This window comes from Chiloscyllium plagiosum, chromosome 2, assembly GCF_004010195.1.
Source record: "Chiloscyllium plagiosum isolate BGI_BamShark_2017 chromosome 2, ASM401019v2, whole genome shotgun sequence".
In the NCBI taxonomy this organism is placed as follows: Eukaryota; Metazoa; Chordata; class Chondrichthyes; order Orectolobiformes; family Hemiscylliidae; genus Chiloscyllium; species Chiloscyllium plagiosum.
This window is the reverse complement of record NC_057711.1, coordinates 18701371-18772536: the sequence shown is the minus strand read 5'-3', so window position 1 is coordinate 18772536 and position 71166 is coordinate 18701371. Positions and strand designations below refer to the sequence as shown.

Genomic DNA, 71166 nt, shown 5'->3' with positions numbered 1-71166 from the left:
ATCTTTGAAAGTTGCCACTTAGGTGGATAGAGCTTGTAAGAAGGCCTATGGTGTATTAGCGTTCATTAGCAGAGGGATTGAATTCAAGAGTCGTGAAGTTATGTTGCAGCTGTACAGGACCTTGGTTAGGCCACATTTGGAGTACTGTGTGCAGTTCTGGTCGCCTCACTTTAGGAAAGATGTGGAAGCTTTAGAGAGGGTGCAGAGAAGATTTACCAGGATGTTGCCTGAAATAGAGAATAGGTCGTACGAGGATAGGTTGAGAGTGCTAGGCCTTTTCTCATTGGAACGGCGAAGGATGAGGGATGACTTGATAGAGGTTTATAAAATGATCAGCGGAATAAATAGAGTAGTCAGTCAGAGACTTTTCCCCCGGGTACAACAGAGTGTTACAAGGGGACATAAATTTAAGGTGAAGGGTGGAAGGTATCGGGGGGATGTCAGGGTTAGGTTCTTTACCCAGAGAGTAGTGGGGGCATGGAATGCGCTGCCTGTGGGAGTGGCAGAGTCAGAATCATTGGTGACCTTTAAGCGGCAATTGGATAGGTACATGGATGGGTGCTTAAGCAAGGACAAATGTTCGGCACAACATCGTGGGCTGAAGGGCCTGTTCTATGCTGTATTGTTCTATGTTCTATGTTCTATGTTCAGATATCACAACTCAATCTAGTCCCACTTGCCAGCGCCCAACCCATATCCCTCCAAATCCTTCCTATTCATATACTCCAATCCCTAATTATTCAGAAGGCAGTTAAGAGCTAACCATATTGCTGTGCGTCTGGAATCACATGTAGCCCAGGCTGGATAAGGATGGAAGATTTCCTTTCCTGAAGGATGTTATGAACCAGATGGGTTCTAATGACAATCAACAGTGAGTACTTGGTCTCCATTCGACCAGTTTTTTAAATTCCAGATTTTAGTGATTTCAAATTTCACCATCTGAAGTGGTGGGATTCAAATCCTTGATGTCAGAACATTAGTCTTGTGTTCTGGATTACTTGTCCAATGTTATTGGCGCAAGCCCACTTGCACCATAGTTACAAGAATGAGAAACTTTAGTTGTGATGATAGATTGAAGAAGCTGGGACTGATCTCCTTGGACAGAAGAAAGCTGCAAAGAGAGATAACAGGTTTTCAAAAGTTATGAGAAACCTGGATATAGTGGATAAGGAAAAACTGCTCCTACCTGTATATAAAAGAGAGAGAGAAAAGATTTAAAGAGACTTCCGATAGAAGCAAGGAAGATTTGAGTAAAACCTTTTCACTGAATAAATAGTTAGGGTACAGAAGACACTGCATATTATTATTCCAGCAGGGAAAAAGATTAGTAAAACAAAGGTTAATTCTTAGAAATTAACGTACTGGAGCACTGATCCAAAACATACAAATCAAGCTGGACCAGTATGCATCATTTGCAAATTTTCCTGGTTTTCTATTCCAGACTAGTGAAGGCAGGTTCATTTGAGACATTTAAGAGGGCATTGAATAGGGATCTGGATTTAAAAAAAACATTCAAGAGTATGGGTATAAAGTCAGAATAGGGCATAATGCTCATTTGAAGAGCTGGTGCACGCATAATGGGCTGAATGTTCTCTTTCTGCACCAAACAGTTGTGATCCGTCATCTACACCATAAGGTGTGAAATCCTGTTTCTAAACATCTCTCTTCTTTAAATTGCCAAGCTGGCCACCTGCACATGTGCAGAAGATACCAATGGCATCCCACCACAGTGGCAGAGAATGTGCTTGCGCATGGGCCTAGTCACCTAAAGAACCTTTGCCACCCTCACTCTGCTGACAGATCCTCGCTATCTGGATCTCCCACTCTCTGAGCCACTCAAAGGCATTATAGGCACTACATGGGGAATGAGTTAGATAGTAAGTCCCCGGGTCCTGATGGAATCGATCCCAGATTATTGAGGGAGGCAACAGGACAAATTGCAGAGTTCTTTGTATCATATATGGCCACAGGTGAGGTGCTAAAGGACTGGAGGACAACCAATGTTGTCCCATTGTTTAAGCAGGGTAACAGAGATAATCCAAGAAATTATAGGCCTGTGAACCTCACATCGGTGCTCGGGAAATATTTAGAAAAGATTCTCAGGGCAAATTCTATATGCATTTCGAAGAAAATGGACTTACTAATGACACACGGCAGGGTTTTGTGCATGGGGAGGTCATGTCTCACTAACTTGGTTGGGTTATTTGAGGAGGTGACGAAGCTGATTGATGAGTGAAAAGCAGCTGATATTGTTTACATGGATTTTAGTAAAGCATTTCACAAGTTCCCTTATAGGCAGAAGTGGGTACTGCAGATTCTGGAAATCAGAGTCTAGATTAAAGTGGTGCTGGAAAAGCACAGCAGGTCAGGAATGATGAAGGACTTTTGCCCGAAATATTGATCTTCCTGCTCCTCGGATGCTGTCTAACCTGCTGTGCTTTTCCAGCACCACTCTAATCTAGACTCAAGTTCCATCATAGCAGACTGATACAAAAGGTGATATCATATGATATCAAGTTGGAACTGGCTTAGTCATAGGAGACAGAGGGTGGCAGTGGAAATATGCTTTTTGGAATGGAGGGTTATGACTAGTGGTGTTCCACAAGGATCAGTGCTGGGACCTCTGCTGTCCGTGGTCTACATAAATGATTTGGATTAAAATGTGGCCGGTCTAATTAGTAAGTTTGTAGGTGATACAAACATTGGTAGAGTTGCAGATAGTGAGGAGGATTGTCAGAAGATAGAGCGGAGTATAGATCAGTTGGAGGCATGGGCAGAAATAGATCAGTTGGAGGCATGGGCAGAAAAATGGCAGATGGAATTTAATCTTAACAAATGTGAGGTGATGCATTTTGGAAGGTCAAATACAGGTGGAAATTATACTGTGAATGGCAGAACCCTTCGGAGTATTGATCTGGGTGTGCAGGCCCACAGATCACTCAAGGTGGTAAGCGCAGGTCGATAGTAAATGCTTTTCTTCATTGGAAGAGGCATTGAATATAAGATTAGACAAGTTATGCTGTAGCTTTACAGCACTTTAGTTAGGCCAAACTTGGAATATTGCAAATAGTTCTGGTCACCACACTACCAGAAGGATGTGGGTGCTTTGGAGAGGTTACAGAAAAGGTTAACCAGGATATTGCCTGGTTTGGGAGTTTTAGCTATGAAAAAAGGTTGGATAGACTGGGCTGGTTTTCATTGGAACATAGAAGGTTAAGGGGCAACCTGATAGAAGTTTATAAGATTGTGAATGGCATTGATAGAGTGGAAAGTATAAGGCTTTATCCCAGGGTGGAGGGGTTAATTACTAGGGGACACAGGTTCAAGGTGTGAGGAGGGAAAGTGTAAAAGAGATGTACAAGGCAAGTTTTTCATACAAAGTGGGTGAGTGCCAGAATGTGCTGCCAGAGGAGATGGTGGAAGCAGACACAACAGCAGCATTTAAGAAGCATCTAGGCAAATACATGAATAGGAAGGGAATAGAGGGAAATGGATCTTGTAAGTGAAGACAGATTTAGTATGGAAGGGCAAAATGTGTTGGCACAGGCTTGGAGGGCCAAAGGGCCTGTTCTTGTGTAGTGTCATTCTTTGTTCTTTGTTCCTGTTCTCAAGTGTTTCCCAACAGTTGTTGTGGGCAATAAACAATGCTCTCCTTGAAGGTCCCAATTTGATCCAGTTTTTACCCATGCCTAATACCTGCTGAGGTTAAAATGCTGTTAGATAATGTCCCTGTGAAGTACCCACTGTATTAAAGGCCAAATCACTTTATTGTTGTGACTTCGCTGACTTTGCCAGCATTTATTGCTCATTCTGGTTGCCCTTCAGGTGATGGCAGAACAGCTGCCTCTTGAACTGCTGCAGTCCATGTGCTCTAAGTACCTATGTTTTTCCAGGAGCAGATGCAGTTGTGTTCCAATGGGACTAGACTAAGATTCATTTCATTGCTCTTTGCAGTATGTTGCTGCAGCAGAACTGGTGTAACATTTTTTGATGTATCAGCAATTTTAATATTCATTGTGTGAGATTCTTGCAGCTGTTTAAGCATGATAACATTCTATAAGGGCATCTCAACAGCATCTTTGCAAGGAACCTTGAAAGATCATTTGCGCTTATCTCAACACTGAAACAGTTGTGTCTCTATGGCATTAAAGTACAATTCTGTGAGACAGTAAGATGTGTACTTTGGCAACATCAGTTAAAGATTTATGCACTTATTTTGAGATATTGTTCCAATGCTGTTTAATACAGAATCACATTTTTCACATATTTTCTTGCTAGGAATCTGGATGCAAGGCCAATGTTAATTGTCCACTCCTTGAGAAGATGGCATTGACCCACCTCCTTGAATTATGATTTGGAGATGCCAGTGTTGGAATGGGGTGTACAAACTTTAAAATCACGCAACACCTGGTAATAGTCAACAGGTTTATTTGGAAGCACTAGCTTTTGGAACGTTGCTCCTTCATCAGGTATTTGTGGAGTACAAGATCGTAGGGTACAGAATTTATTGCAAACGTTTACAGTTTGATGTAACTGAAATTATACATTGAAAAGACCTGGATTGTTAATAGACAATATGTTTCTCATCTTTTAGAATGGGCATGTTGGTTTCAGTTCTTTCATATGTAAATCCCAGTACTTTCTTAAGAAGTGTCATGTTGGCACAGATAATGCATTGAAGGTGTGAGATGCCCTGTGTGAAGCTGTCTGTGCCACAATATTCAGACTGAATCTAATCTAAAATAGGAATTTACAGAACCTTACATGGATTCATGCAGTTTTTGAGCAAAATAAAATCTAATTCTGCAAGTACAAATTCACCCCACAAATTCATGTGTGTGTGGGGGGGGGGGGATGAATGTCTGTGAGTGTGTGCATGTGAGTGTATGCACTGTGAGTGTAAAGTGGTATGAGTCTGTGAGATGGTGTGTGTGTGAGAGTGGGAGTGTCTGTGTGAACGCATGAGAGAAAGCTTGTGTATGAGAGAGGGAATTGGCAAGAGAGTTCTGGATTTTCATTCCCAGCAGCAAGGAAGAAATAGTGATAAATTTGCACGTCAGGAATGTGTGTGTCTTGGAAGGGAACACGCAGGTCATGGCATTCTTGTATTTCTAGGTTGGTATCCTTTGTGCATCATGGAGGACATGATGCACAAAGGATAGAAATGAAAGATGGAAGTTTGTAGAAATGGTTACAGGAGAGGAGTAGAGGAGGAAGGAAAATTGGGGAAAAAGTGACAAATGGAAATATCCTGTGGTGCAGCAAAGTAGTGGAAGAAAATCAAATTGATCCCAAAGGTACAAACTGCCCTGCCATTCATGTACTAACAGAGGATTTCCAGCCCAAACAACTATCTGAGAGTTGCCAAATGTAAGTTTATCTGTTCTGGATGTTTCATTACATGATTTGCCTCCACATTCCAATCACTCATTGGTCAACACATTGTGGGATCATATATATCGATTGAAATCAGTGAGTGGCAAAAATTGCATTACTATGGTGCTATATCTTTTATGTCTAGCACATAAAGGTTTGAAGGGCATCTATCCTGGAAGACAGGAGATGGGTTATAACGTGCTAAATGCTAACTGCTACTTCTGATGGGATTAAGAGTGTCTGTCCAGTCTGCTTGCATAATTAAGAGGTGTTAGTGCTTTTGTCTTTTAAATTAGAAATTGTACCTATATGTAATAAAAAATAAAGGATATTAAACTGATTACAGCAGCTGGGTTGTGAGATTTATTTACTATTTGCCAATATGTGTTTCATTCATTCATGCAATTTCATGGAAGCGCTGTTTTGTCAGTTCGTTACTTAAAGGGCTAATGGCCCCGTTAAAAGATATTTACCAAGTAATTACTAATTGGGGAATGTATTTAGGACCATGAAGACTTGATGGAGATAGTATCGTTCTGTATAAGAGTTATAAATGATTATTAATGAATGTAGCTAGCTGGTGAGTGAGTTAATAAAAATACCATATAATGCAATATCTCATAATATCTCACACCATTTATCTTTGCTTTCTATATCAATTAGAAAGTGGTGTATATGGTACTATAGGGTCTTAACGTCTTAGAGGGAATTAAAGTTTCATTACTATGGTGTATTTTTTATGTCTAGCACACAAAGGCTCAAACCAGCATTCCAAAGTCTCTTTGTTCAGCAACACTCCCACGGACCTTACCATTAAGTGTATAAGTCCTGCTAAGATTTGCTTTCCTAAAATGCAGCAACTCACATTTATCTAAATTAAACTGCATCTGCCACTTCTCAGCCCATTGGCCCATCTGATCAAGATCCCATTGTAAACTGAGGTAACCTTCTTTGCTGTCCACTACACTTCCAATTTTGGTGTCATCTTCGAACTTACTAACTGTACCTCTTATGATCACATCCAAATCATTTATATAAATGATGAAAAGTAGTGAACCCAGCACTGATTCTTGTGGCACTCCACTGGTCACAGGCCTCCAGTCTGAACAACAACCCTCCACCACCACGCTCTGTCTTCTACCCTTGAGCCTTTTCTGTATCCAAATGGCTAGTTCTCCCTGTATTCCATGAGATCTAATCTTGCTAACCAGTCTCCCATGAAGAACCTTGTCAAATGCCTTACTGAAGTCCATATAGATCACGTATGCAGCTCTGCCCTCATCAATCCACTTTGTTACTTCTTCAAAAATCACAATCAAGTTTGTGAGGCATGATTTCCCACATCATGCCATGTTGACTATCCCTAATCAGTCCTTGCCTTTTCAAATACATGTACATCCTGTCCCTCAGGATTCCCTCCAATAACTTGCCCACCACCGATGTAAAGCTCACTGGTCTATAGTTGCCTGGCTTGTCCTTACCACCCTTCTTGAACAGTGGCACCACGTTAGCCAACCTCCAGTCTTCCGGCACCTCATCTGTGACTATCAATGATACAAATATCTCAACAAGAGACCCAGCACAAATGAATTTTACAGGACTGCAAAACATAAATTGGATCTCATCAGATTGACAGCTCATTTTTAGGTGTGTCTGGCATTGCTGTTGGCAAGCTCTCCTGCACCCTTTATCGAACTAGAGTTGATCTCCTGTCTTGATGTTAATGGCAGAGTAGGGTATTTACCAGGCCATGGAGAGTAGACATTGTGTTTGAGAACAATTCTGCTGCTACTGATGGTCCACAGTACCTCATGGATGACTAGTTTTGAGTTCTTAGGTTTGTTCAAAATCTATTACATTCAGCACGTGGGAGGTGCCACAGGGCGGCATGGTGGCTCAGTTAGTACTGGCTGGCACTGCTGCCTCACAGTGCCAGGGACCCAGGATTGATTCGCACCTCGGGCAACTATCTGTGTGGAGTTGCCACATTCTCTCAGTGTCTGCATGGGTTTCCTCGAAGTGCTCCGGTTTCGTCCCACAATCCAAACATGTGCAGGTCAGGTGAATTGGCCATGCTAAATTGCCCACAGTGTTCAGGCATGTGTAGGTTAGGCACATTAGTCAGGGATACATGTAGAGCACTTAGGAATGGGTTTGGGTAGGATACTCTTCGGATGGTCGATGTGGACTTTTTGGACCAAAGGGCCTGTTTCCAAACTTTAGGGATCATAAAGCAGGGTATCCTCAATGTGAAGGCAAGTCTTTGTCTCCATACAGACTGTATGGTGGTCAATCCTACCAATGTTATCATAAACCTATGCATTTATCGCAGGTAGATTGATGAGGATGAAGACAAGAATGTTTTTCCCTCTTGCCTTTTTCCCTCAGCACCTGCTGCATGTTTAGTCATCAGTGATGATCATCAGAACTTGGCCACTTCAGTCAGGAGTGGTACTAAACAGCCACTCCTTGTGGGTGATAGTGAAGTCCCCCACCCAGAGTATATCTGTGCTCAAGTCACACTTGATGCTCTCTCCAAGTTGTGTTCAATGAGATGGAGGATTAATTTGTTAGATGAGGCAAGGTAGAGATTGGGGAGTAAGTGGAGAGGCACAGTGGCAATCAGCTGGGGGCTTCCTTGCCCATATTTGATCTGATGCCATGAATTATTACGGTTTCCAAAAGATTCTCAGGACAAGTCCCTCCAGATAGTAAACCACAATGTTACCATCTCTGATGACAGTCTTGATGATATCTCCAACATTGTCTATAAGATTTGATTCTTTCTGAATAATTATCTTGACTAGACTGTGAGACAATGTTGTGGTTGATAGCACCTTTTAGGAATGACCAGGAGACGCAGAGAATTCCTCAAGGTGATAAGCCTTTATTTGCAAACAAAAGCTGTGACTATCAGAGCAGCCAACCCTGAAAGCCCGCAAACAGCGAGAGTACTCTAATGTTTATGCTGTTCTAAAAGCCACAACCTATCCCTGTTATATTAGCATAACCAATCGTACTAAGCCTATATTATATCCCCTGCCCATAGTGTTAGGTGCACTAGTCAGAGGAAATGGGTCTAGGCAGGTTACTCTTCGAAGGGTCGGTGTGGACTTGTTGGGCCGAAGGGCCTGTTTCCACACAGTAGGGAATCTAATCTAATCTAAATCTAATCAGACTCTGCCACAATTGTCTTCTGGATTGCTGCAGACCACCACGTTGTACTGTGGTCACCTTTCTTCACCTTTAGTCACCTGATAGGCCACAGTAACGCAAGGCTGACTTGAGCACGCAACCCAAAAGTTGCACTTATGCAACATCCCAAAATATATTACTTTGTAGTTATATATTCATATTTACCATAACAGCTGTCTTAATTAGATTTTTTTTTCAATAATACGTAGATATTAGTCTGAGGAATTTGCAGGGTACACAGGATTGTGTGTGTGTGTATATGATATTTTCATTTCTGCTGCCTTGATCAAGGAGTTGGCTGTCGGTTTATTTCCTTTTATCAGGCTTGGCGGTATTAGTAGTATTTACTCATCAGCTTGCTTGTTCCTTTGAGATTCAGCTACATTGGATCTGGAGTCACATGTAAGTCAGATCAGATGAGGATGGCAGATTTTCCTTCCTTAATGGGTGGACATCTGTGAACCAGATGGGTTTTTACAACAATCAACAATAGTTTTATGATCATTGTTTGAAGAGCTTTTTAAAAAGAATCCTAAGTTTGTTTTTATTCTGTTCAATTACATCATTGCCCCAGAGCATTATCCTGGGTCTCTGGATTGTTTGTTCTGTGAAAATACAATTGCTCCATTGACTTCTCACCCCCAGGTTAGAACATAGAATATAGAACATAGAACATAGAACAGTACAGCACAGAACAGGCCCTTCAGCCCACGATGTTGTGCCGACCATTGATCCTCATGTATGCACCCTCAAATTTCTGTGACCAAACATCGAGGTTAATATCGAAAAATACCATAACAACTACACACTAGGATGATGGGTTTGTTCGCAGAACAGCTTAGGACCTGAATGGAGTGAGATTTATCATCTCCCCAAAATCGATGTAACAATGTCTATCATATCAGAGTAAAATGTAGTTGCTAAAATCCAATATGCTATCCCTTGTTGTCGACAAGAGACTTCCCTAGTTAGACCAGAAATTGTTTTTCTTTTACCACACTAGACCAAGTAAGCCTTGAAGTTTCCTACATTTACGGAGAATGGTGGTAGCAACTTTCATCAGGAGCAGCACCACAAACAACACAGTGAGCTTGTATACGTATCTAACAGAGAAAAAGACATATTTTCTAATTGGCTGATGACTGTCAACCAAATAGATTCTATTTTCTGAAGCAAAAACAGAAATTGTTGGAAAAGCTCAGCAGGTGTGCCAGCACCAGTGCAGAGAAATCAAAATTAACGTTTTGGGTCCAGTGGCCCTTCCTCACTGGACCTGAAAGTTAACTCTGTTTTCTCTCTCAAGATGCTGCCAGATGCAAAGGGTTTTTTCAGCAATTTCTGTTTTTGTTTCTGAGTTACAGCATCCAGAGTTCTTTCCGCTTTTAATTAGCTTTTATTTTCTCCTGCTTTTCATATCTTGCAAGAAAATTACAAAGTAAATTTAACATTGTTTTAACATCACCCTGATTTTTTTTGTCTAGCTTGTCCTGAAGTCACCAGGTTAAACCTTAACAGCCAATGTCTCCTGCCTTCTCGCTGACTCGGGTGAAGCCCTCCTCCATTAGCAGCACATATTGTCCAATAGACATATTTTCTTTCAGATTTCGAGCAACCACAATATTGTGCAGTATCATGTCACTCAATCTGCCTTATTCTGTCTAATTTGCATTTCAAATGCATTTACATTTAGAAACTGTACCTCTCAATTCCAGCAGCTTTCCATCTTGAAATCTGAGACTGCTGTCTTTCTCAAGTCTGTTTGTACCAGTCTGTATAGGTTTTAGGGCAAATTTCAAACGAATTTGATATGGCAGCAAGAAAACAATGAAAAATGAAGACCTGATCTCAAGCTCTATCTAAAAGCAGCAATCACTCAAAATGATATTTTTGCTGGGTAAGGTATAAAAATAATTGCTGTCTCTGAAAAGGAATTTCTTCACAAAACCCTACTTGATGACATTTGACTTTTTTTTCCATGCTGTTTGATATTAACAATAATGACTCTGACCCTCAATGTTCAGTTCTGCTCTCTGTCTTTTTGATTGACATGAACTCAAAACAAAGGGGAGAGGTCAGTGGTTTAAGCAAAGAGTCTACCGCATCAATCTCTGTTGCAAAAGCTCAAAGCCTTTGACATGCACTGTCCAAGAAAAGAACATTTCCTTTCATAAATGGTCTTTTCACTGGTTTTATTTTATTCGTGAGAAAACATGTAATTAAACGTAGTATGCATAACCATCTGTGAGAAACAATCATTATGAACTGCAGCAAGGAGAAAGGATAAGAGGGACTGGAGAAATGCGACTTAAAAATAAAAGGCCATGTATTATCCATGTTGATAACCTAAGACTTATATAGCTTTCAAAATGTAAAACCTAAACCCGTCTTCACTTTCATAGTTATATATGCATTACATAGAGTTTTACAGCACAGAAACTAATCATTCAGCACAACTGCTGATGCTTACGTTCCACATGAACCTCTAATCATCTTATTTTGTATGCTTGAGCGAATATGGTTAAATTTATATAGCAGTTAAGAATTTACATCATTCATTGCCAGATGCAGCAAGATCAGATAACCAGTATTGGGTTTGGTTCTCATTTGGGAAAACTGCTCACACTTTGGTGAGCATTTTGAGTGCAACATGGCACCTTTTTCTCTCCTGCAGTCTGTCCTTTTAAGCTCCTCTGTCCTGCCCCTTCTATCCTCATGTTCAAGACCAAGTGCAAAAGAGTTCATGGACTTAATCGTCACAAAGATTGAAACCTTCATTCAACTAGCTGTACAGTTTACTTCCTCTCCCCTTACCCACCAAATCAATATTCCCTAAAGCTCTCCCCTGAATTTGCAGATTTTTCCAAGGTCTCTCCTATCTCCTTTCATGCTAAGTCTGAACTCATTGAATATTAAGCAGTGATGCATCTACACTAGTCAAAAAGTCTTCTATAATTAGATTAGATTACCAACAGTGTGGAAACAGGCCCTTTGGCCCAACAGGTCCACACCAACCCGCCGAAGCACAACCCACCCAGATCCATTCTCCAACATTTACCCCTTCATGTTACACTACGGACAATTTAGCATGGCCAATTCACCTAACCTGCACATTTTTGAATTGTGGGAAGAAACAGGAGCAAATCCACGCAGACACGGGGAGAATGTGCAAACTCCACACAGTCAGTCACCTGAGGCAGGAATTGAACCCGGGTCTCTGGTGCTGTGAGGCAGCAGTGCTAACCACTGTGTCATCGTGCTACCCATCTAATAGGCTGGCTCTGCCAACCTGTACCATTACTCTTGGCTAAATTAGATTAGATTAGATTACTTTAGATTAGATTAGATTACTTACAGTGTGGAAACAGGCCCTTCGGCCCAACAAGCCCACACCGCCCCGCCGAAGCGCAACCCACTCATAACCCTACATTTACCCCTTACCTAACACTACGGGCAATTTAGCATGGCCAATTCACCTGACCTGCACATCTTTGGACTGTGGGAGGAAACCGGAGCACCCGGAGGAAACCCATGCAGACACGGGGAGAACATGCAAACTCCACACAGTCGCCTGAGGCGGGAATTGAACCCGGGTCTCTGGCGCTGTGAGGCAGCAATACTAACCACTGTGTCACCGTGCCGCCCAAATGTTGATCCTATGTGCTCCCCTACGTTTAAAGAAGAACCCACAGTTCCATTGTATATCTCAGACACATCATGACACATTGCTAGGACATGCAGGATTTGAGTCCAGCCCTGTTGGCTCAGACATTGACACAGTACAACTGCATCACATGATCCCATTATATGTCTCAGATCCTTAAGCTTTAGTGGCAGTTTATTGACCACATAGTGTCCCCAGTAGAACTCCTTGCTCAGCACTTAGCTGCTGAAGTGGCAGAAAGAGGTTATCTCTTCAAGGCCAACTCCCACAATTATTTGCCCTACTTGACACATTCCTTGCCATCTCCAGGGAGAGTCCAAAGTTTCCAAACTCTTAACAACCAATAAATTTGAAGTGCAATCAATAATGTTGCAAAAGCAACTGTCCAAAACATTGCAAATGATACAGATTTTTGTGTGGAACCTGGGGTAGTCCTGCTAAAACTGGTACTACAACCTGCTACTTGTGCAACTCTACATTACAAACTATTCTCAGTGGCCTGGGCAGTGTTTATGTCTTAGCCAATTAAAATAACTAGGTACTCACAATATTGCTCTTCATGGAATCTTTGCTATTGCCTTTCTTTGCATGACATCAGTCCCTGGAGTTCAGAAGTTCATTAACTTTTTTTAAAGTGCTCTGTGATGCCCTGAGGTTGTGAAAAGCACTACATAAATGCAATTTCTTCCTTTATTTCGCAGTTACAGCACATTTGTTTATGCCGGAGAAATTAAACTTAACTATCCATATCTCTTCCACATTAAGATCCTACCATCTCCAAAGGTGGAAACTGTTACAACAGACCAGTACAGAGAATATTTTTTACTTACAATTCAAAACACGTTTTTGCAATATTGCTAATACAGCCAAAAAAGCAGTTGTAACTTAAGAGTGGGAAAGGAATTGAATAAATAGAGACAGTGGTCAGTGAGAGAGAGAGGGTATGCTAGGAAAAACTTATACAAATAAGCATTCACCAGCAATTTCTGTTTTCCACACAATTCTGTTTCCTGGGGCTTTGGGTGTGGGGTAATGAACACAGAAAGACGTTTCATGCTTGTTTGTTAAATTTGCTCCCAGCACAGCCAACCCATTTTTAACTATCTATACTTCCAGTTAGCACCCATTCGACATTTATATCTCTCCTGGCTTATGATCCTTTTGTCTGCTTTTCCTTTGTTTGTCTCTGGGCACTATCTCCATATACAGAGGAACCTCGATTATCCGAACATCGAGGGTGTGGAGTATTTTGTTCAGATAATTAAATGTTCAGATCGTCAAATGCTCAGATAACGCAGTACAGCAATGAGTTCAGAAATGTGGGCAATGTAACGTTTGTGACTAATTCTTCGTTGACTGTTATAGATGGTGGTGGTGCCTTTTCTTAAAGAGAATGTTTCAAAGTGGTTGAACAGTCAGAGGTGTTTAACAGTTGATCATATATATTTTGCAGGTCTGACTAGTTCTCTCTTTGAGGGACATCAGTGAACCAATCTGGTTTCTGCAAAACCTGCTGTAGTGAGGCTTGCACTGAAAATCCTTCAGCAGTTACTCCAGCCCTGGAATCCCATTACAGTACCATATCCCTTCATTATTGTGACTGTCATTACAACTTAGCATTCATCAAATCTGTGCCACATGCTTAAAATGCTAACTCTTTTCTTCCACAGTATTTTTGTTACAATTATTTATTATGAGCCAATGCTGTTACTTAGTCTGTTTAACAAATGTTGCCATTCCTCACGAAACCTGCTACATTGCACATCCAAAGGTCAGAGCAGTCCCAGTGATGTATGATAACACACGTTCAGTATTCTGCATGATTTTATAAAAGCAATAACTGAATCAGCACAAGAATTTATTTATATTTATTATTCATGTGAATTAATGTTGAATAGTTCTGGCTCACTTAGATTGATGGGCTGTCCTTTCAATAGCTCTAGGTCTCAATATTTATTTAATTGCACTGGCTTTCTTATCTTGCAAGAACTAAGTGTACATTTGTGTCTTTATTTCTGATAACACATTTGACTCAGCCTCAGTTCTAACCATGGGTGAGCAGAAAGGTCAAGTGTCACCATTGTCACTTCCTGCCTCCAACGACTGCGGGCCTTAGCACAGACATGATGAGGGATCTTCTTGGCCTGGCATAGCGGCCTCCTGTAGTGGCCCCGTGGCTTAATGTAGCATCCTCCCGGCCTGGCATAGCAATCACTTCCACTCCCACCCCCCCAACCCGACATGGTGTCCTCTTGGCCAGTGTGCTGCTCTTCTGGTGGCATGAGGCAGTCTCTCGGCCTGGCATGGCTGTAGTCTGGTCTCCTAGTCTTGAGGTGATTCCAGAGCAATCTCCCAGCCTCATGAACCTTAAAGTGAAACCTGGTAGAGACTGGAGCTAGATGCTAGCCCAGTCTGGGCTGGAAGACAGTTATCCTGAAATTTTACTTCTGCAATGCTAGACTTTTTATTTCTCTATTTTCTAAGATTTTGTAACTGAAGAAGCTATACTAGGTACCTTTATACCTAAGATGGCACTGTAAACGGTGACATACCAACCTTTCACTGTACACATTTGAGTACATGTGACAATAAAGCTAATTCAATTCAATTATCCATTACATTGACTCGCAAAAAGAAAGCCCACACTCCAACAGTGCTGTCCTGGGATGGTGCTGCACTGTTGGAAATGCTGTCTACAGATGAAACATTAAATAAAAATACCATCTCATGTAGACAAAAATATCCCATGCCGTTTTTTCATAGAATAGCAAGGTTGTTGTACCTGGTGTCCAGGACAATATTTATCTCTTCAATTAACATCACAAAGATATTTTATCTGGTAATTATGATATTGCTCTGAGCCCTGGGGACTGAGATGATTAGGCTTCAATGGCCACCACCATCTGAAAGAACTGCAAGTGTTGGAAATCTGAAACAAATTGCTGGAGGAACTCAGCAGGTCTGGCAGCATCTGTGGGGAGAAAGTAGAGCCAACATATTGGACCTAAAATGTTGACTCTGCTTTCTTTCCACAGATGTTCCGTTGTACAAGGTTTTGACCAGTTAGTGAACAGTATTCTCTCAATTTCCATTGAGCTCAGTTTTACTACAGTTCCATGATGATCCAGTTGGTCAAATAATACTTTGTCATCAAGAGCAGTCCTGCTCACCTCATGTCTGGAATTTGACTCTTTTTCCACATTTGAAACAAGCCTGTAATGAAGTCAACAGCTGACTGATCCAGATGGAACCCAAACTGACCTTTGGCGAACAGTTTATTTCTGAATATCATTGCACAACTTGACTCAGGGAAATCAGATTAACAATCATTTATTTCATGTGTAGGCAGGGAAATCCAATCTTATCACCATGAAGTGTAAAAATAACTCTGGTCTCTTACAGTCAGCTCTAACCATTACAGCGCATACATTTAAAATTCCCACACTTCTCTTTCCAAGTGTCTTGCATTGTCTGCTGTTTTCCCACAGTTTTTCTCAGGCGTTGTCTGTATTTATCACATGGTCATCATTGTCCTGCTGATATTGTGGCTTCTATGCTTCCTGTATGTCTCATTCTTTATCTATTCTTTGTATGTCTGTTGTTTGCACCTGCATTACTATCACTGACAATACTACTAAAGCTTTAACCATTAACTGGCTTAACCTTTTCGGATCCCCCAGTTAGGCCCTTGGCCCAGCCCAAGTTAGGCAACCTAATGGTAGCATTTTTTTCTTTAAACTCCTCTGCCCTTAGGTACTCATCAGGTATCAAATTTAGGGTTGCAGAGGTACTTAGTTATTCCATCTGTACAGATTGGCTCCATAATATCGACCTGGTGTATGCAGTCTGACACCATATTCTCCAATCCATGCACTCTTTGCCAGCTCTTGTGTGTCAGTGAACCAAATCAGCTGGATTGACAATCAATACCTACTGGGCAACAACAAAAGCATGGGAGATGATCCTAATCCATGGCTATATTGACATATCCAATTTCTGATTCCTCAAGTTCCACCAAATGGTTTGTTTGCAGACATTTTTTGTTCTCACTGGGCATTATCTTGAATGCCTTCAAGTTTTTCAGGCAATAATGGGATTACATTGGAGAACTGGGTCAGATACTGTCCATAATATGTCTCATATATATTTCCACTGGTTCCACCTTTCACCCTTGCAGGTATCTGTCGGTTCAAACATAACACATGGCTGATTTTAGGACAGGATTGATTTTTCTTGAACTGGTGCATACCTAAGCATACAACATTGCAGTCCATATAGCTTCCATTGTACAGTTGACTGTTGCATAAATCTGCATCATGCTTCTTTGATCGTATGTAGATGTGGAGGTGCCAGTGTTGGGCTGGGGTGGACAAGGTCAAAAGTCACACAACACCATGGTATAGTTCAACAGATTTATTTGAAATCATAAGCTTTTGGAGCACAGTGCCTTTGTCAGGTGAAGTGAAGACAGTACCCAGGCCTTATAATACGGGAAATCAAAAGATCATATAAATGGTGTGAGTGGAGTGTCGAGAGGCCAAATGATAGGCCTCTGCAGGTGATCAAGAGTCACAGATGGTGTGAATAGAGTGTCAACAGCTGAATAACAATTGAAGGGATGATTTATAATCTGAATAATTGAGAAAGAGAGATAAAGTCTGGACCCGGGTGCTCTCTTCACTTGTCCTGACAAAGGGGCAGCACTCCAAAAACTTGTGATTTCAAATAAACCTGTAGGACTACAACCTGGTTTTGTGTGACTTTTGACCACACATAGACATGGACCAAGGGGATTACCAAGGGGACTTCTGCAGTGCATCGACCTAACATTCTGCTTATTATATTGCATCTGATCCCATGTTCCTGCCAAGCTGTACAATGCTGCTCCGAGGTTCCTTCAGGGTTCTGTGCACACCAGTCGAATTGCCAATGCACTGGGGATGTAAATGCCACACACAGACCTTAGGAGCTGTGCACTGGGAAAATGAAATTAACACCCATATTGGTTCTAACTGCATACCGTTTGTATATTATGATAACTCACAATTAATTGATTTGATTTATTATTGTCACATATGCCGAGATACACTGAAAAGTTTTGTAATAGCATTCCTACATTATAACTTCCCCCTCATTACCCCAATATTCTTGATTCTGTCTGGTGTTTTAGTGGATGCTGACCGGAATGAATGAGATTGCCAGAAAAAGCCAATGAACATGTTTTTATCCATTGCACATTCCGCATCAGTTGTATACGCATAGGTTAAGCGTCAGTGCTAACCAGCCAGTCATGTCTACGAGCTATCTAGAGGGTTAGAATATGCCTCAGATTTTGTGTTGCCTGCTCAAATATTCATGGTACTGCAGACATCCTTTCTGACCGCATCATTTGAGATGTTTTGCTGTAGTCTGAGTAATTTATTAATGGTCCAGGCATGACTCTCCAGTGCTGCGCCCAATCTCTGAATTACTTGTCTCAGGTCTTGATCTATCCTGAGAAGTGTAGCCCAGACCCTTTCTCCTTTTCCAAGAGTTCCTTCAATTGAGAAAATAAGTCTGAAACTTTCAGTTGACTTTTGCCAAATCAATTAAATTGACTTTTTAGTTGAGACATAAGACCAGAAGAAATGGGACTAGGAGTAGGATATTGAGCCTGTTGTGCCATTTAGTAGGATTATGGCTGATCTGAAATTCCTCAGATCCACTTTCCTGCCCTTTACCCTTAACCCTCCATTACCCTACTCCGCAAGAATCTATCCACCTCAACCTTAAATATACACAAGGAACTGGTTGGAGGTTTGCTTGCTGAGCTCAGTGAGCAAACCTATATCCAGAACCTCAACCTGAGCTACACATTTTCTCAAAACTTACATACACAAGGAAATTACCCCCCAAAGCTCTCTGTGGCCCGGACTTCCAAAGGCTCACGATTTTCTGAGAGAAGCAATTCCTCTTCATCTCAATCTTAATTTCACAATAAATAGGTGCCAACTAATGTCCTCTGGTTCAAAACTCTCCAATTTAATCCTCAGTGTTTACAGTGTCAAGCCCGTTCAGAATCCCATATGTTTCAATTCCTCATTTTTGTAAATTCCGATGAGTAGACTCCCAACCTGTTTAGCCTTTGCTCATAAGAGAATTCCAGGGATAATCCTAGTGAACTTTCTCTGAATTCCCTGAAATGAAATAGTATATTTTAAAATAATGGAACCAAAAGTGTTCACAGTGCTCCAGATGTGGTTTCACCTGTACCTTGTACAGTTGTCATAAGACTTCCTATACTCCAACTGCCTTGAGATAAAAGTCAATCTCCTATTAGCCTTTTTGACTATGTGCTAGCTTTCTGTGTTTCTTGCACAAATACCCCAAAGTCCCTTTGTGTTGCAGCTATCTGTAATTTCTTAACATTTAAATAATATTCTGTTCTTCTGTTCTCCATTCTGAGACCATGAAAAACATAAATGTCTTTGTGTGAAGGACGGGCTGATTGGAGGAGCAGGCAAGTGAATATGAGAGAGAAAGAGAGAAAGAGAGAGAGAGACAGAGGGAGAGAGATGGAGGGATAAAGGAGGGGCACATGGGAAGATAACAGTTCCTCCATCTCCTATCCAACACAAAACTGTCTTCATTTTGGTCAGAAAATCCAGCGATAACATTTTTGGAGTTAATTATTAAGCCACGATTTCTTTTGAAAAAGCAAGCAAGATGTGTCAATAGTTAAACTTCAAAAGTATGTTACAAAGTAAATCTATTAAAGTAAGGGGACAAAAGTGTTGACTGGTCAGAATTATAATTTACATAACATCTTATCATGTCAAAGTTAGCCATGCTGGAGTTCAAAGTTCATTGAATCGTTGGCAATTTAATAACAAGGGCAACAATAGCGAGGAGTTTTACCTTATCGTTAATTTAGAAAAGAAAATTCCAAGATATTTCACAAATGTATGAACAGATAAGAACAACATTACAAATCCAAATATGCTGATAGTCTGAGGTGATCTCAGGAAGCAACATTTTTGATGTTTAAACAAAAATTTCCAAAACTCTTCAAATTTCAGAACGATTGCCTTGACTCAAAGATCATTTATTTTTAACAATGAATAAGTAAGACAGGAAGGTGAAACAGACCTGTCACAGAGTCATAGAGACGTACAGCACAAAACAGACCTTTCGGCCAACTCGTCCATGCTGACCAGATATCCCAACCTCATCTAGTTCCATTTGCCAGCACTTGGCCCATATCCCTCCAAACCCTTCCTATTCATATACCCATCCAGATGCCTCTTAAATGTTGTAATTGTACCAGCCTCCACCACTTCCTCTGGTAGCCCATTCCATACACTCACCATTCTCTGCGTGAAAAAGTTGCTGCTTGGGTCCCTTTTATATCTTTCCCCTCTCACCCTAAACCTATGCCCTCTAGTTCTGGATGCACCACCCTTGGGAAAAGACTTTGTCTATTTATCCTCTCCATGTCCCTCACGGTTTATAAAACCTCTATAAGGTCACACCTCAGCCTCCAAACCTCCAGGGAAAACAACCCGAGCCTATTCAACCACTCCTTATAGCTCAAATCCTCCAACATTCTTGTAAATCTTTTCTAAACCCTTTCAAGTTTCACAATATCCTCCCAACAGGAAGGAGACCAGAAATGCACACAATATTCCAACAGTGGCCTAACCAATGTCTTGTAAAGCCGCAACATGACCTCCCAACTCTTGTACTCAAGACTCTGACCAATAAAGGAAACCATACCAAATGCCTTCCTCACTATCCGATCGACCTGCGACTACTTTCAAGGAACTATGAACGTGTACTCCAAGGTCACTTTGTTTAGCAATACTCCCTAGGACCTTATCACTAAGCGTATAAGTCCTGCTAAGGTTTGCTTTCCCAAAATGCAGCACTCAAAGTTATCTAAATTAAACTCCACCTGCCACTTCTCAGCCCATTGGCCCACTTGATCAAGATCTATACCTCCTATGGTCACATCCAAATCATTTATATAAATGACGAAAAGTACTGGACCCAGCACTGATCTTTGTGGCACTCCACTGGTCACAGGTCCCCAGTCTGAAAAACAACCCTCCCTCCACCACCACCCTCTGTCTTCTACCTTCATGCCAGTTCTGTATCCAAATGGCTAGTTTTCCCTGCATTCTGTGAGATCTAACCTTGCTAACCAGTCTCCCATGGGGAACCTTGTTAAACACCTTAGTGAAGTACATATAGATCACTTTCACCACTCCGCCCTCATCAATCCTCTTTGTTACTTCCTCAAAAACTCAATCAAGTTCACGAGACATGATTTCCCACACACAAAGCCATGTTGACTATCCCTAATCAGTCTTTGCCTTTCCAAAGATGTGTAAATCCTATCCCTCAGGATTCCCTCCAACAACTTGCCCACCACTGACATCAGGCTCACCAGTCTATAGTTCCCTGGCTTGTCCCTACCACTTTCTTAAACAGTGGCATTATGATAGCCAACCTCCAGTCTTCAGCACCTCACCTGTGACTATTGATGATACAAATATCTCAGCAAGGGGCCCAGCAATTATTGCGCTAGTTTCCCACAGAGTTCGAGGATACACCTGATCAGGTACTGGGGATTTATCCACATCTATGCATTTCAAGACATCCGGCACTTCTTTCTCTGTAATATAGATATTTTTCAAAATGTCACCATCTATTTCCTTACCTTTTATAACTTCCATGTCCTTCTGCACAGTAAACACTGATGCAAAATACTCGTTTCGTGTCTCCGCCAGCTCCTGTGGCTCCACACAAAGGCTGCCTTGCAGACCTTTGAGGGGCCCTCTTCTCTCCCTAGTTACCCTTTTGTCCTTAATGCATTTGTAAAAACCCTGTTGGACAACTAATTTAAACGTATCGATTATTCTGTCCAATAAGTAAGTGACTTCCTTGAAAGGTTCAAGTGCATTCGTCACACATGACCAACTCTTCACAAAGCCTGCCCTCTTTTAATTATTTGGTGTGTGCATTGTCATTGGCTAAATGGAGTTCTTTTAAATCAGCCTTCAAGTTAAATTAGGGGACAATCTTCAACAGTGTGATTCATTGGTCTCGACCGCAACAATAGCCCGGATAGTCTTGGCAACTGATGTTAAGTGGCTACACAAAAGTTTAAAAAGCCCACTACCACTGGGCAGATCAAAGCCTCACTAACCTTTTTTTGGATGGGTTGGAACATCCATAGATCCTCTGTCTCTCTGCTTCGGATAATCTAAATCGGGGCTTCCCTACTCTGGATGGTGACCTGAGTTTGAGAGATGAAGCTATCGGGGCCTCAAACTCTGAGATAGCAACAGCTGTCGTGAAGCTCCCACTGATTTTTGACAGCTCTGAGACCCCTTCAGACCTTTCTCGGTTGGTTGGGGTGACCTAATAGACTGCCCTCTAAGACATAATTCCTGCTGTCGGAGAGAAAACTATGAATATGTCTTAAGCCAGGAATTCAGAGACAAGTAATTGCCCTCTCTGTCCCAAATTACTATCCAACTACGAGGGACAAGTGAGGAGTGCAGTGGAATATTCTCCACTTGCAAAACTTACATGAATGCAAAACCAACAATACTCAAGAAGCTTGACGCTATCCAGGACAAAGTAACCCATTTGATTGGCACCCATTTTTTTTTTATTCATTCATGGTATGTGGGCATCGCTGGCTAATCCAGCATTTATTGCCCATCCCTAATTGTCTAGAGCACAGTTATGAGTCAACCACATTGAGTCACATGTAGGCCAGAACAGCTAAAAATAGAATAGAATGGAATCCCTACTTTGTGGAAACAGGCCATTTTGGCCCAACAAGTCCACTCCAACCCTTCGCAGAGTAACCCACCCAGACCCATTCCCCTACCCTGATTACTCTACATTTAACCCTGACTAATGTACCTAACCAACACATCCCTGAGCACAATGGGCAACTTAGCATGGCCAATTCATCTAACCTGCACATCTTTGGATTGTGGGAGGAAATTGGAGGACCCGGAGTAAACCTACATAGACACTGGGAGAATGTGCAAACTCCACGACAGCAGTTTCCCGCCCTAAAGGACATTGGTGAACCAGATGGGTTTTTCCAAAAATCAATTCACAATAGACTTTTAATTACAGGTTAGTATTGAATTCATGTTCCATCATCTGTCATAGCAGGACTTGAATCCAGGTCCCCAGAACGTTACTCGAGTCGCGAGGTTAACAGTCCAGCAATAATGCTACTAGGCCACACCTCCTCATGCACTACATTTGGCATTTATTCCCTTAGTCACAAATGCACAGTGGCAACAGTGTGTACTATCGACAAGACACTCCACAGTAACTCATCATGGCTCCTTCAAGGGAACCTTGCGAATCCACAATCTCTTGCACCTAGAAGGACAAGGACAGCAGATACAAGGAACACCACCATCAACATCTTCTTCTCCAAGCCATTCACCATTTTGACTCGGGAATATATATCATCGTTCCTTCGCTGTCACTGGATCAAAATCTTGAAGCTCCTTCCTAACACCACTGTGGACTGCAGTGGTTTAAGAAGGTGGCACAATAAGGAACAGGCAATGAATGTATAACTAGTGACAGTCACATCCTATGAATTAGTTAAACAAGTTGGGAAAGAACTACTTATGCTGAAAACCTGAAACAAAAACAGAAAATGCTGGAGAAATTCTGCAGGTCTGGCAGCATCAGTGGACAGAAAATACAGTCAACATTGCAGGTCCAGCAACCCTTCTTCAGAACCAGTAGTGACTACAAAAAGATGATATATATGCTAAAGGTGGGGGCAATGGTTGTCAGAGGGAGAGTGAAGGAAATAGGTGATAAGTGGAGCCAAAATGCCCAGCATTAGAGAAAGACAGTAAGGCAGATAAAAGGATTGATAATGGTAAGCCAGGGACAAAGAAGCACTGCTAATGCTGGCCAGAAGTAGGTGAAATAGGGTGGTTGTGTTGAAAGCAGCCCATGTGATGACAGGGCCTGGGGTGTGGGTGGGTAAAGGACATCAAACATGTTCAGGCGTTAAAATTATTAATTTCAATGTTAAGTTCTGAAGGTTGCAATAGAAAATGTTCATGGCATGGTGGCTCAGTGGTTAGCACTGCTCCCTCACAGTGCCAGGGATCCGGGTTCAACTCCAGCCTCGGACAACTGTGTTGAGTTTGCACATTCTCCCTGGGTATGCTCCGGCTTCCTCCCACAGTCCAAATATGTGCAGGTTAGGTGAATTGGCCATGCCAAATTGTCCCATAGCCTTCAGGAATGTTTAAGTTAGGTGCATTATTAGTCAGGGGAAATGTAGAATAATATAGTAGGGGAAAGGGCTTGGGTGGGATACTCTTCGGAGGGTTGGTGTGGACTTGTTGGGCCGAAGGACGTGTTTCCACACTGTAGAGACTATTTAAAAAAAAATGAGATGCTGTTCTTTCAGCTTGCAGTGAGCTTTGCTGGAGCACTGCAGCAAGCCTGTGACAGAAATGTTACTCGGGGAAATCAGTGTGTTGAGGTGGCAGGCAACTGGAAGCTCAGGGTCACTTATACCGACAGAACATAAGTGATCCACAAAGGACTCACCAAGTCTGTGTTACATCACCTTAACGTACAGAAGACCACATTGTGAGTAGTGAATACAGTAGACTAGATTGAGTGCAGTGCAGGTAAATCACTTCTTCATCTGGAAGGTGTGCCTGGGCCATTGGATAATGAGGAGGGAGGAGGTGCACCTTCTGTGATTGCATGGGAGGGTGCTGTTGGACTGTGGTGGGAGGGGGGTGGTTGGGAGTGAATGAGGAGTGGACCAGAGGGAGCGGTCCCAGGAAAGGCTGACAAGGGAGGGGAGGGGAGGGGAGGGGAGTATATGCCTGGTGGTGACATCTGCTGGAGGTGGCACAAATGGTGGCAGATGATTCTTTGGATGTGGAGGTTGGTGGGATGGTAGATGACAAAGGGGATCCTATTATTGTTGTGAGAGGGAAGAAAAAGCACAAAAATGGGCTGGATACAGCTGTGGGCCCTGGCAACCATGGTGGTGGGGAATCCTCAGTCCAGGAAAAAGGTGGAAATATTTGAGGTCTCCTGCAGCATCACTGGAACATGATGTGATGAAGATGGAGAAACAGGGAGAATGGGATGGACTCCTTCCAGGAAGCAGGGTGTGAGGATGTATAGTCCAGGTAACTGTAGGAGTCAGGGGGTTTGCAGTGAAATTTGGTGGCCAGCCTATCACCAGAAATGGAAACAGAGATATCAATGAAGGGAAGGGAGGAGTCAGAGAAAGAATTGTGGCTGGATGCCCAGGTAGGACTGGATAAAGGAATGTTTCACGTACCCCACGAAGAGACAGACACACTGGGGCCAATGCGGGTACCCTACCCACTCCTCTGACCTGAAGAAAGTGAGAGCAGTTGCTCAGTATGAGGACGAGCTCGGTCAGGCAGAGGAATGTGGTGAAGGATGGGGACGGTTCAGGCCTTTATTCCAGGAAGAAATGGAGAACCACAAGTCTATCCTGGTCGGGGATGGACATGCAAAGGACTTGTAAACTAATGACTTTTGTTGAATATAAAACATTTAGTGTCAGGGACTGGAACAGATAGTAAATATCTGGCAAGAGGCTGAAGTTATGAGAAGTGATGGAGACAGAGTTGGGGAGAAGGTTCCAGAGAGGCATGGGTACCTCTGAGTTGTTGCAGCTTGTGTTCCTTTATTAGATTAGATTAGATTAGATTACTTACAGTGTGGAAACAGGCCCTTCGGCCAACAAGTCCACACCGACCCGCCGAAGCACAACCCACTCAGACCCATTCCCCTACATCCACCCCTTCATCTAACACTACGGGCAATTTAGCATGGCCAATTCACCTAACCTGCACATTTTTGGATTGTGGGAGGCAACCGGAGCACCCGGAGGAAACCCACGCAGACACGGGGAGAATGTGCAAACTCCACACAGAGAGTCGCCTGAGGCGGGAATGAACCCGGATCTCTGGCGCTGTGAGGCAGCAGTGCTAACCACTGTGCCACCGTGCCATCCACTCCTGAAAGGAATTAGAAAATGGGGGGGGGGGCAGGGTGCGGGGCACCTCTAAGCCAGCATGAGATGGTGCCAATGGAGAGAGAAGTTGAGAGTGTGCCTGAGGCAATGCATGGCACTGAGTGTGGACCTCAGGACGCGGCAGGGGGAGGACTGAACCTGCGATCCTGGATTCAAACCATGGAGGATGAAATATTAGTTGGAATCCAGTTGGGATGAGTCTGAGCTGGAGGCAGTCACTGAGGGATAAGATGGGCCGTGGAAGTGAGTTTTGGCAAATACCTTGTCAAACACCAGGAGTGAGAATGACAGAAATGATAGTGAACGAATGGAAATCCTGTCAGAGAGAGCAGCAGAACTTCTTCAAAGTTGGCACACTTGGAAGAGGTGTCACCATGAGTTAAACATGAAAATAAAACATAGAAAAGCAGGTGATTGTGGGGTAGAAAGTGAGGAGCGGGAGACCCTGTTGGGATTGTGGGAGGGAAAAGTAGAGGTGAGGGGAAACATGAGGGGAAATGGGTTAGACACAGCAGATAACCCTGTCAAAAACTCTTCAGGACCCTGCAGCCTTCAGGATTCAATAGCCAGCAGAATAAATTTACAGCCTGAACACCTTCTTCCATGTCCTTTATTCACTCCCCTACCTCAGGCCCTGTCATCACATGGGCTGGTTCAGCACAGCCAACCCATTTTTACCTACTTATGGTCCCCATTACCAGCTTTTCTTTCTCCCAGGCTTACCATTATCCATCTGTTTATCTGTCTAACTGTATTTCCCTCTCTCTCTGAGCTCCGTATCCACAAATCACTCACTCCCTTATTCCCCAGCCCTACCTTCAGCATATGTACCACCTTTTCCTAGCCACTACTAAGTCTGAAGAAGAGTCATTGGACCTGAAATGTTAACTCTGCTTTCTCTCTACAGATGCTGCCAGACCTACTGAGTTTCTCCAGCAATTTTTGCTTTTGTGTTAAAAATGTCTATTTTCTTTTGTTAAGACCCTACTTTTTCACCTGCAACTTAGTACCCAGGAGATGACAGGGGAGTGATGAAGGAGGAAAGATGGGAGGAAGCAAGATGGACATAGGAATGTGAGGAGGGGGAGTTGGGTGATGCAGAAATGTTAAGCATCTACAAGACACAAGTTATGAGTGTGAAGGTATACTCCCGTTTTCCTGGATGAGTGCAGCTTGATACCATCCAGGACAATGCAGCCCATTTGATTGGCATCACATCCACAAGCATCCACTCCTTCCATCACTGATGCTCAGTAGCAGCAGTGTGCACTATCTACAAGATGCAATACAGAAATTTACCAAGGGTCCTTAGACAGTACGTTCCAACCCATGACTACTTCCATCTAGAAGGACAAGGGCAGCAGGTACAGGGGAACACCCTTACCTGCAAGTTCCCCTCCAAGCACTTATCTTCTTGACTTGGAAATATATCACTGTTCCTTCACTGTCACTGGTTCAAAATTTTGAAATTCGATCCATAAGAGTGTTGTGGATCTAACTGCAGCCTGTGGACTACAGCAGGTCAAGAAGGCAGCTCTAGAGCAACCTTCTCCAGAGCAACATGGGGGCAGGCAATAAGTCAAAGGCTGCCAGGGATGCCCATGAGCCATAAATGAATAAAAAGAGGATGTTTGTTCAGATGTCGGACTAGGTTGGGTTGGGATATCTAGTCAGCCTGGACGGGTTGGACCGAAGGGTCTGTTTCCATGCTGTACATCTCTATGACTCTATGTCCTTTGAAAGATGAAAGAGATACATTTTAAGAAGTCTCTTAAAGAAAGAAAGTGATGTAGAGAGGTGGTGAGGTTAGGAAGGGAATACAAGTGCTGGGATCTAAGGCAACTGAAAGTACAGCCACTAACAGTGAAGCATTAATATTTGGGAATTTACAAGAGGCCTAAATGAGAGGAGCACAGATACGGACAAATAACAAAACTACAAGGGCGTAGTGCAACAAAATGCATCCTCCCTGGAACATTTTGAAGCAATTTTTCTCTCCTCTCAATCTGGAAGCTACTCAGATATAATACATGCAAATTTTGCTCTGTTCAATACAACTTAAAATTGCCTGTATCTCCAGTTTAGGTGATGCACAGCCAATTATAAAATTAATGCCGTGTAGACATTTTCCGAAACAGAAGCTGAAAACTAGATGCTGTTTTATGATGGGTTCTTTTGCACAACAAAAATCTAATTACCTTTGCCTTAAAAATATTTAATGGCCCTCCCTGCACTGCCTTCTGAGGCAGAAAGTTACAAAGTTGCACAACCCTCGATAGGGAAAACATTCTCCTTCCTTATGTCCTAAAAAAGATGACCCCTAATTTTAAAACAGTGGGGTTCTGGACTCATCCAAAGAAGAAATATCATTTCACATCAATTTTGTCAAAGCCAAGCAGGATCTTATGTACTTCTATTGATGCATCCCTCACTCTTCTGAATTTCAGGGGAAATATGCACAATTTTCCCTCAAAAGATAACCTGCTCATTCGAGGATAATGGTCGTAAACCTCCTCTGAACCTACCACAGTTACATCCTTCCCGTGGTATGGAGGTGCCGGTGTTGGACTGGGTGAGCAAAGCTGAAAATCACTCGATGCCAGGTTATAGTCCAACAAGTTTATTTGAAAATACAAACTTTCAGAGTGTTGCTCCTTCGTCAAGTAGCTAGTGGGGCAGGATACATCGGATACAGGATTCCCATAAATGAGGAGACCAAAACTGCATATAATATTTCAGCTCAAATGTCCTGTATAACTCAAAAATAATATCCTTGCTTTTATGTCCAATTCCTAGCATAGAACTATGGAAAGGGTATGGCACAGAAAGACCTATTTGATCCATTGTGTCTGCAGTGACTGGAAAACATGGCTGCCCATTCTAATCTGGGACAGGCACCATGTCTGTAGCCTAGCAAGTTACAGCAATTCAGGTGCAGGTCAAGCTTTCTTTTGAATGAATTAACAGCTTCTGCCTCTATCACCAAGCCAGGTGACTAATTCCAGTCACCTATCACTATCTAGATCTAAAGGTTTTTCTTCATATCCTCTCTAATCCTCCTGTATCACTTTACAATAGTCCTCTCTGCTAGGGGAAACAAGGCTACCCTGTCCATTCTATCCAAGACTTTTCTTCCCTCATTGAGGCATTAATGTGAATTTCAAAAAGCATGGTCTGCCTTCCCCTAACAGTTCCACGTTATAAAGAATTGTCAGAATGGAAGAACGGGCTGCATATTTCTGAAGGAGACTTGATTAGATCCCTTCTCAGAAATACAACGCTACTTCTTTTTATAAAAACAAGGGCATGAAATTGCTACTCCTAGGAAATTCAGCCCATTATAGAGTATCAATACATTAATAAACAAGCTCCTGATGTACCGTGTAAATGCAGGATATCTGAAATGAAAACCGCAAATGTTCAAAACATTCAGCAGGTCACAAAACAGCAGTACAGGCAGAGATAGAACTAACATTTCAAACCAATACTGCAGGTAGCATTTAGCAACTGGCAATTTTCAGCTTTTGGATCCAAAAATAAGAAGACTTAATATTAACTTTATTTCGAACAAGCTATTTCAAAGTACAGAGAAACGTTTAATACTGGTGTCACGACCAATTTCTGGACTTTAGCCTTTTTGAAAGATAAATTAATAATGGCTGCTAACAGCAGTACAACTTCTAAGTACCTCTTTGGTCTTACTAAATAAAGATACAAGATATGAAAAATTGCATGCGCTGGGATGTAAGTAAAGCAGCAAGAATTCTGAGTGAATCTACATAAATAAAAACTCTTGTCAGGAAAAAAGTACTGATTTCATCTCCAGTGGAGGTTGCTGGTAACTGCAGTGTGTAGAAATTAAAACTCGGCTGCACTAAGCTCACATCTTCCTGTAACCTAAAATAATTGAGGCCTCTCTCTGGTTTAAAAAAAATTCTTTATCTCTTCTGGATGAAGGTAGTCGAATATTTATAATTAACTTGTCTGGCTCTGGGAGATAACTTGACAAACTAAACTTAATGAATATCTTCGGCACCTAAGCTTAACAAAAATGTCAATTGCTTTTGCTGGCATTAACCAGTAAGAAGCTGACATGCAATTTGGTTGACAAGGACAAATGATACAGTAGATTTTTAAAAAAATGACTGTAATGAAATGTTGTAAAATATTTAGAAATTCAATGATGGTAATGGCTTTTATATTAAAAATTATTGTGTTTTGTTGTATTATACCGCATTAGTGGAAAATGCAATGTGAAGATCCAATGGCTGCCTTAACATTTACTTAAAATTCAAAATTTTTTGACATTCTTTGAGAATCATAACCCTATCTGGATGCTTGCCTCATTTTGTTTGGATAGTGCAAAGTGCGGAACCTATACTCTTTTATGTTTTGCAAAGCACACCCGGAGGAAATGCCAAGTCTGTAGGAGAGATGAGTTCTGCCATAATATGGAAATACTATCTGCTGAACGGTGACCTGCAATTCTGGCAAAATGCCTGCAATAATCCCAGTTCCGTCAGCATTGCTGCACTAAAATCCCAGGAATTCCTACCTCATCCATTACATTTTGTGGTCAGCTAAAAAGAGCAGGAAGTGCATTCTTGCTTGACATGCCACATTGTAAGAAACAACTGCAATAAATTTGGCAAGAAATATTTGTTGTATATGCATTTTCTTTTCTCACACCATTTTCTGGTCACTGTTTGTTAAGAGTCTACACAGAATTTGTAGTGAAAGCATAAAGTGCTGGAGATCACAGCAGGTCAGGCAGCATTCATGGACGGAAAGCAAGCTAACTTTCGAGTCTGGATGACTCTTCTAGACTCAAAACATTAGCTTGCATTCTCTCCATAGATGCTGCCTGACCTGGTGTGATCTTCAGCACTTTTTGTTTTCAGTGCAGATTCCAACAAGCTGTAGTAACTTTCTTTGACAAAGAGTTTGTTGAGTTCATGAGTAAGTTTTATCGGGGAAATACTTTCTCTCTCCTGAGAGCCCATACAAAACCTAAGGCTTGAGTGGATGTGAAATAGACACTAAGATTGGTGGATTAGCAGATGGTGAAGGGGACTATCAGAGAATACAGCAGAAATAGATAGACTGGAGAGTTGGACAGAGAAATGGCAGTTGGAGTTTAATCCAGGCAAATGCGAGGTGGTGCATTTTGGAAGATACAATTCAAGAGTGAACTATACAGTAAATGGAAAAGTCCTGGGGAAAGTTGATGTACAGAGAGATCGGTGTGTTCAGGTCCATTGTTCCCTGAAGGTGGCAAGGTAGGTCAATAGAGTGGTCAAGAAGGCATACGGCATGCTTTCCTTCATCAGTTGGGGTATTGGGTACAAGACTACTCAGACCTCTTGGCATCATGGTAGCCCACAAACCGACCAACACATTAAAACAGCAGCTAATTAACTTAAATGACTCTATACAGACAAAACTAATGTCATTTACAAAATACCTTGCACAAACTATAACAAACACTACATGGGACAAACCAGCACAAAACTTGCCACCAGGATATATGAACATCAGTTAGCCACAAAAATATATTACCCACTCTCACTAGTTTCCTTACATACAAATGAGGAAGGACCCCACTTTGACTGGGACAACAGATCCATCCTAGGACAAGCCAAACAGAGACACGCACGAGAATGCTTAGAAGCATGGCATTCCAACCAGAAATCTATCAACAAACACATTGATTTGGACCCCATCTACCACACACTGAGAAAAAGAATCTGAAATGACATCACCAACCCAAGGAAACCTAAACACATAAATAGAAAGAAGGACATAACACCAGCGCTTTTATTAGATTACTTACAGTGTGGAAACAGGCCCTTCGGCCCAACAAGTCTACACCGCCCCGCCGAAGCGCAACCCATCCAAACCCCTACATGTACCCCTTACCTAACACCACAGGCAATTTAGCATGGCCAATTCACCTGACCTGCATATCTTTGGACTGTGGAAGGAAACCGGAGCACCCGGAGGAAACCCATGCAGACACGGGGAGAACGTGCAAACTCCACACAGTCAATCGCCTGAGGCGGGAATTGAACCCGGGTCTCTGGCGCTGTGAGGCAGCAGTGCTAACCACTGTGCCACCGTGTGCTTCACCAGAGGCTTCCAAATGATGTTACCTAGTGTGGTGAGAAAATGTCTGAAAATGAACCTTCTCACTCAGCGAGCAAACTTACATCCAGATACTCAACATGAGCTACAAATCTCCTCAAAACTCATGTATTTTAAGTTTTACATGAGTTCTGTCAACTTACCATTTAGCCTTTTCAATTATATTTGATTCCTTATTTAATATTTAATGCACAATTATTAAAATACCAACAGTTCATTACTTTGATGGAGTGATATACATTTCAAGGCATTCAATAATTACAGTTCACATAATTGATTGCAGGTTATTTCAATAATTTTTTTAAGTTAAGCTTCCAATTGAATTACATTTCTTTACAGCTGCTGGTGTTTACAGTGGCAATGTTACCACAGCAGTTACTTGTCCGAGTGACAAGAGGGCATGAATAGGTCATGAAATCTGGAAATCTTTATATCATTTAGCAGACTATATGACATTTAACACTTTACAAACCTTCTCAAGATCAACCAGTTGATGAACAATAAATACTGCCCCAGCCACTGAAGGTCACGTGCCACAAGGGAATTTTAAAAATAACTGAGGATGACATTATTTTTCCTCAAAGTTGTCACCATCTTGGGATGTAGAAGTTCCCAGGTCAGTGCTCCCAGAGTCAGAGCCACAGAAGTGGAAAATGGGCTATTGAAGGATTTGTGATTTTATAGAGCAATCTTATCCCCCTTGACCTAGTAGGAAGTAGGGCAAGGTGACTGTTGAAATGGACCATGAGCTTCAGAAACAAGCCTCTTCCCAAATGCTACCAACTTCAATTTTAGGTATTTTCCAATCAACCTCTTCATTGTGACCTCTGGAACAGGTGGAACTTGACTTCAGGTCTCTTGGTCCAGACATATGGACTCTACCACTGCACAACAAGGATCCAAAACAGGGGACTGCAGATGCTGGAGATTAGAGTCAAGATTAGATTGGTGCTGGAAAAGCACAGCAGGTCAGGCAACATTCGAGGAGCAGGAAAATCAATGTTTCAGGCAAAAGCCCTTCATCAGGCCAAAACATCGGTTTTCCTGCTCCTCAGATGCTGCCTGACCTGCTGTGCTTTTCTAGCACCACTCTAATCTTGACAAGAATCCAAAACAGCCCTTTTCGAAATAGCACTGCAGTACAGAGACCTGATGCCCTTTTGTAGTGAAACAAGTATTTAAAAGGACCAACATCCCTTTAATCAGCAAAGGTAATCTATTTAGCAAGTTCCATGAATGCTTCATCCCAATGGTCTAGGTATCTGAAGCCTTCCCTCCTGCACCAGCCTCGCAGCCACGTGTTAAGCGGCATTCACTGACTGATCCTCACCTCACTATCTTGTGGCACCGGTTGCAAATTGAGATCACTACTCGTCTTGCTCTTCAGCTTCCAACCTAGCTCTCTGTAGTCACTTTTCAGATTCTCAATCCCTTTCCTGGCTATATCATTGGTGCCAATATGTACCACGATTTCTGGCTGCTCACCCTCCCCCTCCAGAATCTTGTAAACCTGATTGGTGACATCCCAGACCCTGGCACCGGAAAGGCAATGCACCTTCCGGGAGTCTCGTTCCTGACCACAAATTCTCCTGTCAATCAGTCTAACTATTGAGTCCCCTACCACTAGCACTTTTCTATTTTCCCCCTTTCCCTTCTGAGCCACCCGTGCCAGGCTCAGTGCCAGAGACCTGACAACTATGGCTTTCCCCTGGTAGATTGTCCCCACCAGCAGTATCCAAAATGGTATACTTATTTGCTGAGGGGAACGGCCACAGGGGATCCCTGCTCTGACCGTCGGTTCCCTTTCCTCCCCCTGACAGTGACCCAGCCGTCCTTATCCTGTGTCTGAGGAGTGAGCACCTCCCTGTACATCCTCTCAATTTCTCCCTCAGCCTAGGATGATCCATAGTTCATCCAGCTCCAGTTCCCTAACTCGGTTTTCAAGGAGCTGGAGTTTCAAGGAGCTAGTTTCCCAACTAAACTAGTCCCATTTGCCTACTTTTAGATTGAAAATACTATGCTAATATAACATTTGAAGGAACAAAAAAACTGCAGATGCTGGAATCCAAAGTAGATCGGCAGGAGGCTGGAAGAACACAAGCCAGGCAGCATCAGGAGGTGCAGAAGTCGACGTTTCGTCCGTAACTCAAAGGTTACAGTCGAAAATTCGACTTCTCCACCTCCCGATGCTGCCTGACTTGCTGTGTTTTTCCAGCCTTCTGCCGGAATGCAACATTTAAAAGCATCCTAACCCTTTCATCACCTAGCCTAATTTACGGTGCGCTGACCATTTTTTTTAAATTGCTGTCATGGAGTACTTTGTTTGGGATATCAATGAAGTGCAGCAGGAGCGTGGACAGAATATCTGGAGCCATCAGCACTTCAAGGGTCAAGAGAGAAACTCAACATTGTTTTTATTTCTCTGCCTTCCGATGCACAAATGATTCTGGGTTCGCCCAATTTAAGGAACTCTAAAATCAACAGAACCTTTAGAAAACACTTTTTGAAAATTAAACGTCCCAGAGTCTGCTGTCTGGAGGGGCATTCAAAAAAAAATGTTTCTAAAGGAGAGGGAGCAATTGCAAGAAAAGAATAAGAAATTTCTCACATCCCTGTTATGTGAAGGGGCGGTGATTTGAGGCAATGACAGATTAGGAAAACCGAATCTTGCAGTTAAATAGTGCCCGAACAGCTAAATTTATTTTTAAACAAGGAAGCAGTTCGCCGTCCTTTTGCAGCCACCGTAGGTGGGTGTGTAAGAGGAAGTCCTGAGCTTGATGGGCTGAGTAGTAGCGGAGCTTTCTGTGAATGGGAGCCCGCTTCGCGTTGCTATGGGATTCCCGGGCTACGTTCCACTGATCCTCGCGCTCAGCGCCTCCTGCTTCCTGGCTGCTGCCCAGCTCCCCCTGGTCACCAATACTTGGCCTTTTAAAGACGCAACACAGCGAGGTAAGTGCAAGCCAGGCATGGCTCTGCAAAACAATCAAACGACTGATAGGAAAAACACGTAGGTCTAAGTTTCTAAGACTGTACATAATCAGCATTTGTTCAAGGAGAGCTGTTGCAAATGTGTGCTCTGGTTGTTTCTACTGGTCTTCATCTAATCCTGATTAAGTTCCAGTAGAGTCGTGAAGGATCCTGGCACCTCCTCCTCCTCTCTTTGGCCTGAGATATGGTGACCCTCATGTTAAACTCCCCACCAATCATCTCTTTCTCTCTTTAGAAATGAACAAAGAACAGTAGGGCATAGGAAGATGCACTGACACTACTGTGACAGTAGTCTAAACCAGAAACCTTTTGCCTCTATGCTTATCCCTCTATTCACTGCCTATTAGTGTAGCTGTTAAAGTGCCTCTCAAACGTTGCTATTGTATCTGCCTCTAACACCTCCTCTGGCAGCACATTTCAGACACTTAGCACTCTCTGTGTGAAAACATGCCTTTCACATCCCATTTAAACTTTCCCCCTTTTACCTTAAACTTATGTACCCTAGTAATTGACATTTCTACTCTGGTAAAAAGACTCTGATTATCCATTCTATCCATGCCTCTCATAACTTTGTAAAATTCTATCAGATCATCCAAGCAAGTTTGCCCAATCTCTCCTCATAGCTAATGTTCTCCAAGGCGTGCAACATCCTGGTAAACCTTTTTCTGTACTCTCCAAAGTGACCACATCCTTCTGGTTGTGTGGCAAACAGAACTGTCCATACACGCGCGCGCACACACACCCTACACTCACACCCATGCATACACTGTCTCACAGGCATATACTCCATCACACTCCTACTCTCACTCTCTCCCTCGCTCTCATGTACGCACACACATATAAGTGTATGGGGTGAATTTGCATTTGCTGAATTGTATTTGCAGATACATTCTATTTTGTTCAAGAAACTAGCAATCTGTAAGCAGTCTTTTTTTATAATCCATGTGACATTTTATAAATTCCTACTTTGAAAATATAACCAGTCTGACTCAAGATTGGAATACAGACAGACTCTAACCCATGCCTTTAATGCATTGTCTGAGCTGAGATGTCACTTTTTATATAGCACCTTAAGTTATCTCAGGAATGTGACTTGAAGGAAGTTCTGGGATTTTCATGTTAATGAATCGAAACCTGAAACCCATTCTAAAAGATGAAAGACTTAGCAGCAATCTAGGTTTGTTCAATATATTGCAGCAGAGTATGACACTGATATTTTGCTATAAAGTTTGTCGTATGATCCTACACCACTAGCTACCTGATGAAGGATCAGTGCTCCAAAAGCTTGTATTTCCAAATAAACCTGTTGGACTATAACCTGGTGTTGTTATTTTTAACTTTGTCCACCAGAGTCCAACAGCAGCACTTCCACATCACAATATTCCAAATGTGGCCTAATCAAAGTTCTATTCAAATCCATCATGGCCTACCAATTTGTATATTCTGCTTGATTGATGAAGGCAAGAATTCCATATGACTTCTTGACCACCTTGTCCAGTTGTGTTGAAACTTTTAGGGTACTATGGACCTGTATGCCTGGATCCTTCTATATGTTGATGCTGCTGAGGGTTCGGCCATTTACTGTATACTTTCCTTTTGCACTAGATCTTCCAAAGTGCCTCAGCTTCCATTTATCTGGATTAAACTCCATCTGCCCTTTCTCTGTCCAAGCCTCCAGCCTATCAATATCCTGCTGTACCCTTTGGCAATCCTCGGCATTGTCTGCAGCTACCCAATCCTTGCGTCACCCACAAAATTACTTCTCAAACTTACTTCTATACTTCTTTTTCAGCCATGCTTCATAGTTCCCTTTTCAACTTGCTCAAATTGACCTGGAGGACTTCATCCTCTTTTTACTTTTGGTATGGGTATGGACCACAATTTGTGTTTCTCCCTAAAAATGCTCTGTAGCTGCTCAGTGAGATCCTTTACTCTGGTACCAGGGAGGCAGCGTACAACCTTGAATTCAGTCACAGAAATATCATGTTGTTAGTCTGCTGCATTCCCCATATTCTTCATGCCTCCTGTATAACAGAGTCACATGGAATCTTGGTTCTGACACTGATGCTGGCAGCACTCCCCAGTTGAACCATTACTCTTATCAGTATTTTAAGATAAATACTGATCGTAGACTGATGCACTCAGGGGTTTCATGCCTTTTAAACCTCGAGTGTCTCGCAATCATCCACTGCCTACATACCTGTCCATCCTTGAGCTGCAGGGTAACCATTTCTGGAAACATGTTATTGAATAAACTCTCAGCTTTGCAAGTAGTCTGCCAGCTGCTACTCAAGCTCCAAAACCTGGAATTCATGCCCCTCCAGCTGACAACACTTGTAACTCTCTGGGAAGGGATGTGACCTGGAGTTCTCACATGGCACAAAATGTCCCATCAAGCTCTTGATTATGAGATTAATAATTGAGTTAAAAGAAACAAAATTAAGACTAAATAAATAAAAGACTCAGGAGCTGTTCATTAACGGGTTGTTTCTTTTGAGCCAATATCACTTTTTTTTAATGGGTGGGAGGGTTGATTAAATGCTCTACTTTAATTCTGATTTGTTTTTTACCTCATTTAATTTAATGAAGATGTAAAATATTTTAGTGTTACCTCTTGGAATTTAAACATTATCCCCTTAGATTTAAGAAATTTTATAATTACATCTGATTTATGATGATGAATCATAAAATTGACTTAGTTTTTTTTATCCAAATTAATTACCCCAGTCTTAATCTTATAGGTGATTACTGGTAACGTTTCACTTTCGTTTAAATTATTCTCATCCCAAGTGACTTTTTGTGCCTTGATGTCACTTTCTGATTGGACACCACTGCTCTGGCGATGTTCCAACCCCGCGTCAGATAACCTAATTCAATGAAGGCCAGGATCCTTGTGACTGTCGTATGCAGCACATATATCCAGCGAGTAATTAGTTAGGTCAAAATGACATTTATTCTCTGAATTCTATACACCATTATTCCATAGATATGTCAAGTCCTGTTATGCTTCTGGTAACAGAGATGGGTAATGCTGGCACATGCTCTTGTATAATTACTTACCCTTTTGATCAGAAAGCTTTAATGCAGAATGTGTGCAAATCTACACTACCAGAGTTTAATAGAAGACAACTGAGTTTTAAATTCCAAACACATTGACATTTACATATTAGCTATCCAAGTTTTGAAACGGTAACAAGAAGAGGCTGCGTGGTGTGCAGCACTGCATTCACTAACTGTTCTTAATGTTCACTATTGACATTAAAATATCAAAACCTTCAAAAAAGCTAAACAAGCTAACAGAGAAGGATAACATGTAATTAACATGACATTTATTCTCAAGCTGTTTTCATTACTTATAACAAATTTATGGTTTATTCTTGTGAAATTTGATTTTAAAAACCACATAGCAATTTGTTATCAAAGCACTGAAGTAATTCAGTACACATAAAACACCACTACAATCTAAAGGTCTTAAATGAAGAAACATCAAAAACTGTTGTAAGATTCAAACTGTTGGAAGGTTCAACAGGATGTTAATATTGTAACTTATCACTGCTCCTAATTTACATTATTGTCTCTTCCTTTTCACTTAAAATCATCAAACAAACTTATTTCTTATTGTGATGGAAGGTGTATAATTTATCTAAATTCTAGTGTCATTTATTTTTTAGTTGGACTTACTGATTTTTAAAATTAGTAATATATTGGATTTTCTGTGTCTGAAGGCATTTAATGATGAACTTCCAAGTATTTCTGTAGCCATGGTGATTTCTTTCAGAACACTTTGAGAGAGAGGGCCACCAAAAACTAATGGGCTTTAGATACAGTGGGAAAATGTACAAGCGAACAAAAGTACACAGTGTAATATATTAGGTATTCTTGTGGAAGATACTGAATGAACCTTTTTCAAGCTTGAGGTAACACCACACAGCAATCATGAGAATGAACCTCCTATGAACTGCCTTCAGTACCACTCCATCCTGCCTTAAGTAAGGGGACTAAAGTTGTATGTAAAACTCCAGGTGCCATCACATAATGCCTTGTACAGTTGCAACACCTCTCCACTTTTATACTGTATTCCTTTAACAATAAATGCCAAAATTCCATTTGCCTTCCTTATTTTCTGCTGTACCTGCATACTAAGTGCACTTACATTTTCCCTTTTTAGATACCTACAGAAGCTCTGATTTGATATTGCTGAGTTTTCAAAAAATCGCTGGCTCATACACAATTGTTTGTTCTTAATTCACCTTTTGTTGTTTGTTGTTATTCTTTGTAATTTGACCTACCTGTCGTCTTTGGTCTACTATATGCTTTTTCCTTAATTTTGAACTTTCTTTAACTTTTTCAAATAACCATGAACTGTGGTTCATTCCCTTGAAATGTTTCATATTTGTAGGAATGTGCTTACTCTTAGTATTCTGAAATATCCTTTTAAATGTCTGCCACTGCTATATGTACTAATATTTCCTTGCTTAACATACCAGTTCATTTTAGCTTTTTCAGTTTTTATGTCCTAATCATTTTTCCTATATCTAAATTTAAAAGACGAGCTTTAAATAGTCTCTTTAGATCCATTTTTTAGAATTATGATTACTGTTCCCAAAACGCAGTCCCACTGAAGCTTCAATCACCTGGCGACACTCTTTCCTCAATATCTAGTATGACCCCTAACGTAATTGAAATATCTACATATTGTTTCAAGAATTGTTCCTGGGTGCACCTAACAAATTCTACCCCACCTAGGCCCATGGTAGTAAGAGTGTCATAGTCAATGATGGGCAAGTTAAAACCAGCCCTTATCACATGCTGTTGTTTTTACATCTTTCCATAATCTGCCTCCATATCTGATCCTCTAATTCCCAATGGGTATTGCGAGGCCTATGGTATAACCCCATCATCATGATTGCATCTTTCTTATTGCCTCTTTGGATGAGCTATCCATGATATACTCTCTTAGTCCAGCTGTAACGTTCCCCTTAATCTGTACTGCAACTCCCCAAACCCTTTTGACAACCCTCTCTATCTCGCCTGAAATGTTTAAACCCTGGAATGTTGAACTGCCAGTCCTGCGCTTCTCTTACCAAGTTTCTGTAATGGCTACCACACTTGTAGTCCCATCTACCAATCCAGGCTTTAAGCTCACCTGCCTTGCCTGTTGTACTCCTTGCATTAAGATAAAATAAACTTCAGATCACCAGTTCACTAACATCACGTGTTCTTCCTATTAGACTTAACCTCTACCTTCTCCTCAATCACTCCACATGCTGACCTACTGCTCTGGTTCCGAAAACCCTGCCACACCAGTTTAAACCCTCCAAAGTGGGGGCACTAGCAAACCTCCCTGTTAGGATATTGGTGTCCCTCAGTTTACAAGCAACCTGTCCTTCTTGTAAGGCCTCTCCTGTCCAGGAAGAGATCTCAATGATCCAGATATCTGATCTCTCCCTTTTACTTCAGCTCTTTATCCATACATTTCAACTGTAATATCTTACTGTTTTTGGCCTCACGAGCACATGGCACAGGGAGTAATCTGTGACTACAACCCTAGAGGTCATACTACCAACTTTCCACCTGACTCCTTAAATATCCTTTGCAGGGTCTCATCGTTCTTTTTGTTTATGTCGTTACTATCAATCATGACCTCTGGCTGCTCACCCTCCCCTTTCAAAATACCCTGTGCCACCTCAGACATCTCCTTGATCCTGGCACCAGGGAGGCAAAACACCATAGAAACACCCATCTGTTACCATAGTTATCGAATCAAGGTGGTAAAAACAATGACTGCAGACCACCTCAGACATCTCCTTGATCCTGGCACCAGGGAGGCAAAACACCATAGAAACACCCATCTGTTACCATAGTTATCGAATCATCAAGACAGGTTAAGATGCAGGGAAGTTGTTTATACCTGTGGAACATTTTAGACCAAAGGACGTCATCTCAGAGTAAGGAGACACCCATTTAAGACCAAGATGATGAAGAATTTCTTCTGAGGCGAGTGAATCTTGAATTTTTCGAGGCAGGGTTGTTGAGTACATTCAGGGCTGATACAGGCAGATTTTTAATCATTATGGGAATTAAGCCTTATGGGGCAAAAGCAGGAAAGTGGATTTGAGGATGATTTGGGCAGCACAGTGGCTCAGTGCTTAGCAATGCTGCCTCACAGCACCAGGGTCCCAGGTTCGATTCCAACCTTGGGTGACAGTGAAATCTCCACACAGACATGCTCCCCGTGTCTGCGTGGGTTGCCTCTGGGTGCTCCGGTTTCCTCCCACAATCCGAAGATGTGCAGGTCAGGTGAATTGGCCATGCTGGGGGGCGTGGACCTGACCAGGTAGTCACAGAGGGAACGGTCTTTGCGGATTGGTTGGGCCAAAGGGCCTGTTTCCACACTGTAGGGAATTTAAAAAAAAAAGATCAGATCATTCATTATCTTATTGAATGGCTTAGCAGACTCGATGGGCTGAATGGCCTACTTCGCAACTACATCTTACGGACTGCAGTTAGAGACGAGAACAGATGTGGCCTTACCAGCAAACTCCAAATCCAAAGAGAAAAACAAACTTTTCTACCTTTTTATTTTGTTTGGATTAATTTGGATGTGTTTTGTATTCAGCATGGGACACTCTTCATTCTGGAGGTTCAGCATTGGATGCAGTAGAGAAAGGCTGCAGCCAGTGTGAGTTTGAGCAGTGTGATGGTACTGTGGGATATGGTGGAAGTCCAGATGAACGCGGGGAGACGACACTGGATGCTATGATTATGAATGGGTGAGTAAATAACTAACCACTGCGCGGAAAATAACTTTTATCTGTTTACAGTTGAACCTTCAGGATTGATTTGTGTGATGAATTACAGTCTTCTGCAAATACCTTTATTCAAAATAAGATCTAGCTTCAAAATCTTTGCTTTTTTCTGTTGCATTTTATTTGCTGTTCACCCTGCCAAACTCACTGCAGTAATAGTCAACCTTCTGAAAAAGTTGACATTTGCCTGAAAAATCTGTCATGTTTCATGTACTTTTTGCTCATGTTTTGGAGTGGTATGGCAGAAACACCCGAGTGAGTCTTTCTCTTTGTTGCTGTTTTTGCATTTGCGTTCCTAACTATCTAGAAGACAATGGAATAGATTTTAGAGTCCGATGTGGCCACACCTGGTAAGGATGTTAGATTTTCTTTCCCAAAGTACATCAGTGACATTAGAACAATATTACATGATCTTCATGAGGCCATATATCTTTACCTCTCTGTTTAAACTTCACCATTTGCCTTGGTGGGATTTGAACCAACTTGAAGTTCTGGATTAATTCCAGTGACACTACCACTATGCCACCACCACTCCTCATGTATTAATTATAAGCTGACCTTTTTTTTTTGCTTCATGTTTTGTCTCAAACAAACTCAATTTTTACACGAGTAGATATAATTACTGGATGGTATGAGGAGGGTTAGTTTTCCTGTTTCCCACATTCCCCAAATATTTTGAAATGGATTATGCTCCCCTCACAAAACCTCAGAATTGCACAGTCCGTTTTCTTGTATGTGGTTGGAAATGTATTTTAGTTGAGTTGCGCACAGTTCACAATGTGCATGAAGTCTGTATATGATTCACACAATCTATTTCAAGTGTGATGCCACATTTAATATTTTTAATGAGAACACTCTGAACATGAACTTTGAAAATGTGCAGAAAATGAATGCTCACAGCATGCCATTTCTTAATTGAAACATAAACATTGAAATTCTTCACTCACATGTTTTATATATATATATATATTGTTAAAACTCTTCAGTAACACAATTGAGGTTGGAGCAGTTGGAAACCTGCGAAGAATTAAAAGTGCAATCAGCGTTGCAAGAGCAGTGATGGAACATAGCAGTCATTCATTGTTGGTGGGAGAGTCAGGTAAATCTCCATTGTCCAGTGATGATAAAAGAACTTGTATTAACATATTCTTGTTCTTCAACATATTTAATTTATTCATAAAACTTACAAAAGTGCATTGTACGATATTGGAAACTTGGCATTACATGAAGTGATAATCCAAATAAGTTTTCTCTTGTTCTATGTATTTACAAATGCAGCTAACATTCACAAATTTTTTGACATGTCAAACTACAGCCGACAGGGTTTTACTCAGTTTCCAGGGCCTTTCGCATCTATGTCTTGAAAAGTCTTAGTTGCTTTTTCCCCATAGCATCTATATAGCAACTCCCTTAAGCTTTCTTGCAGCCCTCAAAGTGCTTTCCTGGACTTCTGTCAGCACACAACATTGAGTGATGGACAACACTTTACAAAGACTGATGGAAATTTCAGGCAGTTCAAAGCGTGTCTTGCACTTGCATTCTGAGCAGCAGTTAAATCAACTATGCTTTGCAAAGAAATGACAAACTCCAGTTAAGAAAAATACACATTTAATGACCGACTAAATGGGTAGATTCACTAGGCCAAAATAATTAGACCAGACGCAATTTATTTATGTCTTCATTTGAATGACTTTGAACATTCGACATAAATCTAATTGCTCCATTTTTATTTGAAGGCAATTTATATTTTTTAAATTTCCTCGTGTCATTCAGTTCCGCGGTGTATACTCTTTTTTTTGAAAAAAATGCACAGTTATGGTTTATTTTGGATTTGTTATCTTACTGTCAGCAAATAATATCGCTGGAAAGCAGAATGTTTATTTTTGTTTGAAGCAGTGATTTGGGTTTAATGTATTGGAAAGGATTCATATCATAAAGAGTAAATCATGCAATGCTGATTGTGTGACATATTTGTTTACTTACTGAGAGAAATGTAAGTCACTCAGTGACTTAAATTTGTAAATTTCTATCAGATTGCTACTCAGCCTCTGACACTCTGGAGAAAAAAAATCCAAGTTTATCCAACCTCTCCTTACAACTAGTATATACTCCAACATAGATTAGATTACCTACAGTGTGGAAACAGGTCCTTCAGACCAACCAGTCCACACCGACTCTCCGAAGAGTAACCCACCCCGACCCATTTCCCTCTGGCTAATGCACCTAACACTATGAGCAATTTAGCATGGCCAATTCACCTGACCTGCACATCTTTAGACTGTGGGAGGAACCAGAGTACCCGGAGGAAACCCACGCAGACACTGGGAGAATGTGCAAACTCCACGCAGACAGTCACCCGAGGCTGGAATCGAACCTGGGACCCTGGTGCTATGAGGCAGCAGTGCTAACCACTGAGCCACTGTGCCACCCTGGGCAATATCATTTGCACCCTCTCCAATGCCTCCATATCCTTCCTGTAGTGTACTGACCAGAATTGCACACAACATAGCCTAAAGACAAAAAAAGTTTGCAACATGTCACAAGACCTTTTTGCAATGCGCTTAGAAGCAGATCTTGAATAATTAACTAATGGATAGTTGACACATTCATGAATAGTTGCCAGTTTAATGATTCTATGCCTCTTGTGTCCTGTCTCTAGTGATGCAAGAACAATATTATACACAATAGTGAGGAACAGAGTTAATTCTTCCTTTTGCTTAAAATTGCTTTCAAGATCTTCTTTCCTGATGTACGAGCAAAATGCTGGAGTTGACGTTTCGAGCAGTTCTGAAGAAGAGTTTGTCTTGAATGTTAACTTTGTTGCTCCCTCCACAAATGCTGCCAGAGCTGCTGAGTTTCTCCAGCACTTTGTTTTCACACTGACCATCAATTCAACCATCCAGAACAATGCTCTCGACTGTGTCTCCAGTGGGAAATGGCTAATTGAGAACAGCTCAAGCTGAGGAAACCCTATTATAATCTAGAGATTTCATCCCTTGCATTTTTTTTTTGAGGTTAAGCTGGCCTGAATTTAGCTTATGCTGGTCCATATGAATACATGATCTTTGATAAAGTTTGTGGCAGTTCTTGAATATGTTGACAGAGAACATGACAGGCAGCCAAGAATACATTCCTGGGTCATCTTAGTGGACAGAAAACTGATATGTTTGGAAATGCTAAGTGAAATTATCGTAGATTTAAAATCGTGAATATATGAGATAGGGGGAGTACCAGAAAACAGTCAGTGGCCTGCCCAAAGTACTTTTCCAAATCTTTGTATTGCCAAAGGATAATTAAAGGGCTGAGACTTAGAAAGTCAGTTTCAATGTCTTGCATGCACGTAACAAAATTTATAGATTGAAAGGGGACTCTATAGTCAGGGGCACAGTTAGGCATTTCTGTGGCTATGAGTGAGACTCTAGAATGGTGTGTTTCAAATGCATAAGTCGGGTTTGAACTGTAAAAGACTTTAATTAGGCTATGTTTGGAGTATTGTGTGCAATTCTAGTGACTACACTACAGGGAGGATATGGAGGAATTGGCGAGGGTGAAAAGATGTTATCTGTGTTGGAGTATATTAGTTGTAAGGAAAGGTTGAACAAACTTGGATTGTTTTCTCCAGAGTGTCAGAGGCTGAGTGGCAACCTGACAGAAGTTTAAAAATATAAGAGAGACTCTGGGAGATGGATAGTCGGAGTCTTATTCCCAGGGTTGAAATGTTAAAAACCAAGGGGCATAGGGTTAAGGTGAGAGGGGGAAAGTTTAAAGGAGATGTGCAGGACAAGTCTTTTTTATACCGAGGGTGGTAGGCACAAGGGATTTGGTAGAAGCTGATACAAAAGCAACATTTAAAAAGCATTTAAACAGATAGATAGGGAATAGAGAAATACAAAGCATGTGCTAACAGATGGGTTTAGTTTAGAATGGCATCATCAGCAGAAATGTAATAGAGTCATAGAGATGTACAGCATGGAAACAGACCTGTCCATGCCGACCAGATATCTCAACCCAATCTAGTCCCACCTGCCATCACCTGGCCCATATCCCTCAAAACCCTTCCTATTCGTATACCCATTCAAATGCCTCTTACATGTTGCAATTGTACCAGCCTTCACCACATCCTCTGGCAGCTCATTCCATACACATATCACCCTCTGCGTGAAAAAGTTGCCCCTTACGTCTCTTTTATATCTTTCCCCTCTCACCCTAAACCTACGCCCTCTAGTCCTGGATTCCCCACCCCAGGGAAAAGACTTTGTCTATTTATCCTATTCATGCCTATAATTCTTACAGATAGCTGACCGAAAGGGCCTGTTCCTGTAGTGTACTGCTCTGTGTACCAATGCAGTATCTTTGAATTTTTCATATGAAAGTATTGTTTTTCCAACAGCATCAATCTTTGCTCAGAATATGGGATTCCTCAGTGAAGACTTAACATCAAATAAATCTCTGTCCATCCATGCAGAATGGCTGAGCAAAAAATGCCAGCCCAATTACTGGAAGGTGGGTGCCACTTCTGTCAAGGACAAGTCCTGCTAAATATTTTTACTTCTTTTCAGTCATAAGATGAAAATTAATAAGAATTTTATAATATTACCAGGTATTGTGTTAAAAATTTGGTTTTCACAGAATGTCTTTCCAAATGCTAAAACGTCTTGTGGACCATATAAACGAAAGGAAGGGCAATGGGCAAAAAGACATAGAATGCCAGCACATGTGGTCGATGTTCACAACCATGATACCATTGGTAAGCTCTTTCCCAATCTGCAAAATCTACCAGCCTTGAAGAGTACAAGCAGCCGCTTGAACGCCATCACTTCCAAGTACTCTTGCAAGCCAAGCACCATTCTGACTTGGAAATATCCTGCTTATTCACCCCTTTTGGGTCAATATCCTGGAATTGTTTCCCTGATAGTCCTTTAGGAATGTCTACTTTCTTTGGATTGCAGCAGTTCAAGAAGGCAGCTCGTCACTACAACTTTCTTAAGGGTAGCTAGAGATGGGCAATAAATCGTGGCTCAGCTAGTGATGTTCACATCCCATGTCATAACTAAGAAATGATTAAAAGTAGGTGGATAGGTAACTGGTTTATTGGAAAAATTATCTTGGCTGCGTATGTTGAATTATGATACAAATAAACAAGTATTCATCGTTCACCACATAGCTGCAGACAATAATTAAAAGGAAAATACAATATAAATGAAGTGTACAATTATGAACTTTACTATATATAAATAATTCAAAATAAATTGCAAAAAAGTAGGTCTCCTTAATTTTTAGACTAAAATTGTTAATAAGTACTTAAGAAGGCATACAAGACATTGCCTTTATCAGTTGCGGCACAGAATATAAAAGCAGAGAAGACATTGTTGGATCTGTATAGAACTTTGGTTAGGCCACAGCTGGAGTACTGTGGAGTATCTGGTCACCACTCTATAGGAAGGATGTGATTACACTGGAGTGGGTGCAAAGGTGATTCACTAAGATGTTGCCTGGAATAGGAGATAGATAAGCTCGGATGGTTATCTTTGGAGCAGAGAAGATTGTGTTGCCCTGATATAGGTGTAGACGTTTTCTAACCAACCTGTTCAGTTATGTCTTTGCATATCTTTCACACAGGTGGGTCTTCAACAGGGTAACCTCACAACCTTTGAAAAGTACTTGGATGAACACTTGAAATGTCATAACACCAAGGTTATGGGCCAAGTGCTGGAAAATAGAGCTAGTGTAGTTAGTGCAAGCAGTATAGACACAATAATCCAAAGGGCCTTTTCTGTACCGTATTAATCTCTGATTAATGAAAGATCTACCACACTCTGTAATTTGTAGTAAAGCTCACTGATAATATGCTATCAGATCAAGTTTATTAAATTCTCAATCATTTACATATGGTTTATGACATTCATAAAGTAAAGGTTTGGGAGTTATCACAATTCTTCATTTTATGTCTTTTATGTGGTGTTTTCTCCTGAATTCATTTGCGAGTTGACTTTCATGTAATTGTGGCCATTATTAAAGGGGACTTTACAACTAGTTGTATGGAATTATAGATTCCTGTATGATATTTTGCCATTGAATTTTTTAATTTAGGTATGATTGTAATTGATAAGAGTAGAAGTATAGTGGCTGGAACATCTACTAATGGTGCAACGCATAAAATCCCAGGGTATGTATTTTTGGGCTCTAAAGCTTCTAGTGAATGACTCGTGTCTCTCTTTATGCCTCACTATCTTTGTTTCACCACCGTTTGTCGCGCCATCTTGCTCTCTCCATCTGTCTTGCATTGCGTTGTTTCCATCACTTTTGAGCTCAAACTCTCTTTCTATTTGTGTTGCACACTCTCCATCTGTTTCATGCTCGCACTCGCTCTGCTCGTCTCGCACTCGTGTTCTCTGTCTCTCATATTAGCATAAGGATTGTCAACTCGACTAAATATTATTTGGGCCAACAGCCTCATTTACTTCGAAAGTTCTGTTGTATATGATGATTAAATCATCTGTCTCATTTAAAAATGTGAGTGAACATCCAGCAATATTTGGGGCTAACTATTGTTTTGGCTAAATGCCATCATTCATCAGGATTGAGTTACAGTAAGTTGCCATCCCCTTGTGTTATTATTAATGTGTGACTTCTGTCAAGTATTTTCACTTGCCTTGTATTATTGTCACAGCTGGCATAATACTTCAGTTAAATGGAAATTTAAAATTTAATTGGTACGACAATCAAAATATGGAAAAAGATCTAGTGGAAAATCTGTCCCGCTCCATTACTGCCCTGGCAGTGAAGTTGAAAATTACCCCCATAATGTAAAACCCTGACTGTTTAACAGATGGCAATTTATTGGTATCAACATACGTTTTTTAAATGTGTTTCAAACAGTTGACTGAATTTCACTGCAACTCCTAAAACTGGTTTGAAAGCAATCCAACATTTATTTGCCACCAACAGCTGGAGCATATTATTTGAAGAATTTTGTTGTAAAAATTAGTGTTAACATCCCCGACAGCTTGTTAACAACAAACACTTGTATTTATTCTGTGCCTGTAATGCAAAGTCTCATTCCAAAGTGCTTCACTAATAATGATACTGAACAAAATTTGACACCAAGCCACAATGAGACTTTCGGGCAAAATGCTTTGTCAGTTTAAGGAGTATCTTAAAGCAGAAAAGTGAGGAAGACCAGAGATTTCCAGAGCTGAAGAGATCCTTTGTTGGTCAGAGCTGAGGAGAGCTTTGGAAGGGTGAAGTCCAGAGGTTAAGAAGGCAAGGAGAATGGTTTAAACAGGAGAAAGTGAGGTCTGCAGACGCTGGAGATCAAAGCTGAAACTTTATTGCTGGAACAGCACAGCAGGTCAGGCAGCATCTAGGGAACAGAAGATTCGACGTTTCGGGCACATGCCCTTCTTCAGTCATTCCTGAAGAAGGGCATGTGCCCGAAACGTCGAATCTTCTGTTCCCTAGATGCTGCCTGACCTGCTGTGCTGTTCCAGCAATAAAGTTTCAGAATGGTTTAAACAGCTGATAAGCAGAGGCAGAACTGAGTCGGACGATTTTTTGGAGATGTATTTAGGTGATCTTAGTACAAATATATGGTCAGAAAACCATCTCTGCGTCATGACATCAAATCGAGTTCAGCAGGGAGGGGCTAGTGTTTAATGGCTAGGTAATGGTGTATCTGGTGTTGATCAAAGACAGTATATTTAGTTAGACTAATTTCTGTTCATCCAGTTCCAGATGTCAGACAGCCTGGTAATTCAGAAACTGGAGGCATTGAGAGAGGTTATCATGGTTAATCTACAAATGCCCTATCAATCAAGTTAGGAGGAATGAGCTAATACCCATCTGCCACTGACCACAACAAAGCTATTGACTTTTAAAAGCCATGGTATGTAAATGCCTCCATTGGACTGCAGTGGACAAAGTCAGAAGTCACATGACACCAGGTTACAGTGTAACCAGTTTATATGAAATCACAAGCTTTCAGGGCTTGTGAACAAAGGAGCAGTGCTCTGAAAGCTTGTGATTTCAAATAGGCCTGTTGGACTGTAACCTGGTGTCACATGACTTCTGACTTCGGCAAATCAGCACCTTTTAAAAGTCAACTATATATTAGATTTTATGTAGCTCAGTATCAGAAGCAAGTCAGTTAGTTTTCTTAATAAATGAGGAATGGGTTCATTTCAAAGAGTGTTTACTGCAGAGAAGTTGAAATACCTTTGCATCCCAGAATGATCCAGAAATTATGAGCAATTTTCGCAGACAGGAGCAGAAGTCGATAAGTGATCCAGCCATATCTGGTGCTAAAGGACTAAATTTGTTTACCATGTCTGTTTGTTCAAGAATAATCTCAATCATTTTAGTTGTTTGTCCTCTCCATTCAGGTGTGTGTCCTTTTGTGAGTGGGAAGCAGGGGCTAGTGTTGGAGAACTAACCATGGTTAGAGGGATTATGGGGACTGGAGTTTCAAATGTGGAGGTGAGGTTAGACTTTGGATTGCTAAACAAGGGGAAAGTCCTAGGTTTAATACCTAAGTTGTGTCTAGCTAATAAACCTTGGATGTTTTTCTTGCCGAAACCTTCTTCATTCTGCTGGCTGCTGTGCCTTCAGTTTGTGTTTAACTCCAGAATTTCTTTCCTAAATCTCTCTCTCTCTTTTTTTCTATAAAAACTCACTGTTTTTGACCAGCTTTTGGTCGCCCATTCCATCATCTTGTTTAGTTGGCTTGCTGTCAACTTGATTTTGTTGACCTTCGCTCCTGTGAAACAACTTTGGATGTGTAACCATGTCAGTGGTGCTTTATAAATGCAAGTTGTTTTTGCAATATTGCAGCCAGCTGCATGCAAGTCTTTAGTTATTTGAGGTAGAATGTGAGAGAAATTGTGTTGGTCTAGAAGTTAAATTTAGTCCCTCTCTCAGTCTCATGGAATTTTGTGTCATGAGATAATGGAAGAAAACCCATAAAGATTCAAAATTGTTGGTAGGAAGATGTGCTGGAAGGGACAGTGAACATAAAGTGAAAAAAGTTTATAATGCTTTACAAAATTTGCTAATATTTGACTTTCCATTTGTTGCCTAGTATTCCCATTGACTGCTGGGTGAATCCTCATGATAATTGGAGCTTCGCCATTTAGTCCAGAGGCATTTCCTCCCCACTTAGAGAATTATGGGGTGTTGAATTGTTCAGTGAATTAGCGTGGTATTTCTAAGCATTTTTTAAACAGTGAAATTTAATTTTCTGGGATGGAAGAGCAAATTACCACAGATGCTGGAATCTGCACTGAAAACAACAAATGCTGGGGATTACAGCAGGTCAGTTGGCATCCATGGAGGGAGAGCAAGCTTCATGTCAGCTCTGATGAAGAGTCATCTTGACTCAAAATGTTAGCTTGCTCTCTCTCTCCATGGATGCTGCCTGACACACTGTGATTTCCGTGATCCAGGTGGATATTTACTCAAAAAAACAATGATTAGTTTACTCATGGGATGTAGGTGTCTCTGGCTAGGCCAACATTTCTTGCCCATCCCTAATTGCCCAGAGGGGAATTAAAAGTCAACCACATGGGTCTGGAGTCACATCTAGGCCAGACCAGGTAAAGATGGCAGATTTTCTTCCCTAAAGGACATGAGTGAATCCAGATGGGTTTTTCTAACAATTGACGACAATTTTATGGTCATTAGTAGACAATTAATTCCAGATTCTTTATTGAATTCAAATGCTACCAACTACCCATGGTGGGATATGAACCTGGGTCCCAGAACAGTAGCTGAGTTTTTGGACTAATAGTCGAGCAATAATACCACCAGGCTATTGCCTCCCAATAATTATTTGTGTTCCTTCTAGCCGTGTGGGAGATTCACCAATAGTTGGGGCAGGTGCTTATGCCGATAGCACAGCCGGAGCTGCAGCTGCTACAGGAATGGGCGATATTATGATGCGGTTTCTCCCAAGGTATGTCTTTCTGACCAGATCCACCTTTTACCAGGTGATGGAGTTCAGAAATTGGAATGATCTAGCAGGGAGCAAACTTAAGACAGTGTATGTATGTGAAGGTATGTTGCATTGTAAAAATAGTTGCTGAGTTATGCCTGCACAGGAGACAGAAGTCTAAATTTCACAATTAGTAGTGAAAGTGTCCCCCACAAAAGAAAATACACCATTTGCTCTAATGTCGGCTGCCAGTGAAGATTTGACTGGCTTTAAAGCACAGACCCGTGTTTATTCCAGCATGAAGCCTCCTAAAATGGCATCTTTGTGTCTGGGATCAGGGCAAGAAATATTGAGTTTATTTACACAATGCTTAATCAAAGTAAGTTATATTTCCAGAAGCTTATTTTTGTTTGAGGGATTAGAACAGCACCGTTCTAAATTGTTTTTTATAGAGCTGGAGAGTTTGTTCAGTTAAAACTCGGTGATTTCTGCATGTACCAATCCCAACTTTTTGAGTCATTCATATGGAGTTAGTGTACAAGGACAGCAGGTTCACACTGTGAAATTTATTTCAATGCAGGGTCTATGGGTAAGAACTGTAACGGTGCTCCCTATGCAACAGAAAGATGTCTCTCCCAGCAATCTCTGGATGTTTGAATTTTTTTCCAGTGTGTAGAGATTTAATAACTTTCCAAATGCTCCCATACTAACAGCAAGCGCTAAGAACCTAATTGTAATTATTCCAGCAAATTTCAGTTCAATGATGCAGCAGTCACAATGATATTTGGCTCAAAGAAAGGGAAGATTGGGAGCTTGTTATTAAGGGCCACAGGCATTCTAGGATTTTACAATAGATACAACACAGAGGCCATTCAGCCTATTATTTCTGTTCTGTCTCTCTGTGAAAGCAATTTAAACAGTGCCACTCCCTTGGCTTTTTTTTCCTCATCGCCCTACAAACGTTGTCTCTTTAGATAATCATTCAGGTTTCTTTTGAAAACCATGGTTGTATTTGTCTCTCAGTCATTCTCAGAAAGTACATCACATTTCAGAGCTAAATCACTTGCTGCAGAAAACGTCCATCTTCCAGAGGAGGAGGTACTGGATGTCTTTAAATGCATACAGGTGTATGACTTGATCAGGTGTACTGCAGAACTCTGGGGGATGCCAGGGAAGTGATTGCTGGGCTCCTTGCAGAGATATTTGTATGGTCAATTGGCTAATGTGGTGCCACTATTTAAGATTGGTGATAAGGAATGGCCATGGTACTATAGACCGGTGAGTCTGACATTGATGGTGGGCAAGTTGTTGGAGGAAATTCTGAGGGACAGGATTTACACGAATTTGGAACGGCAAGGACTGATCAGGGATGTTCGACATGGCTTTGAGCGTGGGAAATCATGTCTCACGAACTTGATTGAGTTCTTTGAAGAAGTAACAAAGAGGATTAAGGGCAGAGCAGTAGATGTCAAAGAGCGTGATGCTGGAAAAGCTCAAGGATAGGTGCTGGGTCCACTGCTTATCGTCATTTACATAAATGATTTGGATGTGAACATAGGAGGTATAATTAGTAAGTTTGCAGATGAAATGAAAATTGGGGGTGTAGTGGACAGTGAAGAAGGTTACCTCAGAGTACAATAGGATCTTGATCAGATGGGAGCGCAGGTTCATAGTTTCTTAAGTAGAGTCACAGGCAGATAGGACAGTGAAGAAGGCATTAGGTATGCTTTCCTTCATTAATCAGATCACTGAGTATAGGAGATGGGAGGTCATGTTGTGGCTGTACAGGACATTGGTTAGGCCACTGTTGGAATATTCCATGCAGTTCTGGTCTCCTTCCTATCGGAAGAATGTTGTGAAACTTGAAAGGGTTCAGAAAAGATTTACAAGGATGTTCCAGGGTTGGAGGATTTGAGCTATCGGGAGAGGCTGAATAGGTTGGGGCTGTTTTCCCTGGAGCGTCATAGGCTGAGGGGTGACTTTTTTATAGAGGTTTATGAAATAATGAGGGTCAGGGACAGAATAAATAGACAAAGTCTTTTCCCTGGGGTGAGGGAGTCCAGAACTAGAGGGTATAGGCTAAGATGGGAAAGATATAAAAGGAACCTAAAGGGCAACTTTTTCTCACAGGGTGGTTCGTGTATGGAATAAGCTGCCAGAGAAAGTGGTGGAGGCTGGTACAATTACAGCATTTAAAAGGCATCTGGACATGGGCCAAGTGCTGGAAAATGGTATTAGATTAGGTTAGGAAATCTGGGTGGTATTGGTGAGTTGGACTGAAGGGTCTGTTTCTGTGCCGCGCATCTCTGACTGTATGACTCTAAATGAAAGCAACTTATTGTTGCTTCTTCTGTCAACCATCATAAATTGGTGAACCGGAAGACACCAATCAGGACCGACTCTCCCTGTCCACTCCCTCCTTTACAGACCTGCTATCATATCTCTTCTCACCTTCTCTTCTTCAAGGAGACTGGCCTCAGCTCAGAGCCATTTCCTTCTCCAATCTATCTATGAATTGGATGTTCCTTATTCCTGGAGTCATTCTCATGAGTCAGTTTTCCACTTGAGGCTGACACAATATTTTACATAAAGTTATTGTGCCCTTTTCTTGTTTTTGTAGCTATGAGCTATTTATAAAACTCATGTGTTTTAGATTCTTTCCAACCTGCACTGCCAGTTTCAATGATATACAGACATTTCCATTCCAGTACACCCTTTAGAATTCTATGCATTGATTTATGTTCCCTCCCCCACTTCTCTCTAGAATGAATCATAGAATCCCTGTGTTGTGGAAACGGGTGATTCAGCCAAGCAAGCCCACACCAAATCTCTGAGGAGGATCCCACCCAGACTCACCCCCTGCAATCCCTTCCCAAATCCCTGCAATTCCCATGGCTAATCCACCTAACCTACACATCCGTGAACACTACAGGCAATTTCCCATGGCCAACCCACCTAACCTACATTTCTTTGGACTTTGGGAGGAAACCGGAGCACCTGGAGGAAACCCACGCAGACACAGGGAGAATGTGCAAACTCCACACCGACAGTTGCCTGGGGCTGGAGTTAAACCCAGGTTGCCGGCACTGTGAGGTAGCCGTGCTAACCACTGAGCCGCTGTGCAGCTTTGTCATTGCTGTCTCGAAATGCACGCCCCATCCACCTCCCTCCCTCACAGAGAGCAGGGAAATCAGGCAGCAGTGTGGTTGGAATCATTTCCTATTTCTCTGCATTGCATTCTTCCAGTTGTGTGCCTATTTCTTTGTCTTCCTTTTCTATGTCCTTTTGAAGATTTACACTATCCTCCCCACAGTTCACAATAATTCTGTTTTATATCAGCCATAAATTTTGAATTGGTGACCTTGCACAAGTCTAGGTCACTGATATATCAGGAAGGATGGGAGTCTCAGCACTGATGACTGGAAAGCTGACAAGAGATATCCTCTGATATGAAAAATAATTGTTAGCGATATCTGGGGCAGCTCCGTGGTTAGCACTGCTGCCTCACAGTGCCAGGGACCCGGGTGTAATTCCACTCTCTGGTGACAGTCCAAACTCGGCACAGACATTCTCCCTTTGTTTGGTTGCTCTGGTTTGCTCCCATAGCCCAGTGATGTGCAGATTCGCGAAATGTAGGGTTATAGGGATTGAATGGGATGCTCTTCAGAGGGATGATGTAGACTCGATGGGTCAAATGGCCTGTAGGGATTCATCTGTTTCCAACACTCAGCCAATTTCATATTTAAATTGAGAGTGCCTTTATTCCCCCTCCCCATTGGGTTCTAACCATGCTCACAAGCTTTGCTCAACTTTCCTGCATTTTATCAAATGCTTTTTTTCAAGTCTATATATGCTGATTGCATTACCTTCCTGTACACTTCCTATTACCTTGGATTTTGTTAAACTTGATTTACTCTTAATAGCCTATTCTAAAACCGCCTCTTTCTTAACTTTTAACCTACCCACTGACCCAGGTCCTTCCTCTTTCCTATCATTTGCGCAGTATTTTCTTCCATTTTAATGACTGTTGAAACGTACTCCTTTGAGACCTTGACTATGACTGTTAAAATTCCCTTTTATATTGTTAGTTGTCCTCCCTCAAGCATTGAGGATACATCCGAGCAGGCAAAAGGATTGGGTGCCTATATTGATCAAAGCTACTGTTACATCATTGGAGAGGCATGATGTTGTTTTGGGGTCAAAGGCAGTGTCCATTTCCTTCATTTTAAGAAACAGCAGAGAAACGTTTGTGCCACAAAGTTTATACTAACAGTCCAGTAAATAGTGGGAAGGAACAAAGTGTAGAAAAATGCAATATCTATTGAGTATTTGAGTATTTATTGAGAAGTTTATTTGTAAACTGGCTTTTGCAATGGTGTAATAGGACAAAGAGTGAGACGTTCTGACATGTGAACAAGCCAATACGCTTGATCAGTGCATCTCCAGTTCAATGGGGAAGAAAGTGTTTGAACTAGTTATTGGGAACGAAATGGAACAAATGGAATTTATTTCAATGGAAGAACATTTGGTTCATATTACAGCAGCATAACCTTTAGAATAATCACAGAAAAGGGCTAGGTGCAATCAAACATAAAAATATAATTTGAGGAAGATTAACTTGGAAAGGAATCCAGCTGATTTGGATTGGAATTTAACAAATAACTCATTTTAAAGCAATAGTCAACCAATTGGAGGATTAGTTCAGGTACAAAAGTAGACAAATTTCCATTGGAGCTGGAAAAGCGCAGCAAGTCAGGCAGCATCCAAGAAGCAGGAGAATCGACGTTTCGGGCATGAGCCCTTCTTCAGGAATGAGGAGATTGTGCCAAGCAGGTTAAGATAAAAGGTAGGGAGGAGGGATTTGGGGGAGGGGCGTTGGAAATGCGATAGGTGGAAGGAGGTTAAGGTGAGGGTGAAAGGCCGGAGTGGGGGTGGGGGCGGAGAGGTCAGGAAGAAGATTGCAGGTTAGGAAGATGGTGCTGAGTTCGAGGGTTGGGACTGAGACTTCTTCCTGACCTCTCCGCCACCACCCCCATCTATCTCATTTCCAACGCCCCTCTCCCAAGTCCCTCCTCCCTACCTTTTATCTTAGCCTGCTTGGCACACTCTCCTTATTCCTGAAGAAGGGCTTATGCCCGAAACGTCAATTCTCCTGCTACTTGGATGCTGCCTGACCTACTGCGCTTTTCCAGCAACACATTTTCAGCTCTGATCTCCAGCATCTGCAGTCCTCACTTTCTCCTAGAAAATTTCTATTGGAGGGGTGGAATGTTAGAGCATTCAAAACTCAGGTTCCCTGGATGATTAAAGGTAGAGCAGTGAAAAAGAAACCAATAAAAAAGGCTTGTGATGAATTCCTCATATAGAGAACCAAACTGAGTATGGAAAGTGTAGAGAGCTTGAAAAGGGGGTGAGAGTGCAAGGGAGACTAGCTCAGTTGGCTAGATGGCTAGTTAGTGATACCAAGAGCACTGGTTCAACACCCACACTAGTTAACATTACTATGAAGGATTGTCCTTCTCAATCTCTCTCCTCACTTGAGTTGTCTGTCTCCAATGAGACATGTGCCCCATGGTCTGGTAAAACAATGGAAACTTTACCATTAGTGCCAGACTATTCAAATTATAAGTCTGCCTTTTCTTTATCTGAAAATGTTGAGAGGGATAAACCTCACAAAACAAGCTGGGAAAACCTTTACAGCCTATATTCCAGGACAAAATTAGTTAACATTTAGAAAACTAGCATTTGCCAACATTGGTGCAATTTGTTCTGCTACAACGTGAGGTTCATTAGCGCGAATTTTCTGTAATGCGATTGACAAATTGGGGACACTGTTTCCAAAGCACAAACTTTTTAAACATGTGTTGGCTGTAACGCGATTACATCACAAACCCTAAGCGCTGTTTCTAAAGTGCGATTTTTTTTTTTTCTATAACATGGGGTTACACAAGAATGCAACTATCGCATTTTAGAAGAACTGACTGTAGAAATTTGTTAAAATGAATTCCTGTTTGAATATCTAGAGTTCTTTTAAAGTAACAGAGAAGGACAAAGTTGTTTATATAACATTTCAAAAATTGTTTGACAAAGTGTCATCTGTCAGCAAAATTAAAACCCGCACGGTTAAAGGGATCAGTGCGCCTAAGCTTGGCTGAGGGAAGAAGTAGTGTTCAAATGTTCTTTTTCAAACTGGGGCAAAGTATACACTGCTGGTCCTCAGGGATGGTATTGGAGCCACTGCTGTTTTTTATATTAACTATATGGATCCAGAGATACACAGTATACTTTCATCGTTTTGAAGTGACCCAGAAATGAGAAGGACAGTAACAGAATTCAGAAGGCAATAGAGAGACTGGTGAAAAGGGCAGACAGTGATGGAAGGAATTTAACACAGAGAAACGTGAAATAATGCATTTTGGTAGCAAGTGTCTGAGACAAAATCAACTAAATGTTTCCCATTTAAAGAGGATGGAAGAAATTAGAGCTCTGGCAGTTTTTATGATGAAAGGCTTTATGGGATCCTTACTTTAATTAAGCAATAGAATGCAAAAACAAGAGTTATACTGATCCTTAAACATTGGTTGGGCCTTTCTTATTTGGGGTATTGTGTTCCATTCTGAGCACCATTAACTGAGAAAATGTTTGTTGTTAAGCTATGCAAAATTCTTCTCCCACCCATCTTCGTTTAACAATACAATGATTTCAGTATCAAGTATTCCTTAAATGCATCCATACCATTTACCTACACTGCCCCTTTTAGTTCAATTCTAAGAGATTTTTCACAGTTTCCCAATTGGTTTTATTTGTGGCCATATCATAATCATGTGTCTTGTTCTGATTAAGCCGATAAGCCAAGACGTCTTCTGTCTTTTCTATGAAACCCTTTCAGAATCATTACCATTAAGACCTTTAAAAAGTTACCCTTATCTCTTATTCTCTGGAGAAGAGCGCCCTAGCCTGTTCAATTTTTCCTGATAGGTCACACCGAGCCTATTTCTTGCAGTGGTTCAGAAAAAGGTATAAATTCTCAGTTCTGAATGCAGTTTCTCCCTGCAACGTTTCAGAAACAGACAGTTTTGACTGGAGTTTATTAAAATCAATCAGCATTCTTTCGCTGAGTAAAGTTTCCTATTTTGTGCACAAAATTCATCGTAAGAATTGTAAAATGTTCTTTGAGTACATTTTTCATGTGGACATTATTTCAGTTTGACATTTTTTGCCTCAAATTAGTTACCAGGCAGTGGAATATATGAGATTGGGAATGGAACCAACTACAGCTTGCCAGAAAGTTATTGCAAGAATTCAGAAGTATTACCCAAAGTTTTTTGGCGCAATCATCTGTGCGAACAGAACTGGAGGTTATGGTAAGTCTTTAAAACAAAACCTGTTGTAAGGATAAGTGGTGAAACTAACTTCCTGAGAGAAAATCTCAAGCCATGCAGGAAATAAACCAGTCTTGGGTAAACTTGACTACACTTAACATTCATTCTATGTCCTTACAGACTCAATTTATCACTAAGTATCTGTACTTGCTCACTTGTGTACAGGTTTGTGTTTGTTATAACAAAAATATGTAAAATTCCACATTTTTTGCCTCCAGTTTTTTTTTGTGATATCTAGAGAAACATTTTGATTAAATGACCCTAGCTAGAGCTGAAACCCTGTCTTTGGACTATGCATAGTAAAGTGAAGTACAACCAGAAATCTGTGGAGCCTCAGTCACTGGGAATGTTCAAGGCATAGCTTTCTGGAGACCAATACATTGAGAGGTGTGGGGACAGTGCTGAGGTAGAACAGGCTTGGTGGACTGAGTGGCCTCCTGCCCAACATTTGAAATCACTGCAATGCCTAGATACAATGTAATGATGTCAGTACATACTTTCTTAATGACTATCATCTCTGACTTTTTCCAGCACATCCCAATTGATAGGGGGTGGATGGGAAAGATCAAATGGCTTGGTACCTGGACTTTCAATGGCCCATGATAAAATCTTACCAGAGATTGCTTTTCGTAAATTACCTTAATTTGTAAGATATAGGTGGCAGCTACGTAATTGGTGGATAAGTCATGGGAAATGCAGGATTGCAGGGAATAAGGTTTGGAGCGATGGGTCTGGATGGGATGCTCTTTGGAGAGCCAGTGTGGACTCGATGGACCAAATGGCCTGCTTCTGCATTTTAGTGATCCTATGAATAGATAGGTCACTGGGATGAGAATCATACAATTAGGCACCTTGCAGCTTCCAGACTCAACAATGAGTTCAAAAATTTCTGGCAGTAATCTCTTCCATGTTCTGGCCTTATTATTGTTTTTATTTTGTCGTTTTCCTATCACATAATCATTTCATTTGGTCCTGCCATGTCTTACACCTTATCATGCTTTTTAAAAATTCTTTTTAAGACTCAACTGTTTGACCGGCTTGTATCCCATTAAAATGACTTTTTTTCAGTTCTGATGAAAAATCATGAGCATAAAATATTAAGTTGGTTCCTCTACTAGCATAGTTTTTGCTTTTATTTCACATTTCCAGCATCTGCAATGTTTTGCTTTCTAATCATAATTGGATCTAAATAAAATGGGTGTGGGATGGACTTGGAGGCAATCAGGATCTTCTGAAAGAATACTCAATGGAATGGGAGAGAGAGGCCAGGGAAATTCACTATGGACAATACAAAGCAGTAGAAATAGGGACTGAATAAAGAGACCTAAAGACAGTTGTGGACTCATGTTCTCTATACCTTGATTGTGTTTTCAAATTTCACAATGAATAGATTGTGAGATATGTTGCCGAATCAGTTGCGTTCATGTCCAAGAAGTCATGTTGAAGATTTATAGATCTCTCTCCAAACGCAGCTGGAGCTCAGGGAGAAGCCTCAATTAGTTGCTAGGGTGAGAAGATGGTAGGGCTGAACGTATTGGAGTTGAAGAGTGCCAAAGGCATTGTCCAACTGTATATTGTAGTGTATTGAAAATTAAACATTTTATTTGTTTGAAGGTACAATACACCTACTCTAACAAAGGGAGCATGCTACAGACAGATTTTAAAAGTTGGTCTGTGTTTAACAGCTCACGCTATTCCAATTCTGAATGTTCACAGCTGATTATATAATTGCTTTTGTCTCATGAACTTAGCGTACATCATGAAAGCTGTGTATTATTTGTATAGAGAAAAGCGACAGAACAAGGAATTTGGGGGTCCTCAAACACGAATCACAAAAGCGAGCATTTACGTTTGTAAGTAATAGGGAGGGTACACGGAATCTTAGCCTTTATTTCAAAGCGAGTGGAAGATAAAATCATAAGAGGTTGGTATTGGAGCTGTCAGAAAAGGTTCACTAAGCTGATACCAGGTTAAACTGTCTTGAGGAGAGGCACTGGATTCACAGAGTCATACAGAGTCAAAGCAGACCCTTTGGTCCAACCAGTCCATGCTGCACACGATTCCAAGCTAAACTAATCCTGACTCATGCCTGCTCCTGTCCCATATCCCTCAGATGATGCTTGATTAAATAAATGGCTCTACCTCTGTTATATATAGATCTTCAGTTATAGACATGGTCTTTTACAGTGATTAGTTGGTGGTTATTGAGGATTTTGAGTCTAGTCTGAGGATTGTTTGAGTTGGCAAAATACGGTGGTTACTATGTTCATTTTAATTCATGGAAGTGGATAACCCCACCAATAATCTAGAATATGATTCTGATCTGTGAGGACGCACATATCAACATGTTTAGCCCTATCTCCTGGAGTGATGCAATATGTTTTTTTCCCAGGACTGAAAGCTAGCTGTAGTTCTTTCACAGCATGTTTCCATAGTATAAGATTGAGACACTTTATAGAAATGCCTAATAAAGAATACCTGCTGGAAAAGAAACAGTTTGAATTTGTGACCAGCTGACTGGTTTTGTTTTGTCTCTCACATTCACGACCAGCCGTGAAGTAGGCAACGAATATTGGAAAGTATAAATGCGCAGGTCAACATTATTATCCTGTGAGGCCACAAAGGGATAGAGGGCTTGAAATCTGAATCACAAAACCACACACTCTATTTTGTCTAGAGGACATTTGCAATGCAGATTTTGTCAGAGGAATGAAATTGGAATTGGCTTAATAGAGAACGTTGTCAGCGAATGGTACATAAAAATGACCATAATTAGGAGCATGAGTAGACCATTCGGTCCTTTGACAGGATCAAACCTGTTGAGTTGTTGCAGCGAATTCTGTTTTCGTTTGAATGCAGAGAGCAGTGTTATGTAAGTATCACTGACTCCAATGTTGAAAATAGAGACACCGATATAGTATTCCACTGGCTTCACTTCAAGAAATAGCCATTTATAAATCCCACATTTCTAATTCCTCACCCTCTCCCTCTCAGTTCTTGGCCCAGTATGTAAATCATGAACGTTGCTGTTAAATGCATTGAACTTTGGGATTGTAACTTGTCTATTGTTGGATTTGCAGTCAATATTTGTGATTATAATTTCCAATTAGATTTTAGTCTCCCAGGACTTCGATCTTACTTGGCCATATTTATGTTGAGCTTCCTATTCTCTCTTGGGTTTTTTTTCTAATATTAACATGATAACAACATTTTAAGGATAGAGGAAGTCACACTAACTTCAGTGTAACTGTAATGGTTTTCGGCCAAAAAAGATTTCCCTACCTCCAGTTTACTTACAGTTTGCTTTTCAGTCATTTGCAGATGGAGAGGGGAGGTGATGTCCTAGTGGTATTGTAGCCGGGCTGTTAATCCAGAGACTCAGATAATGTTCTGGGGACTGGGGTTCAAATCCTACCATAGCAGAATCCAATTTTAAAAATAAACCCTAGAATTAAGAGTCTAATGATGATTAGTTGACAGGAAAAACCCATCTGGCTCATTCATGTCCTTTAGGGAAGGAAATTGCCATCCATACTTGGTCTGGTCTAACTCCAGACCCACAGCAATATGGTTGGTTGAGCCTTTGGACTGGGCAGTACTGTAAATGCTGGCCGAGCCAATGATGCCCTCATCCTATGAATAAATAAAAAAAGCTTGTAATCTTTTCAAATTTCCAAATCCCTTGGTTAATCCATTTGGGATCCAGTTTTAAGACATCCAACAGGCGTCAGGAGAAATAATTGACTGAATTGGATACTGAACTGCAGTTTCATGCTGGATATCAAGATATTTGTTCATAAAACCAAAGTATTTCAGATGCTGGAGAAATTACTTTTTTTAAAAAAAAGTGCTGGAGAAACTCAGCAGACCTGGCCATGTCTGTGAAGAGTGATCTCATCTACACTGGGAACACCAAATGCAGACTGAGTGCTTGCACTGCAGCATGGGTTTGTCCTGTTTGGAAAAGGACCTCAACCTATCCCTCTGACATTTCTCCAACTTGCGGCCACACAAATGCATTTGTCTGAAGCCTGAAGTGATGCTCTAGCAAAGCCCAAAGCAAGCTGGAAAAACAGCATCCTTTTTTCCACTTTGGCACTTTACAACCTTCAGGTTTCAACATGAAGTTTAACATCTTCTGACCATGAATTCTATCCCCCATTTTGATTAATCCCCTTTCCGACGCCATGGTGGATTGACATAGAGCTGCCTATTTTCTGCTATTAACATTTTCCATTAACCCCACTCCTCTTCTATACCCCTATCCATTACTATTAGTACTTACTGTGTCTTTGGCTCCTGGGCAGCTGTTCCACTTGCTCTTCCTTCCTGCCCAGGTTTTGACAACTGCATTCTCACCTCAGTTACTGTGGCTGACTGAGGTTGCTATCACCTTGGACTGTAGCAGTTCAAGTGTGGCCAGACCATCTTCTTAGTGCACCTCTGTTTGGCAGCCACTAATTGGCCAATAAATGAACATCTAAACTGAGGCCAGTATTACACTCAATTCTGTGCCTCTCACCCTAATTCAAAATACATCCCACTTTCTTAAAGGTGTCACAGAAATGAAAGTTATTGTTGTTACCATCATTCATCTATTTTTGAATATTTTAGAACCATAGAATCATACAGTACAAAAGAGAGCTTTTGGCCAATTGAGTCTATACCGCCAAAAATGTACCACTATCTACTGTCCTTCCACTTTCCTGCATTAGGCCCATAGCCTTGATTGTTATGCATTTCAAGTATTCATACAAATACTTTTTAAAGGTCATATGGTTCCTTGCCTCAACTAACTTCCCAAGCCGTGTATTCCAGACCTTGACCAACACTGGTGAGAAAGGTCTTCAAATCTTGTCTAAACATGCTGTGTTTCACTTTAAGATTATGCACCATGTTATTGACCATTCAGCAACGGGGAATAGCTGCATTCTGTTCACCCTGTCCATGCTTCTCATCATCTCATATTCCTCTATCAGGTCCACCCTCAATCTTCTCTGCTCTGAAGAAGACAAGTAAGAGAAAGTGAGGACTGCAGATGCTGGAGAGTCAGAGTCAAAAAGTGTGGTGCTGGAAAAGCACAGCAGGTCAGGCAGTATCCGAGGAGTAGTTTCAGGTAAAAATCATTTCTGATGAAGTGCTTTTGCTCGAAATGCCGACTCTCCTGCTCCTCTGACACTGCCTGACCTGCTGTGCTTTTCCAGCACTTCACTTTCGCCTTCAAAGAAAACAACCCAAGCGTACCCAGGCTCTCTCCATTCGCTGAAATACTCCATCTGGGTGACATCCTGTTGAATCTTCTTTGAAATCCCCTCCAGGGCAGTCACGTTTTTCCTATAGATTGGGGACCAGAATAGCACACAGTACTCCAGCTATGACCTAACCAAAGTTCAGTACAATGCCCTTCTAATCTATGCCATGAGTAATAAAGCTTTTTTAAACATCCGATTAACCTGTCCTGCTACCTCTGGGATCTTTGGACAAGCACTCCAAGATCCTTCTGTTCCTCTGAGGTTCCCTGTGTCTTTGTATACCAAGTCTGACTGGCTATTCTAAATATTATATATTCTAAACATTTGACAATAAATTATATGACTAAGAGAGCCTGATAATTGCAATGGACTTTGTTGGAAAGCCACTGGAACAGTTATTTTGTGAGGACAGTTGAAATGGGTCCAAGAACAGGTCACCCCTCTTGATCATAGTGCAAGGTTTGAAAGACATGACAAAAATATTTGAAGCAGTTGCTTTGTGGTTTTTTCATATCATTTTAACAATGAGATTCGTGAATGAATTATTCTTTCCCAGAGTGGGAAGAGGAAAGTGCAACAAGTACAATAGAAGGGGAACAAAGAAAATGGTGAGTTCTACAATGTACACATTGTCAAAGCAATTCAGTGTGCTAATTCCCAAAGAATATTCCAGATTGGTCGTGGAAGTTGCATTATAATTAGTACTGTTGATTTTAAGGAATGGTAGCTTTTCTTCTTTATAACGATTCTGCTTCTCTTGACTTTGTAGTTAATGATACTCATCTAAAGCTAAAACAAGAACAATGTTCAAATCGAGGGAGAGTTATTCCGCAGCTGGTCACATTGCAGTAATTGGAAATTTACTGTTGCCTTTTTTTTTTTGAAAAATGTGTGACTTTTCTCAGTGACATAAGGTTGAAGTTCACTCAAAATCCTGAGAAACAATTTCGAATAAGGATTGTGTGGTTCAAGATAACAAGCTTATTGCTGTTGAGTTACATTAACCATAACTGAGTCTTTCTGAACTTTTCCTTATAGGTGCTGCATGCAGTAAATGTCTAGGATTCAACCAATTCCACTTTATGGTTCACAATCCATCAGGGACCTCGGAGCAGATAGTGGATTGCATTTAAAGCTACAGTGATGCATCACTTTCAACGACTTTAAGGCTTGTTATCATTTGCACTCACTTTTGAACCTAAATGACACCTTGCAATCTGTTAACGTATCGTAAGAAACCTTGTTGTCATGTGATTTGGTAACTGGACCATATTGATTGCCAATATAGTCTTTGCAGATTGTTTGTCTTTGAATTTTGAGATGTATTCTAAATGTGAACACTCTTTGTTCATGTGCATGCACATGAACACTTGACCTTTCAGAATCCGCTGAGCTTGTGTCATTATTAGACCATGATTGATCTATACCATGAGTCCAGGAGAAAGTGAGGACTGCAGATGCTGGCGATCAGTGTTAAAAGGTGTGGCTTTGGAAAAGCACAGCAGTTCAGGCAGCATCTGAGTGGCAGGAGAGTTGACATTTCAGGCAGAAATCCTTCATTCCTGATGAAGGGCTTATGCCCGAAATGTCCATTCTCCTGCTACTTGGATGCTGCCTGGCCGACTGTGCTTTTCCAGCACCACAATTTTTGAATATACCATGAGTCCATTTATCTATTAGATATTTGGAACCAGAACGAAAATCAATAAGTAATTGGAGAACCATTAAAATTACACTAGTAACAACCATTCATGGATATGTTTGCAAATACATGAGATCTATATGGACATACGAAGGTCTTCCATCCCCTCATCTCTTGTATAATTTAATGAAATGATTGATCAGAATCTCATTCCCATTCACCTGGAACTAAATTAATTCAGAAAACTGGGCAGCATGGACAACTTGGGCCCCTGTTTCCATGCTGTAAATCTCTCTGCTTTTGACCCATATCTTGTGATTTTTACAACTAATAATTGATTGATCTCTCATGTTCAGAAAATTTCAATTGACCCAGCATCCACACCTCCTTTTGAGGGTAAGGGAGCAGCATCTGTAAATGTGTACTGTGCTGGACTGTGAAGCCATCATTTCAGAACTGCCTTCACATAGTGGTAATACCAAATTGTCAGACTGACCTACTGCTCCCTGAGTGCACTAAACTAAGACACAAGACTAACCCCAGTTAAAGAACCTTCCATCACTTTGAGCCATACTGGGTACACCATCCTTTCAGCCTGGTGAAGGGCAACAACTCAAATGTCCAATCCAAACATGTGCAGGTCAGGTGAATTGGCCATGCTAAATTGCCCATAGTGCTAGGTGCATTAGTCAGAGGTAAATATAGGATAGGGGAATGGGTCTGGATGGGTAACTCTCAGGAGGGTCGAAGTGGACTTGTTGGCCCTGTTTCCATATTGTAAGGAGTCTAATCTAACCAAAAAAGGTGTTCTGAAGGAACAGCCTCAAAGTTGTTAAATGTTTAAAAAGAAAACTGCCCCTCACTATAATGATTAGCCTAACATTAAAATGTAGCTGCCTAATGAGCTGGACTCTGGGATACATGTACAAACTAGGAGAGGGAGAACATAACAAAGAGGTGTAGTTAGTAAATTTGACGTTCATTTGCACATTTCATTTTATAGATATAGACAGATGAATTGTTGTAGTTGAAGGGCACTCCCGACAAGGTCGTCTTGTATTTTTAAATGACCTTTCTGACTTGATATGACATAACTCTGGAGCTGGTACCCTTGAACCCAATGAACTGCTTTGTTTGCAAATAGCAAACATTGGTTATGCAGAGTTGTTGCTGAACTAGCTGCACGGCAGCTGCCCCTCAATACACTTCTGAAGCTGCTACATATCAATTGTCTGCTTAACTCATGAACTACCAACCATTGTTGATTGTCAAGGTTTAGTCAAGCAGTTCTACTTAAACATGTTGATGTCATAGAGTCAGGGAGAGTTGTAGAAATGTACAGCATGGAAACACACCCTTCGGTCCAATTTGTCCATGCTGACCAGATAACCCAACCCAATCTAGTCCACTTTCCAGCACGTGGTTCATATCCCTCCAAACCCAATCTATTCATATACCCATCCCAATGCCTTTTAAATGTTGCAATTGTACCAGCCTCCACCACTTCCTCTGGCAGCTTATTCCATACACATACCACCGTCTGTGTGAAAAGATTGCCCCTTAGGTCTCTTTGTGGGCGGCACGGTGGTACAGTGGTTAGCACTGCTGCCTCGCAGCGCCAGAGACCCGGGTTCAATTCCCGCCTCAGGTGACTGACTGTGTGGAGTTTGCACGTTCTCCCCGTGTCTGCGTGGGTTTCCTCCGGGTGCTCCGGTTTCCTCCCACAGTCCAAAGATGTGCAGGTCAGGTGAATTGGCCATGCTAAATTGCCCGTAGTGTTAGGTAAGGGGTAAATGTAGGGGTATGGGTGGGTTACGCTTCGGCGGGTCGGTGTGGACTTGTTGGGCCGAAGGGCCTGTTTCCACACTGTAAGTAATCTAATCTAATCTAATCTTTTATATCTTTCCCCTCTCAACCCAAACCTATGTCCTCTAGTTCTGGGCTCCCCCATCCCAGGGAAGAAACTTTGTCGAATTATCCTAACCCTTCTCCTCATGATTTTATAAACCTCTATAAGGTCACCCCTCAGCCTCCAATGCTCCAGGGAAAAAAGCCCCAGCCTGTTCAGCCTCTCCCTATAACTCAAATCCTCCAACCCTGGCAATATCCTTGTAAGTCTTTTCTGAACCCTTTCAAGTTTCACAACATCCTTCTGTTAGGAAGGAGACCAGAATTGCATGCAATATTCCAAAACTGGCCGAACCAATGTCCTGTACAGCCGCATCATAACCTCCCAACTCCTGTACTCAATATTCTGACCAATAAAGGAAAGCATACCAAACGCCGCCTTCACTATCCTATCTATCTGCGACTCCACTTTCAAGGAGCTATGAAACTGCACTCCAAAGTCTCTTTGTTCAGCAACACTCCTTAGGACCTTACCATTAAGTGTATAAGTCCTGCTAAGATTTGCTTTCCCAAAATGCAGCACCTTGCATTTGTCTAAATTAAACTCCATCTGCCACTTCTCAGCCCATTGGCCCATCTGATCAAGATCCCGTTGTAATCTTAGGTAACCTTTTTCGCTGTCCACTTCATCTCCAATTTTGGTATCATCTGCAAACTTACTAACTATACCTCTTATGTTCACATCCAAATCATTAGTATAAATGATGAAAAGTAGTGGACCCAGCACCGATCCTTGTGGCACTCCACTGGTCACAGGCCTCCAGTCTGAAAGGCAACCCTCATCCACCACCCTCTGTCTTCTACCTTTGAGCTAGTTCTGTATCTAAATGGCTAGTTCTCCTTGTATTCAATGAGATTTAATCTTGCTAAATAGTCTCCCATGGGGAACCTTGGAGAACGCCTTACTGAAGTCCATGTAGATCACGTCCACTGCTCTGCCCTCATCAATCCTCTTTGCTACTACTTCAAAAAACTCGGTGTTTTTTGATAAATGTCACCATAAGCTCAATCCTTGCAACATAGCCATACCATACTCAATAAGATCATCAGATCATATCTCCCCTCAAGTCAATGTTATTTCTGATCTTTTATATCAATTCCAAATCTGAAATGGTTGCAATTGTCAGAAAAAATGAAATAAATTAATTTCTTTTCTTAAAGTTGATTTTTTTGTTTTGTACATACAGTGACTGATATTAAAGAATTTCAGGAGATTTTCACACTTTTGTAGAGGATGATTTGATTTTCTGAACGTTTCTATAAGTCAAAAACATGGAGCAATGTTAACATGGTGAAAATGTCCCAAAATGCTTCTCTGGAGTTTTACAAAACAACATTTGATCTTGAGTCCGATAAGCGAACACAAAGGCAGGTCACCAAAGCTTAATTAAGGAGGTAAGTTTTGGTCAAACTTCAAAGGAGAAAAGAGAGGTAGAGAGATTAAGGGAGGGAAATTCTGAGATTGGGGTAAGCAATGAATTCATGTGTGATTCATCTTGCAGGTACAGAAGAGATAAGAATTGGAGCAATACCGAAACTGCCAAGTGGTATGAGGCTGGTGATGGTTACAGAGATAGGAAGGGGAATCAATGGTGTGAGGTGACAATAGTTAGACTTAAGCCAATGCTCTTCTCACTTTGTTGTCATTTTGTGACTACTCATGTTTTTTGCATCTGTTCCCATTCTTTGAAGCTCCACACCCAATAAGTAATCAACAATTTTTAAATGACAACTTCAGAGAAAAAAAATAACCATCATTCCTAAATAACATTATCCTTCATTTAGAAATTCTTATAGCTATCCTACCCACCGATCAGAAGGATCGCCAACATAATAAAACTTATAAATTTTGGTCTGACTTGTACACTTTTAAATATAGTTCCAATCTGAACAGATATTTTCTTTTTCTTTATTTTCCCCCTCCGAATATGCAGACAATCTCTTGCTGGCTTTTTGGTTTCAGTCTTGTATAGCTGAAGCGAGCAGCGAAACTGAAGCAACTTTTTCACAACCAACTTTGTTCATCTACAGAATGACCCACAGTAAATTACCAACCCACATGTGCCATGACCATCTAGAAGGACAACAGCAGCAGACACACTGGATCAACATCACTTGCAAGTTGCCCTCCAAAGGGGAGGGGTGTAGTTGGTCAGGGGCGGAGGGGTCCTAAAGGTAGTAACCAGCACCAATCCAGTGGAGATGTCAATCAATCGAATTGTTGACCTTTGATTTCCACCCATGCTCTTGATTCTACATAAATCTACCTTTTTTGTTTTAAATTTGTTCACAATATGTGGGTGTTGCTGGCCCTTCCCTAAATGCCTGCAGGGCAGGTAAGTGTTAACCACCTTGCTGTGATCATGGAGTCACATGGAGGGTTTATCAGGGCAAAGATGGCAGATATTCTTCCCCTTACCACTGAAAAGTCCCTTTCACCCATTGAGTCTGCACTGAAAGAACTAACTACCATGAGAAGTGCGCTTATCTCAATTTCCTGCACTTGTTCCAAAGTGGTGAATGTGATGACATTTGAAGTACTCATCCAAATTGTTTTTAAAGGTTGTGAGGTTTCCAACCTCCACTACCTTCCCAGGCAGTGCATTCCAGACTCCTACCACCTTTTCTCTTCTGTGATTGACTCCTCACCCAAGGGGAACGGCTACTCTTTACTCAAGCAGTTCAACCTCTCAACCATGTCCCCCCTCCGTCTTCTCTGGTCTAAAGATAATAAGCCAAGTGTTATGGATATGAACAAACCACTTCAAAACGTATTAAGAGGATAGCCTAGACCCGAAAGCATTCTTATTTTAAAGGCAAGTGTGAGGTGTTACATTCTGGATGCATTTTGATTGTTCAAACTATCACATTTGAAGCGAATCATACTTTATTCATACACTATAGTTAAAATACAACAAAAAAAAAGAAATTGAAATAATTAACTCTATTAGAAAACTTAACAGATCATTTCATTACTAAGCAGTAACTATTGCAAAATAGTAAAATCCCATCAACACACCCTTGGCACAGGCAAATTCAGTGAAATAGGTTGTCTCACAGGCAACCTGTTCATTCAGCAGGAGGAAAAAAAACATCAAGAGAAAACGCAGGGAGAGATGTACTGCAACTTCCAAACTCCAGCTTTAAGACCCCAGCAATTGAGACTGAAAAACTAAAACCAAAAATCCTAGTTCTGTGGGAGCTTGACCCCAACCATTCAGACTGCTTCTATTGTTCCACATTAAAACAAAATGCCAAGGTCTCAGGAGCTGTCTATTGGATTCAAGTAGACAACTCGGCATCTCTGTCTTAAAACCTCTCCTCAAAAAAACACAAATTACACCTCTTAAAGCCATAGTATAATCACACAAGCATTAGATTACTTACAGTGTGGAAATAGGCCCTTCAGTCCAACAAGTCCACACCGACCCTCCGAAGAGCAACTCACCCAGACCCATTCCCCTAAATTTACCCCTTCACCTAACACTATTGGCAATTTAGCATAGCCAATTCAACAAACCTGCACATTTTTGGACTGTGGGAGGAAACCGGAGCAAACCCACGCAGACACAGGGAGAATGTGCAAACTCCACATGGACTTGCTTGAGGCGGGAATTGAACCTGGTAAAAACAATGACTGCAGATGCTGGAAACCAGATTCTGGATTAGTGGTGCTGGAAGAGCACGGCAGTTCAGGCAGCATCCAAGGAGCTTCAAAATCGACATTTCAGGCAAAAGCCCTTCATCAGGAATAAAGACAGTGAGCCTGAAGCGTGGAGAGATAAGCTAGAGGAGGGTGGGGG

General features: G+C 41.3%; 1 protein-coding gene and 1 long non-coding RNA gene across 2 annotated transcripts; both read left to right on the top strand.

The window, feature by feature from the left end:
* The first annotated feature begins 34022 nt into the window (after positions 1-34022).
* LOC122557314 (N(4)-(Beta-N-acetylglucosaminyl)-L-asparaginase-like) lies at positions 34023-65317 on the top strand. Its single transcript, XM_043704893.1, has 9 exons — positions 34023-34403; positions 41062-41215; positions 42238-42350; positions 45642-45754; positions 45881-45998; positions 47342-47417; positions 51093-51200; positions 58410-58543; positions 64852-65317. The coding sequence occupies exons 1-9, from the start codon at positions 34286-34288 to the stop codon at positions 64944-64946; spliced, it is 1029 nt and encodes a 342-aa protein (XP_043560828.1). The 5' UTR covers positions 34023-34285; the 3' UTR covers positions 64947-65317.
* Positions 65318-68140: 2823 nt separating this feature from the next.
* Positions 68141-69214, top strand: LOC122565316. The gene is made up of 2 exons (XR_006316131.1): positions 68141-68758; positions 68866-69214. It is a non-coding gene; the product is annotated as an uncharacterized LOC122565316 (long non-coding RNA).
* Positions 69215-71166: the final 1952 nt, after the last annotated feature.

Coding starts and splice junctions, on each gene's coding strand:
- LOC122557314 (XM_043704893.1), top strand. CDS start 34,286: ATGGGATTCCCGGGCTACGTTCCACTGATCCTCGCGCTCAGCGCCTCC. Junction 45,755..45,880: donor GCCAGCCCAATTACTGGAAG/GTGGGTGCCACT, acceptor TGGTTTTCACAG/AATGTCTTTCCAAATGCTAA. Junction 45,999..47,341: donor TCACAACCATGATACCATTG/GTAAGCTCTTTC, acceptor TTTTTAATTTAG/GTATGATTGTAATTGATAAG.